Here is a 64,503-nt window from a genome sequence, read left to right on the forward strand (position 1 = left end):
GTCAGCTGCCAAACAAAAAACCTTTAATCCACCGTATGAACGTAACTCAGTAACACACCGCATGCAAATTCTTATTTAAGCACCTGCACATCCATCCAAAGATCAGTCCATTCAGTGGGCGTTTTGTGGTTGCAAACACAAAACCTTCCACCTGCTGTGTGAATGAACAATAAATCTGAATACCTCTGTAATACATAAATCAAAGTGTTGTGTAACAGTGACACAGTAAACACACTCTGAGGCAAAGAGGAAGCTCAGATGACGTGAGTGATTCACGGATAAAACTCATTAATGGGGAATTAAAAACTAAACAAAGAAAAAAACTGTTGATGAAAATAAAAAAAACAATGTGGTGAAGTTTACTGAACAATAAACATAAAATTGGTGCATGTTTGAGGCTTTATTTTCGTTTCTACGAATGCAGGATGGGGGGGTTCCAAACTGTAGGCTGAACTTTGGTCCCCAGGGGCAAAGAGATGGCAGGAAGGAAGATGTTGTGTGGTGCAGAATGAAGCTTAAAATACACTCGTCTTCCCAACATTAAAGTGGATGAGTGGGCGTGGGGGGGGGGGATGTGCGTCAAAACAGGCAGTATGCAGGAGCAGGTGGTTCACATTGTCGTGGGCCTCCTCGCTCTTCGTCCAGCCATCTCTCAGCACTCTGTTTAGCTTCTTTGTTTTCCTTTCATAGCCCCTCACGCGCTCATCCAGCTCCATGTTTTTCAGGGTATTCAGGAGATTCTGTGTTTTTATTTTTTATTATTATTGTTTTTGTTGCACAGCATATCCTCACACTGTACACGCGGGGAAGTTCAACAGGTCCAGTTCCCAGCCCGGACTGAAGCGCAGCGCTTTGGAGCTGCTGCACTACGTGACTTTTTACTATACAAACACATCGGTCGCATGCCAGGAGCCCAATCAAAGGAAAGAAAGATAAGAAAGCAAGTCTGCTGTGATGTTTAGTCTTTTAAAAATAGATTTGAGAAGTAATACGAATGACCAATTACTTCTTCATTTATACCTTAGAAAATATGTTTTGTTTTTTACTTTTTTTTTACTGTTTATCACATTTACAGACAAACATGATCTTTGATGGAAGCTGGAAAGCCCACTCAAAATCCCCATTTTATTAATGTTAAGTAGTTCAGCTGCACAGTGATGAAAGTTTAACAATTTAGACAGTATGTTGTAATTTTTCTACATGTATGTAATGCAGAAAGCAATCTGTCAGTTTGAGTCTTGGGCTTAAATTGTCAGAAATAAATGTAAAAATAGCAGAAATAATTTGCTGTAGTATGAGTGGCTGTATCAGTGTGAAAAAGTTGTCCAGGGGCTGGATTAGAGTTTGCGTCAGGCCCATTCTGGCCTTATGTTTGACAAAATGATTGAAACTTAAATTGTAACATCTCATTTTTTGAGCTTTTGGCTAACAAATCTGAACACACCCCTAACCCAACATGTTTTATGGTAGATGTTCAGTTCTGTGTAAACCTCTCTAATCAAGACTGAAAAAAGGAATTAAAATTTGAAACTGTTTAACAGCAACAACTCTGTGCTTTTCATTTCACCTCCGAGTCCGCTTCTCACTTGTGTTTCTAGTACTTTAGAAGATTTCTGGTGAGCTATTAAATCAATAAACAAAGGACGGTCTCCTGTGGATGGATCGTCTCTCGAACATCTTGTTTCTTACACTCAACAAAAATATAAATGCAACACCTTTGTTACTGCTCCCATTCCCCATGGGATGGACGTAGAGACCTAAAATTCATTCCAGATACACAATATAACCATCCCTCCCAAACAGTGGTCACAAATCAGTCCAAATGTGTGGTAGTGGGCACATCTGCTATATTGAGATAATCCATCCCACCTCACAGGTGTGCCACATCAGGATGCTGATCTGACATCATGAGTAGTGCACAGGTGTACCTCAGACTGCCCACAACAAAAGGCCACCCTGGAATGTGCAGTTTTTTGCGCTATTGGGGGTCTGGGGACCCAGAACCGGTCAGTATCTGGTGTGACCACCATTTGCCTCATGCAGTGCAACACATCGTCGCATGGAGTTTATCAGATTGTCAATTGTGGCCTGTGGAATGTTGGTCCACTCCACTTCAATGGCTGTGCGAGGTTGTTGGATATTCGTGGGAACTGGTACACGCTGTCGTATACGCCGGTCAAGCACATCCCGAACATGCTCAATGGGTGACATGTCCGGTGAGTATGCTGGCCATGCAAGAACTGGGACATTCTCAGCTGCCATCTGCCCTGAACAATGTGAACCATGATTCATCCGTGAAGCGCACACCTCTCCAACGTGCCAGACGCCATCGAATGTGAGCATTTGCCCACACAAGTCTGTTACGGCGACGAGCTGGAGTCAGGTCAAGACCCCGATGAGGACGACGGGCATGCAGTTGAGCGTCCCTGAGACGGTTTCTGACAGTTTGTGCAGAAATTGTTTGGTTGTGCAAACCAATTGTTCCAGCAGCTGTCTGGGTGGCTGGTCTCAGACGATCTTGGAGGTGAACCTGCTGGATGCGGAGGTCCTGGGCTGGTGTGGTTACACGAGGTCTGCGGTTGTGAGGCCGGTTGGATGTGCTGCCATATTCTCTGAAACGCCTGTGGAGACGGCTTATGGTTGAGAAATGAACATTCAATGCACGGGCGACAGATCTGGTTGACATTCCTGCTGTCAGCATGCCAATTGCACGCTCCCTCATTGCTTGTGGCATCTGTGGCATTTTGCTGTGAGACAAAACTGCACATTCCAGGGTGGCCTTTTGTTGTGGGCAGTCTGAGGTACACCTGTGCACTACTCATGATGTCAGATCAGCATCCTGATGTGGCACACCTGTGAGGTGGGATGGATTATCTCAATATAGCAGATGTGCCCACTACCACACATTTGGACTGATTTGTGACCACTGTTTGGGAGGGATGGTTATATTGTGTATCTGGAATGAATTTTAGGTCTCTACGTCCATCCCATGGGGAATGGGAGCAGTAACAAAGGTGTTGCATTTATATTTTTGTTGAGTGTAAATTGTGCCTATTCAACATGTGGCTAAAGCAAAACATTAACCCTACACAGATTGCTGGTTATGCGGTGTTACCCAGTGCTACGGATCTGAATGTTCCTCCAACAAAACTGCTTCCGTTCATCAACATTTCTCGGATGATTGAACAGCTCACTTCAGGTTCCACAACAGCACCTGGATTAAGGGCTTTTCAAGTACTGAATTGTTCTTCACACACTTTTACTTCCAAATCTGTTGGTTGCAAAAACTGGGACGTGCTCCACGGATCGAGGCAGTGCCAGATCCCACTGTTTGCAATTATTAAAAGTGTGACCATAAACTGCTTGTTTAACATCAGGTCCTTGACGACTTTTATCACCTTTTTTAATATATTAGTTCCCAATAGTTCCCAAGTAAACATATTGCTTTTAGGTGCTGATGTGGGCCTAAACCTTGATGTTCACTCCACCGTGCTTCACAGGAATGGAAGGTTTGTGTGAGGTTAATGAATGAGGTTTCCATGTTGGTGTGCTAAACAGCTGGTTTCCTTTGTGGTGTCCTTCCATTAACATCAGTCCTATTCACTGTTTAAGAGTGTACACATGAAAGCTATGGTAAGACTTCTAGAGGTGTTTTTTTATTTATTTATTTATTTTTATCTTTTTCTAGATTACATGTTTTGATCTCAGTGTGATCTTTATGACAAAACGACATTATTTGTAGAGAGTTTGTCTTATTTTGAAAAAAATGCCTCTTAGAGATTTTGATGCATCTCTAACGAATCTTCTAAAGATCTTTTGAAAGCTGTTGAGATCAAGTTTTTCATCCAGTTCTGGAAATAAGCAGTTTGTTAGTAACTTTGTACGACTTTAGTTATGGGAGGGACACTTCAGTAGCTCACACATCTCATCCATCACCTCATAGTGCCGTATCACCCCATTAGAGCACCTTGCTCTCAGACTGCAGGCTTACTTGTAGAGTATTTAAAAGTAGAATGGGAGGCAGAGCCTTCAGTTGTTTAAAAGCATGTAGTTAGGGCTGGATCAGGTTTCTTCCTGTGAAAAGAGTTTTTCCTTCCTGCTGTCACCAAGTGTTTGCTCATAGGCCGTTATCTGATATTGGGATTTTCTCTCCCTTATTGTAGGGTCTTTACTTTACAAAAGTATACTAGAGGTGACTGTTGTTTTGAACCGGTGAATTAATTTGAGTTTCATTTTGTAACATCTGACTCTAAGACGCTTTTGAAGAATTTGTAGCTCAGGCTGGACAGCGAATCATTTCTCACTGTGTTCAGTAAAGATACGCAAAGTATAACTGTTTGTATGTAATTTATTGAGAGAGTGTCTGTCTGTAATTCAGGGTTAGACAAAGATCAGATCACATTTATGAGGAATCGTAAAAAGGAAATGTCCGTAATTCCAGTCCAGATATCCAAATCGAGATAGAAGATACCACCGTGTTTCAATGTGGGCTTGTTCCACTGTTGCATCTCCATTTTTATTGTGGTCACTAAACTCAAACTAGAATTTATGAGTAAATAGGACATTTTTTCCATTATGAACTGGTATGTCGGTGGTCTCTGAGAACCTCGAGCTTTTGTCCTTGATTCCTGCCTTCTTTTGGCAGAACTTTTCGTCCGTAATCCCCAATGAAGTTCTTTTTTCTATTTCTCAGTGAATAAAGCTCGACGTACTGACACTCTGGTCATGCATTTGATTTAGCTGATCCGATAAAGCCTTTAGCAGTCTTTCCTCCCCACTGCTGTCAGACTCCATAATAAAGACTTTAACTGATCAAGCACACACATCCATACATATGCAATAATACTAAGTGCAATAATCCTTTCTGTCATCGTTGTATTTTTACTCAGTTGTATATAGTATTTGTATTTGTATTCTATTTTTATCTTATTGTATATTTATTTTATTTTATTCTACTGTATATAGTATTTTATTTTATTCTATTCTGTACAGTTGTGTACTGTATTTATTCTTATTGTATTCTAATTTTTGCCTCATAACTTTTGCACTGTCCACTTCCTGCTGTGACAAAACAAATTTCCCACGTGTGGGACTAATAAAGGTTATCTTATCTTATCTTATCTTATCTTATCTTATCTTAGTCCAAGCATTGTCCCTATAGAAACCTTCAGCTTAGCAATGATCAGATGCTCATAAACCCCATTTGCTCCAAATAACAAACTAACACTTAAACTTAGTTGCCATGTTTTCAACTATATCTCAATGCGATACTAATACACCGCTGATGAGTAGATCAGATCCGCCTGAGCATCATCTGAATGCTGCATCAATAGAAGGATACAACTCAAGCGAATATGACCTCTTGTCCAGTGGAGTTAACGTGGTCAGTGCCACTAATGCGCTTCAATTTAATTTGTGATCTAGAAATAGAGCAGCATAGGAAATTTTTCTTGATTTTACATGTCAGAGCATCTTGTGGTTTTAAATATCTCTCATCAGCCACGCTACTCAGCAGATTTGGCTCAATACGACTTTGTCGTCTTCTTCAAAATTCAATTCCCGTCGAAGGGTCATTGCTTTTATATATATTAGAGGAGCTCCATGTGTAACTGAAAGTGTTGTAAAGCTGAACAAGAAGACCATCCTGAAGACGTCCGCAGACAAATTTAAATCAGTTTACAGACCTATAGTAGATTAGAAAATCAAAGTACACATTTATTGTGGAAGCCCCCTTAAAATCAGATACTTCACTATTCGCAGAATTCCTGCCATCGCTGACGAGCTTCAAACTGTCTTCAAACAAAAAACAACTTTTCTTTCACCCTTTTCAAAAGTGTGTAACAAATGGGTTCAAAAAATGAGTCTAACGACAACTCTCCAACTTCACAATTTGGTTCAATCTAAGAGGAATGATCACTTGATCCCTAAACTAATCAAACTAAATACTAAACTCCATTTAGCAGAAGCGTGGCCAGAGGCAGGACAAAAAACATTCTCTGGCTGTCTCTCTCCACCCTGCTCCTGTTCGGTTTACGCCAGGGGTCTCAAACTCGCGGCCCACGTCGGCCCTACTTGCAGACTACATATCGAAGTGAAGCAGTATAACGCAATTTTGCCCTTGAAGTTCCTTTTTTGTTCGTTGTTGAGTTAAAATAAGTTCTTTAAAAAGCAAAAAGTGATTTAACATGAAGAACTCATCATGAGCAGAGAGCACAAAAATGCTGAGGGACTGGCTGAGTTAGCTCAGTGAGAGGGTCAAAACTAATGTGTACACTCATGTCTCCATGGTGCTGGTCAGGAGCACAGAGCCCTGAGGATGAGTACTAGTGGATGATCGGACCTGAGGCCACCCTCATGAAGTCTGTTTCTGATCGTCAAAGGAGCTTGCAAAGAAAAGCGTCTGGACTTCTTTAAGTTGCTTGAAGATGTTTCACCTCTCATCCGAGAAGCTTCTTCAGTTCTAAGGTCAAATGGTGGAGAGTCCCAGATATAAACCTAGTGGGAGTGACCCCCCACAGAGGGACTTAGCAACTTAAAGAAGTCCAGACGCTTTTCTTTGCAAGCTCCTTTGACTACGATGACCTGGATGACTGAGAACCTTCACAGACATCTGTTTCTGATCATTTGGTCAGACACGTTCATACCGGTGTCCTGCTGGAGGTCATTTTGTAGCTCTGGCACTGCTCACCTTGTTCATCCTTGAGACTGTGCTAAAAGACACAGCAAACCTTCTGGCAATGGCAAGTATTGATGTGCCATCCTGGATGAGTTGGAGAGATCTGTGCAACCTCTGTAAGGTCTAGGTATCACCTCATGCTACCAGTAGTAACACCGATACTAACCAAACGCAAAACTAGTTTAAAAAACAAACAAAACAAAAAAAAAAAAACAGTCAGAAAAGACAGGGCAGGAATCATTCCTATTTTGGTGGTTGTCTCATCGTTGCCCCTCTAGTGCACATGTTAATTTCATTGACACCAAAGCATCCGAAACTGGTAAACAATCCCCTCTGCTACTTAACTGACCAGCTCAATATCCAGCTTGATGCTATCGGGGCGATCGTGGCTCAAGAGTTGGGAGTTCGTCTTGTAATCGGAAGGTTGCCGGTTTGAGCCCTGGCTTGGACAGTCTCGGTCATTGCCACCTACTGGTGGTGGTCAGAGGGCCCGGTGGCGCCAGTGTCCGGCAGCCTCGCCTCTGTCAGTGCACCCCAGGGTGGCTGTGGCAACAATGTAGCTGCCATCACCATTGTGTGAATGGGTGGATGACTGGTTGTGTAAAGCGCTTTGGGGTCCTTAGGGACTAGAAAAGCGCTATACAAATACAGGCCATTTACTCTGATCAAAGTCTTCCTTTCATTTTTTTTGAGCATAGGTGCTTCACCTGAACCTGAGAGAACTTAATCAGGGGGGTCTGGGCTCAGATCCATTTCTTTATAAGATGTCAGACTTTTGTCCTGCTTCTTTCCATGTTGCATGTTTGTAACAGAAAATGTTCTATGGTTACAATCATGCTAGATTCTTTATAAAGTAGCAAGAAGTACTTCTTGGAAGCAGAGTTATTACTAAGCGGCTTTCCGTCGCAATCTATCCATTGCCTTCCATTTATCTGAAGTTGAGTCGTGGTGACAGCGGACATCCTTTGCCTCAGTGGTTTTCCTCCAGACAAGATGTAAAACCTTTCCAGTAACTTTTGCGGCTGCTTTGAGGAGTTTCCTCTTTCTTGGGCATTCTTGGAAGGGCTAAAGTTAGCAGCTAATATTAGCAAGCTTGGTTATCAAGCTGCATGCATTAATCATACTGGTGCAATCACTGCACACAGCGTTATAGAGAAACAGGTCACTGAGCACGTGGCGGGCAGTTACCTGCGAGAAGTGTGTATCCACGTCTGGTTGGTGAGTGGTTGCTGGCAGCTGCTGTAGGTGAAACTGGTTGCAAAGAGGTGCAGCTCCGAAAACCTCTTCCTTGCAGTTTCCTTACCTGCTAGCAGGTTGCTCCGGTCAACTGTAATTTAAATGAAAGATGCCCTGTTGTCTGCAAAGCCATGCAAAATGAATACGAGCATTTTAGTGTTTTAGCCTAATTTTAAAGTTAACCAAGTGTTCTGTATAATAAATGCAGTTGTAGCATTTGTGTTAAACCAAACGGTCCCATTGAAAACTGTCTGCCATCTCTGCCTCCATGACCTTTCACCTTCTAGAACTAATTGTAACAACAGAGCAAACGGAGCTTATTGTGTAAAAATACCTTTTTATTGAATTTCCATCATTACAATTGCACACAATCAGTTTGAGCAATTTAAAATATTTATAGAAATTCATTGAGCTCTAAATGAACAGTCATCAGTCTTTAGCAGAGGCTTAAAAGACGTGTAAATATACTGAGAACTTCACTTCCCATGGGGCACAGCGTCCCGACCCCCCGAACCCACCCGACAGCAACAAAAAAGGCTCTCTTCCACATACAGTAGCATCTCTGGATTATTTTGCAACCTCCCACCCCCCCTCCCCGAATAAAGGAAAACAACACCGCAAACATCACATACAGCTGTGTGTACCAGCAGTTTACCACCTGCGACTGAGAAACAGAAAGCGCCACGGTTCACAAGTCTCGTTGTAGTTTTCGACAGACGGCTCAGCACGGTTCACAGACGACAGATTTACACTCGATATAATCCGGCCAAACGCACGTCCAAAGGCCCGGAGGAGCCTCCCACACAAAGCAGGCTTTTTTGATGCATTTCATTCATCTGCTGACGCATTTGGAGGACGAGGAAGAAGGTGAGCAAAATTTCCTGATTCTCTGTCTGACATTCAAAATCAAAAAAAGACGAAATAAATAAGTGTGTGGCGTTCCAGTAAAGAACAATCGTCTACTGGATTTAACGGATGCCTGCTGTTGGACGCTGCACGGATGAACTTGGAGGTTAAGAGGGTGAATTGTGGAGGGATGTGAAAACAGATTGCTCACTAAGGACAGTTTCCACTCGGACATCCTACCCTTGCTGATGCACAGCGACAAAGCTTTACTCAGCAGGTGAGAGCGGGCCACAATTAGACTCATGGATGGGAATTCCCACGTGTGGGCAGGCATGTATAAAGGAGCACTTAAACAAAAAGGAAAACCGTTCTCTGGGTGCAGCTCTGACGAAGGAGGAGAAGCATGATGACTGTTTTATCTGGCAGCATCTTCCCAAAGAGGAAGAGCAGAGTAAAGATAGCAGAGCTCTCTGGCCAGCACAACGATGGGACAGACAAATGTGCACGCACACACACACACACACACACACACACAGAGGAAAATCCCATGTGACGTGTGATTAAACTCGACTCTTTTCTCATTACAGCCTATTGAAAAGTGAACATGAATCAACTGTGGACCAGAAATGTCAGCGCTGAGCAGAGGAAACAAAGAGTTGTGTGGAGTTAGAAGGGTCTCAGACAAAACTGCTGCGTTTCTCATTAGTGTGTGTGTGTGTGTGTGTGTGTGTGTGTGCTGTCTATACAACTGTCCTTTGTGGAAACCCAAATATATAATTTAATAAAATGTTTATTTTCAGTGTAAGAGAAACTAAAGTAGCTTTAAGTTATGAAGAACTTGATGCAACCACATAAAGTGACTCTCCCGCTTCTTTCTGTATGTCAGTAGCACGTGTCCCATTACTTAGCTGCATACATTATATATTCTTGTGTTTTGGCAGAACAAGCAAAACTACAAAATTAAAATTCTTTCTTCAACACAAATCTAAAGAATTTTTTTCAATTATTTTGTGGAAAAAATTTGTGAAACTACTAAAAAAAAATGCAATTTACCATGTGCACATTGTGTGGACATGTTTGGAAAGCGGCATGCAATCCAGAATGTCAGAATTCTGTCTTTTATGAGTTCATATTGTACAGTGGCAGCTATAAAATATTTAATTTAATCTCCTCTGAATTGCAACCATGAACTTAAATTTTTCCCACTGATTTTAACACTAAACCCACTTAAAGTTGTACAAGCTCTCGGCAGACGTTCAGTCACGCCGAGTGAAGCCATTTTCACACGTGAACTCAGGTCAGGGCGCTGGCCGAGGCTGCCCTCGCACCGAGCAGACAACAGGAAGCCGCCTGTCTCCTGACAGCCAATCACCAGTTAGTCAGCTCTACACTCACAGTAAACTGTGTTTAACCTTCAGGTGACTGAGTGGCCTCATTTATAACCCCGGCCGTACAGTTCTGTGGGTAAAAATGCTGCCACATCTTTTTAAACCGCTTCTCCTACAGAGTGTCGTTTAGAGGAATTGGCCTCGTGGTGGAGCAAAGAGTTTAACAACTACATTGTGATGTTTGTGGTGAATCAGCGCTAACAGAACGAGCGCTGTGATTTACTGCTGCGTAAGGCTTGAAGCAAATACTGGACGCCAAAAGTTAGGCCACACAGCTATTTTCACTCTTTGTCTGCATCAAAGACAAAAAGACATTAGAATCATTTAAAAATCTTTCATAGATAAATGAAACAGGTCAGGTATGATAAACAGTCCTGTGTAAAAACATAACAGGGTCATAAATAAACCGAGGCTTCAGCTTTACGTTTGCATCCTTGCAGTCTGAGAGCTTGTGTGAAAATGGCTCATTTTTATTTAGACTAAAGGGTTTTGGTGTCGTTTATATGGTGGCACTAAATGTTTCCATCTATATTTGTGGGCAAGAATCACTACAAGGCCGCTAACCTGTAACATGATAACCAAACGCGATCCGCGGGCTTTTGCAAAAAGGTTTTTCACAATAAAAGCCTTTGCTCTGTAACAGGTTTCCGTCGGGTCAGTGTCACCCTTCATCTTTGATGTTGACAGCTGTACAGACTAAGCATGGCCGACGAGTGCAAACAGCAGCAAAAACAAAGTGAGCAGTTGAAGAAAAGCTTGGTATTATTTCAGAATTTTTACAGTATCACAATTTCAGTTAAATAAAAGTCAGAACCTCTAACTCCAAACTCTCCCTCTCACAAAAAAAAAAAAAAAAAAGATGGAAAATGACCACACACAGGGCAACCCTTCATCGACTGAATGACTGCTTCCTTACAGTAACACACTCGTAAATGTGACAATGTGATATGACTCCTCGGTACAGTGCAAAACATCACAGCAAATTGCAGTGTCAGTGGGTCCAGGACAGGAACTGAAGGACCAAAACAGTGTTTAAGCATCAATCACGAAGACAGACAAGTGTTTCAATGTAAATGTACACCACAGATATGTACTGTTAGGCACTTAAAACACCTACGAACGCCACACAAACCTAAATCCACTGCTCCGAGTCTACGCGTGCCATGACGAGTTCGACTACCTTTCCCGGCCTCCTAAGCCTGGCTCCAGCTCTTTGGTCACATTTGCTAAGTTAGGTTAATAACCATTTTTCACTAATGGAAAAAAAAGAATCTCGAGGTTCGACCTGTGATGGATAATTTTGCTCTGCTTCCAGAAAGTGTGACTTGAATTTTGTTAATTTCATCATGGCCTAAAAACACTAGGGGCAATTAAAAGTCTCTCCAGTATATTTCCATCTTCGCTACAGAGATGCACTAATGAGGAAGCCCTTAAATGTCCTCGCCGCGATGACTTCTGTCTGCTGCCAGTCCTCACATTCAGCTTCACCACAGAGAAACAGTTGGTGAAGTCAGAAAATGAGAACTATAGATGAAAAATAGAGAACGGTGAGAGCTTCATAAAGAAAAATAAGACAGCTTTGTGAGGCGGGCATGGGCGTGTTCGCAGTACTTCAAGGAATTATCTAAGCCAAAGGTTGTGGGACTGGAGCCCAACGGGGAGCAGGTTATAGGGTGAAAGGAAGGTTTTTACTCTGCATCAAAACAGGAAACTTCCCTGATAACATGACAGAGCGAACTGTACTCGACTGAGGGCAGGAGACTTTGTTTTGGAGTCTGGCAAAACAGCAGAGAGAACATTATTTCTTTAAAATAGAGCCCCAGAGGTCCACAGATGATGTTTTTGGGTAAATGTGGTTGCTCAGTCGTAAAATTGTCCTGGTTGACAAAAAATAAAAGCTAAAAACCATTTTTCCCAACCATGAATCTAGGAGTTTACAGCCCTCAGCACTCACTGAGCTGTCTAAGCTCTGCATCGACTTCAGTTTGGTTGAATAGCGAAAGGTTGATAGGCGCCAACCTTTCTGCTGTTCACTTGGTTACCAGACAGCTTGATCAGACACCCACATGGGTCTCACTGCGTCCCGGATCGCTGTGTTGGAGTTGGTGGTGACTTATTTCCGGACAATCAAAGGTGTTGTACCCGCACGCTCAGGCAGCAAGTCGGACCAGCGCTGCCTCCCAGGAAGATCTGCCGAGTTAGTATTGAGGAAACGTGTCCTCTGACTTTTCAGTCGAAGCTCATCATTATTCAGACGTCTTCTATGAGTTTAACATGTTTTTGAACTTCAGGGAGGACAGCTAGTCGGGTAAAGGCCAAGTGCCACACAGGTTTGTTTATTCCGACTACATTTCCTGTGTGTTTGAAGCCTCTACACAATGATAAATCAAGTCCAACTGGGTCCTAAGTCAGCTTCAATCGGGTTCAGGGAGGGGTGTGTGTCTGTTTTGCTGCTGCACGTCTCACGACTGTGTTTCAATATCTGAGACCTGGACGGATGCGTGCACAGTATGATCCTAGAGACAGGAATGCTGGAATGGAAAACTGAAGTCTTCTTAATGGACGTGGTAAGGAGGAATTAGGAGCATTATCATCTCCTTCCACTTTGTTAGCTGGAGTTTGTTTTCTCTCAGTTAGCTCTGATTACAGCTGAGATTGTTTGAGTTGTTTGCAGGTGTGTATACCGGATCTGTTCTGATATTAGCAGCAAACCACGTCTGAGGGAGTGTTGGCAGACAGGAGTGTCCGGGGAAGAAGCCTTTTGTTGTGATGACCTTAAGCATGAATAGATAGAAGCAAATATGATGCGTGTATAGGACTATAAATATCAATGATATGTTTACAGGGTGCTGTACCCCCGGATGGCCCAAAAGTTCTTTCAAATTCGTATAAACTAATAATTTAATACAGCTTTAAATGATGTTGATGTCCAGTTTGACTGCAACTCTAACAGCTAAATCGACTGAAGGTGGACCCCCGAGTTTTAGGGTTTGTGGTTGTATAGTGACGATTTATCGATGCTGTAATGTCGAGCAGATTCGGGGGTAAAAGTCTTGTCAGAACAGATTAGAAGTGTTTTTGGTTCAGTTTTTGACACAGTTTAAGGCCCCAGAAGTCAAAATTAGAAGAAATCACGTGATAATTCAGCTCTGCCACTTAAAACACTTCAAGTTTCCCGTTTTGACATCAGAGTAATTCTTACATGACATCTAGAAGGCGTCAGCTCGGCCTCCACAGAAATCACTGCGAGAAAGAGGCCAAGAACAAAGGCAACGAGAGAGATGAACACAAGCATAAAAACATAAAAAAACGAGCATGAGCTACGGTACAACAAGGAACACAAAGTGGGATTATGATGCCATGCAGCGTGTGAGGAGGGAGGGAGCGGATCCCTGCATCATTCTTAACATCTCATTTTCCTTAGACGGTTTCTATATAGAGGCACACAGAAGGCTTGCAAGTTACAGATTAAAAGCATTTCACGTGTTTGAGCCAAGAAGAACACGACAAAAAAAACACAAAGAAAAACAAAAACCATACACAGCTCACACAAACACGTGAGGAGAGTCTCAAATGGTTCGGTCAAGTATCCAAAGGGAAAACAGCAGTTATAATAAATAAGAGAAACTGCAGTAAGTATGTCGAAGGGGGGAGAAAAAACCTGGATCTAAATAATAACAATAATTAATATTAATAATAATAATAATAGCAATAGTATCCAGTTCTTTTCATTGTGAGTGGAGAGGGTTGTGATTGGCTCAGTACAGACAACAAGGAGAAAATCTTCCCCCACACAGCCCACACGCACACGCAAACACACACCCCGACATTTAAAGTGTGTGTGAGCGACACGAAGCTGCACGGCTGCGACTCGGCTCCGCCTTTGTCTCAAAGATCTGCGATTCAGCTTCACGCAGGAAGGATCAGGGACGGAGCAGTCAGTGGCTTCAAACCAGCCAAAGCTGCTGGACCTCAGAATCTCATATCTATTGGACTTTGGTGCTTTTGGCTACATTACTTTACAATATCACGGTAAAGTGTAAAAGTTTGAGATCTATTCGCAACTTTCATTGTTCTCACATCTTTTGTTTGGGGTCTTTTGAGGGGTCAAATTAGAAATACATTAAAAATAAATGGACGTGTTTGAACCAGCAGTCATCGCTGAGTTTGCTGATGGGGCACCCCGACCACATGGGTACAGTCACATCAAAAAGCACAACTTCACAATTTATTTAGATGCCTTTCAAATTACAGAACCTTGCTGACACGGTGGCGTCATGGTGGCCATTTCCATCTTTAATATACAGTCTATGCTTGTACTAGACTACCATACTAACTAGTTTTAAAATAAAGCTCTTTATTACATGCGTCACATTTGAACATGATGTGCAGATGCACAGTCGCCTGTACTTTTAAAGCAACGTAAGAGTGTTGCCCTGCCTGTTGAGCTCTTACAGGGGCAGCGAGGCTGCAGAAAATCCATAAAAAAAATGTTGCGGAGCACGAAAACTGCGTTTCTACTTGGATTTGGAGCCGTGCAGCTCTGTGAACATGCCCCACACACACATGTCATGCACCAGCTCGCACACATTCACGCTCACAGGCAGCCAAGAGCCCAAAATGTGTAGTTGACCTCCACTGTAATCAGGGGGGAAAGCAGTGTAAGTGCAGTACCTCTTTGTAACCACTGGGGGGAGCCCCTGAAGTCAACAATCGGACTCTCCAACTGTTCCTCACTGGCCACATGAGCCCGTCTTTACCCAGAGAGAAATTCTGTACATGCAGTCAATTAATAATCTGATGCAACACTTGCTTCGAGTATGCAAACATTTAGATTATACACAGATAGATTATATCATTCTTCTTTTTTTTTATATAATCTGCACATCTTCTCGCTTCTGCTTTTCAGCAAAAAAGAAACTATGACTCGACCCTTGTGGAGGCCACAGAGTCAGCGCGCTAACAACAGCGCTCGAGGAGGAGCGCAGCGGTGGGGCAAATCGAATCAAACGGGGAGGCTTTGCATACACACATCATAAATTACTCCAGATTCTGTGTGAGGCTCCCGTCTCCCAAACTCCTCCCACCGTGCCAGGTGATGCACAGAGGGGGGGGCTGAGGCCAGGTGGGGGGCGGGGACAGACTCCTCGTTCTGCTTCGTCAGCGGCTCCTCTGGGCTCCGTTTGTCTGCCACTGGAGGGAGGGGTGAGAGGGAATCCTGCGGGTAAATGGGATGGTGGGGGGGGCTGCGATTGGTGTTTTTTTCTTGGATTTTTTTTTTTGTTTCCTCTTTTTTAACAGATTCCTCCCCCTCCCTCCAGTGCACTCAGTCTCCCAAGATGACTTTCACAAAGCTAGCCACGTCGGTTTCTTTGGCCTCGTGGGAAGTGAAGAAGAGATGTTGCTGAGGAGGAAACGGACACCGAGTTAGTCGGGAGCCAAATCAGAAAAAAGCAATTAAAGCATCAATTCCTTGAACTTTGAGGCTGTCGTGTTGTTGTGTTGCAGTTTGCATTGTAATTATGGTCATTAGAGCATTTCTTTGCAGCTGTGTTCAATCTGATTTTAGTTTTTGACACTTGGTTTACACTCATTTGTTGTCATCTCTTGTAGTGACACCTTTGTTGCCTTTTCTGGTCAAATTGTATCTGGTTGCCATACTTTGGCGCAATATAAATTATATTGAATTGAATTTTTTTCAACTTTTCAACGGCACGATTTGCATCTTTATGTGGACATTTTGTATTTGTTTATAGTCGGTTCATGAATCTTAGTTGTAAACAATCCGATTGTTGTCCTTATGCGCCGATTTCACATGTATGTGCATCATTTTGCTTCTATTCATTTTGTTGGTGACTTTGCAGCTCTTAATTCTGTGTCTTCTGTTGATTTCCAGTCATTTGAGTTTTATTTTGCATCACTTGGTCATTTTAGAGCTTGTAGGAAGTCTTGGTTCATGGTCATTTTGCACATTTAAAAAAAAAAAAATCATTTTTGTGTCTTTTGTTGTTCGTTTGCATCCATTTCGGGTCTCTTTGTGCTTAATTGATTAAGCTGCAGCCATTCAAACACCTGCACCCCCTGATACTCTGAGCTTTTACTGGACCTTTAGTAAACCTTCCATGGATGAGACCAGTGAAGCATCTTGGCTTCAAGCGTCAAATACAGGGTTTGTAAATAACAATCTAAGTGCACCCCCCAGTGTTTGATTAGCAGCATTACAAGGTGCTTGCAGGGAAGTCATGCTTATAATCTGTTAACACAGAAACACTCACCATGAGTTCTGTGTAAGTCGGCCGCTCTTTGGAAACTTTCTTTAAGCTGCAGAAGAAGAAAAAAAAGCAAAGATGAAGATTAAATGGTGGACTTCCCCACTCTTGCCACAGATCTGTTCCAGCGTCTGATTCAGTGTTATTCTATGAAAGCGTCTGAGAAGTCGCAGACTGCCAGCCTCCGAGGGTTTCAAGGTAACAGAAAAAATACAACCAAGCACGATGAGTCACCCAAGCACCAAAGAACATAGTCACATCAGTGTCTTTCTGCATTCTGAGTACTGCTCAAAGTGCGGCATCATTTTCTGATATCACCAGGAAACAATGATCGAAACTGGAGGACGACTCGTTTCTCAGTGTGATCGAGTGTTATTTCAGGTCAGCAGCCATACATCATGTAAGCATTTCAGATTCACCCAGATTCACAGAACACCATCAGGCAGGCGTCTGACCATCACGTTCATTCAGCAGCTGCACATTAAGCCTGAATCTCCCATAGGAAACCAGATGAACATGCACTACTCCAGCAAATAGCCGGCCCCCAAAAAGTTCAAAACAAGCCAAAAAAAAAAAACATTACAAAGAAAAGAAAAACAATTCAATAATTTGGCTTTGCTTAAAGGCAGCATCACTTTACATTAGTGACAGGAAGAAGAAGTCTGCTGGTGTTGGCAGTGCTGGGCGAAAAGAGTTCAGTATTCACATCACTGCCACAATTATGCAGTTTCCACATTACTAAGGTTCTTCAGTTATTTGCATGTTAAGCATGTTGTGGGTGGGGTGGGGGGTATTTCAGTTCTATGTGGAACAACCGGTAACAGGAGATATTCTTGTCAATGTTCCAGCTGTTGTTGCATGCCACTGTAAGCTCTCAGTCTTCCAAAGGCTGCCAGACTTCTTTAAGCTTCCTGAAGACATTTCATTTGTCTTCCCAAACACTTCTTCACATCATCTAAAAGTTGATCACTGAAAACTGAACAATACACGAGTCAGATCTTCAGGACAAAGCTCAGCGATATATTTGGACTGACAAGCAGAAGAGACTCTCCTGAGCATCCAAACATTTGCATTCTGGACAGAGAAGACAGACGATTTAAGATGGCCCTACATCCACCTGGACCACCTCCAAGGTGACAACCCAACAGCTTTCAAGAAACCTCTCTGGTGTGAAACATCTTCAAGTACCTAAAAAAACAGACCAGTTGCTTTTAACTCAAGTTTAAATAAATGTTATTGCATTTTCAGCTTGGTCGTTGCTGCAGTGCAGGTGGAGTGAAACAGTATTTAAAATATTGGCAACCACCAGTCTACCGATAAGCCTTTCTTCCTGTTGAAAGGGAGTTTTTCCTTCGTAGTATTTATTTATTTATTGTCATTGTCAAGAACAATGAAATTGTGTTTGGGGCTTCCATACAACCCAAAAAAAAGAAGAAAATAATAAATACCCCTTAAAACCCAAGTGTACATATTTAACCCAGTGTGACTCCAATGCAATAAGACAATCCTTAGCAATAATGTTCGTAGAAATTCAGACAAAGACCTGAGAAACATGACAAAATACAACAATGCAACCCATTCAATATTATTGTACTGTGAGATATGATATCAGATATGATAGTTATCTATTTAAGAAAGAGGGGGGGGGGGGCAGGAGGGGGAAGAGAATAAAGATATGATGCACCAATGCAGACCAGTTCATTGCTATTAAGAAGTTGGATATGGTTATTGTCCGTGAGAGGGGGGCAGAGAGTTCAGGAGCCTCACAGCCTGTGGATACAGGCTGTTGGCCAGTCTGGATGTTCTGGCCTGTATAGACCTGTACCTTCTCCCTGAGGGCAGCAGATGGAAAAGGTGGCGCGCAGGGTGATGTTGGTCCCGCAGGATACTGTGCACCCTCCTCAGACTCCCACTGTCACCAAAGTGCTTGCTCACAGGAGGTCATCTGATTGTTGGGTTTTTCTCTGTATGTATTATTGTAGGGTCTACCTTACAACATAAAGCGCCTTGAGGAGTCTGTTGCAGTGACTTGGCGCTGTATAAATAAAACCTCATTCTCAGGTCAGTGCATTCACAAAGCTTTCAGAAAACTTGGACAAAGATTGAGATCACTGAGATTCAAACTTCGGGATTTTTAGTATCTACACCTGTGGTATAATTTTGAAAATCCTCGGTGACTTCCTGCTTAAGTTACTGCATTCACAAACCTAGGTGTCCATGTCGCCGGCCCACCAGTGAAACAATACCCCATCAACCTTTTACAGCTGAAGGGTAAAAATCACCAAATCTGTCCACCATATCTGCTTTTCATCTGTGATTTTTAATCTCTGAAGGTTTTTTGCACTTCTTCCTCATTCCTTCTTCAACTGTGGTGGCTGTAGCTCAGGAGGAAGAGCAGATCTGCTGATCGGAACGTTGCTGGTTTGATCCCTGGCTGCTGCAGCTTGCACGCCAAACATCCTTGGGCAAGATACTAACCCCAAGTTGCTCCCCAATGCATCCATCAGATTATGAGTGTAGAAAAGCTCTGTATAAGAATCAGTCCATTTGCCATTTAACCAGCTGACATTATTACTTCATGAACCCTCATCACTGTGCATCACAGCAGCCTCTGCAATTCCTGAACTTCCAGAGCTATGCATGAATACAACTTCTGACTGACTGGACATCATTTGCACTGGAGTAAGGTGAGGTTTACACCTGCATCATCACGGCCTCCCTTTTCTTAAAGGCAAGGTTGTGATGCCCGTCTTAAATTAAGAAAATCCTTTCAGCTCACTCGCCGTACGTCTTCTCGCTGCACAAATACCTGCATGTGTCACTAAGCAACAAAGAAAGAACAGAACCAAAGATTTTTTGGCATGTAGAAGATCTGATCTTGGAGGCACAAACACAATAATCTCGTTCTCAATGGTGCGGTTACAGTTTGGAGGAGTAACGTTACAGAAGAGGATGCACGAAACAGCCGCTCGGCTTTTGACAAACATCCAAAAACGATACGCAAACGCAAAGACATCCCGCTTTTCTCTCTTTACTTTTGTTTATACTCCATCTCTCTGTGCTCTTACTCACAACAGGAACTTGATGAATATCTCAAACATAATTATTTTCGTTTCCAACAATTACGAAAACAATATAATCAAAAACTATACTCAGTGTTTAGAGACTATTACAACTATTAAACATGGAAACCCCTGAGCAGTTCATTCTCAAAGACCCGTGTTTTTCTCTTTAGAATATTTATTATTGCTCGTTACCAACTAACCACCGCCTCATTTTTACCGCCATCATGTCTCACATTCATGCAGTCATCTCCTGCCATCCTGCCCGTATGACCCCCAAACCTGCCAGCCTCCCGCCTCACCTCTGTGCACCCTCACTGGTTCACACAGTATTTATGCTCAAAACAATATTTGCAGCTCAGTTCTTGTAAATTACAGTGACACAAAATTACATAATTAGAGTAATTAAACTAATACGTAGGGATCCGTAAAAAGTGCACAGTTGCATGTTTACAGCATATTCAGATAGTCCCATCCTGTAAAAACAAGAATAACAAAAACAGCAACAATGAAGCCAATCGAATAAAGGGGAAATCATCTGAAGCCCACTCAGCTGGGATCAGTACACATCTCTCTGTGATCTGTAGCAGCTTCGCGACTCTGCAGGCTTCTCCTGTGTAAAGATCTGGGTGTAAATCTGAGACGTGGATCAGGCTGGAAGAAAGTTGGACAAAGCAAGAAAATAAACCAGAAAAACACGAACCACTGAGAGGTGAAGTCCACAAACTCAGGGGAGAACTGGTCGGCGGGAAGCTGGGGCGAAGGCTCTTCCACCACCTGCTTCAGCTGCTGAAAAGGTGTCCCCCACGAGTCGTACGGGAAGCGCAGGATGGCGAGCTCGATCTGAGCCAAACAAGACAAAAAAACAAAGAGGTCAAGGAGCGTTTTTAGTGCTTTAGTGAGCACAAACACATAACCTGACACAAACATATCTGCACAGCTGCATTCATGTGATTTTTCACCCAAATCCATCCCACGTCGCAGCGTCATTTAATGACTGACCCCAAAACAAGCACACTCTAAAGATCCCACTCATCTCCAGCAGAGCGGCACACACGTGGCTTCCCAAACATCCGTTACAGTTTTTAACATTACTGTAGTTTTTCCTCTCACTGCTACTGCAGCATTAATGAGTTTCACACTAAAACCTCCTCAGCTGCTTCACCTCCTTCAGTTCAGCTTTCGAGGAACAACAGGTGCTCCAACAATCAGCGCCCGGCAGGTTTTATCCCACACGCTGATCGCTCAGTCTGGACCACTCATTCTTCATTTTACAATTATTACAAAAACCTTCCACTACTCTGAAATCACAATTTTCCTCTTTTATTTAAAACCCATTTAGTGCCCTTTTAAAATTCAGACTGTGCTGGAACATTCGCTGCTCGAACAGCCGATCGAACAGGCAGAGACGAGCGCGAGTCAACTGCTGAATCCTTGATGCCAACATCCTCCTCGGTCCGGCCTGAGCTGCAAAGCTATGAATATTTCACGACTTTTTCATTTTTAACTGATAATCGTGTTTTTTTGCAGAGATGCAGAAAAGGTGAACAAACGTATGCAGGAGCGCGAGGCGGCTTTACCATCGTGATTCCTAAACTCCAGATGTCCGACTTGACGTTGTAGCCTTTCTGGTTGGTCTCAGGATTGATCCTCTCCGGCTGTGGACAGACAGAAGGTCACATGATGATGTCAATAACTGCAGCCGTTGTCAAGGATAACCAGCCCCGCTGCCCCGTAATCCCAAAGCTCTTGTGCACACACAGACCGAGCAACGTACCTGGCTCTAAATACCCTCAGCCAACCAGTGGCCTGCCGAGTGGTTAAAGAGTAACTGGCTCATTAAGCGTGTGGATGATAATGAGGGACTCGGGGTCGCAGATCTAAAGACACTTTTAATGCACAAAATCTACGTTTGCAGCCAAAACCGACAGGAAGTATGTTCTGGTCTACGTTCCCCCCCCCCCAGGTAAAAACACTTCCCTTTGTTGTCCGTCCAAAGCGGGATACCTGCTCACGTATCCACGTGTCGTAACATTCGTCAACATTCAGGCTGACGTGGGTGCTGCTGCATTTTTATGAGCGCAAATCCTCAAAATTCAAAGAAACCTCTGAAGACACCAAGACTGCAGCAATAACAGTGTCATTAACAACCATCCAGGCAGTCAGACTTACTTGTAATTTTTTTTAAAGCGGCCTTGAACAATAGTTCTCCGGCTCTCTGGAGATATTTTAGCGTTTCCTTTGGACACTGGCCGTTTTTCAGCCCAGTCCTTGTATCTGACCATTTTCAGAGGAATGCTTTTGGTACGCAGCTGAACACTGACCTATGAATCACTGAAGCACTTTGTTGTGAACTGGTGCTATATAAATAAAAGTGAAATGAAGCATGAAAAAGAGCACCTAATTCAAAGGCTGAACCAGTGTGGTGTCTACATGTTACTGACAACTTAGCAAAGAACCAATTTTAAGTGGTGTATGTAGACACTTAGTTGCTAGCAGACAGAAAAACATTTGTTCACATTTCTTTATAATAATCTTTGAAAGTTTGACAGACATAAAGCACAACAGGAGTGTCTGTGAAGCACAGTGGAGGCTCCGTCATGGTTCAGGGGCTGCATGTACCCAGTGACTGAATTTTTACTTTTACGAGCACCAACAGATTTTTATCTGGAAAACAGCTGATTGGCAGCAGCTTAAAGTTGGCGATGTATATAACGTTTTTTTTTATTATTAACAATCTTTGTCTAGTTTCTCTGACCTGCATGGACTAAATCCAGGTGCTGCTGCTCTTCAGCCTGACCTTTAATTCTTTGTGATTCCAAGTATTGGCCAAAATGTATTTTAGAAGCATAACCTTAAATCTTTGAAGTGTACCAAATGATGTTTGAATGAGGTGCGTGAGACGAATGTTTCCTCCGGTGGTCATGAACACTGGTTAAACTGAACAGGCTGGGAATTATGTGCTTCCATGAGACTGGATCCTTGCGTAAACTAGGAGGCTTTCTTGGAATTTTAAGTTATCCAGATCGTTCCGAAAGACGCAGCATTATTTCATTTTTATAAGAAAGTTTTCCTGGAAATCCAAAGAGTCGCTTCTTCAATCCAGGAAAACAGAGCCACGTTTCTCTCAATTACACTGTAGTTTTCTCTTGTCTACGAGGACACACACACTCCTGTAACAATCAAACGCTTCCAAGCTTTCAGTTTTAGTAAAGTGTAGAATTACTGCCTCGTAGTTAGATGCATCAGCCAACCTGCTGCGGTTTATATTTATTGCCTTTCCAGATGATAAAACGCATGTAGCGAGCGAGGCCCTTGAAGGCATTTAACAGGTGGCCACCAAATCAGTATTCAAACAATTGTGAAATAAGGTCAAAGTCTCGCCTGCTGTTCCCGAGTTGTGTGCTTTTGCAGAACGCCGTCGCAGTAAAATGACCTGTGAACTTTTTGTAAATGTTAAAACTCTGAGACGTTTGGCTAAAGCGTATGAATTCCTGAGTTGTGTTTTGTAAGGTCAAAGTGACCGTTGACTGTCAAAGTCCATTTTAGAATCCAGACGAACGGACGATCACATCACCGGCATGCATAACAGGGAGCAGGAGGAGGGAGGGGGGTGTTTGGGACGTAACAACAGGTACACAAACAAAATGACGCTAAAAGCCTAAAAAAATGTCTATAATACCTATAAATTTAAAGTTTTTCATATAGTTTCCATTTGTAAACTACTTCTGATTCATTAACAGGTGTAAAAGTTTCAGTACTTGTCCTACAAGAATCCAAAGCCTTTGTGTTTTAAACTTGAAGAACCTCCTGCTCATGGTCATCTTCTCCTGCATCTCTGGACACAGCTGCTGTCTTTAGATCGCGTCATTGAAGCCCTCATATGTCTCCTCGTGTTTGTGCCCCTGCAGTGAGTGCATCGGGCTCTCCTCCTGATTCAAAGTCATGATTCGTCTGGACAACAACTGGACACTGTGCATCCTCCTGGTCTTGCTCCTCACCTGCTGAGTTACCTTCCGGTTTGGAAAGTTTGGACTGATAAATACTGCGTGGTCGTATTAGGAGGCCCAGCGTTCATAACTAGTAAAGATAAATTAAACAGAGTTGATGTTTGCACTGTCCGATCTCGCCACAGAACATCGTGAAAGTTTCCAGAAATGGCGTTCGGATGACGACAAGCAGACGTCGTATCGTTGCATGGAGCTGTCAGCTCACACACTCAACTTCACGTTGGACGTTATAACAAAATAATATCAATCAAACAATCAACAAAGTGAGAAGATTTTGAGCTGTGTTTGGTGGCTCTTTAGGAAGCTCACACTGGACTTTTTAAACTTTTAATTACAGAAAGAATTTTATTTTACACTTCATTTATTTTCACTTCATTCCTTAAAGCATCGCGCTGCTTACCGCCATGTAGGGTTTGCAGCCAGCGTCCATGGTTTTAGCCACAGAGTCCACCAGGTAGCCGCTGATGCCAAAGTCGCACATCTTCACTTGGCCCTGAGTGTTGATCAGGACGTTGGAGGGTTTCACATCTGGAAAGACGGCCAAACAAACAGGACTTTTAGCGAACAGTCGCTCTGTTAGTTCTGTTTCCCTCTGAGAGAGCAGCTGGCTGACCTAGCAGCTGGCTGACCTAGCTGCAGACTGCGGTCGCTGTTACAGACCGACGGGTGTCTTCATTTCTGTGACGTATAGCTGCTTTAACGGTGACTTTGACAACTTTGACCCAACAACAGTAACACGGTGGTAACAGAGGTTTGACACAGGAAGAATCAACTCTTAAAATACCAGCATGAGGTTTGTAAGATTTAGTTCTGTGGCTACAACATATTAGTTCAGCAAAGCTTCTGCTGCTCATCCTCAAATGTGTGTTTTAACTAAATCTATTATATACATTTAACAAAATGTTAAATTAATGGCAAGTCTGAAGTGAAAAACTACCAGGCTTAAAGTCAGATGCTTGCAAAACGTAGCAAAATATGTATTTTGTTTACCTGAACATACTGGAAAAAAAGAAAAAATTATCACAAAAAACTTTGATAAAAATACAAAAATAATTAGAGAAAAATAATTAAAAAAAACTGAAAACAAAAGCAAAATTTAAAAAATAAAAAACTTTGTTTGTTATCCACTGCAGCGAACACCAACATCATGTATCAATGTATTTTACAGATAGCCATTGTACAAACCACACTTCATTTATCACATATTTGTGAAGCTATTTAAGAATTTCATAATTTATTTTGACAAAAACGTACTAACATTTAATGATAAGTGGTGCAACGATTCTCCTAACACGTGAAAACATCATTATTACATTACGTGACATAAACTGTGTTTTTATTCTTAACAACTAAAGACTGTTTTGGTCACTAATATCTAGGAAGCTAACTTTGTACTCTATGAACTGCAAAGCAGAGTAAGAATTAGTAGCACAAAGTAAATAAAAACTCTGCTTATTTACGAAAAATCTGAGCATTTTTATTTTAAAGATTTGTTCAAATTATTGACAAACCTCAACTAATTTAGGCCTTCTTTTACATTTCAACACAACATCATATCAGCATCGTCTCTGTAATGATAGTGATTTGAACATAATAATAATTTGTGCGTATTTTGAGATGCGTTTGTGTTCCAGTGCAGATCAGGCAGCGATGATGCTTTAACCCAGAGTTCCCCAACCTTTTATGCACCATGGACCGGTTTATGTCCGACAATATTTTCACAGACTGGCCTTTAACCTCCTGAGACCCGAACTCTTCCACAGCATGCATTTTTAATTTCTCTTTGCTATTTGGGCATATTGGGGCCCAATAAATGTAAAAACAAAGAATTACCAGATTTTTTTTTTTTACCTTATTTTTGTCTTTATGAAAAATAAGAGCCACATATGAAGATATTCGTTTAAAATTTTGATAGAACAGTAGCAGTATAATGTCCTCGTCAGTGGATATCAGGCCCATGTAGAGCAAAATTGAGTATTTCAGTCTAAATAACCCAAAATGGGATGTACTCACTCCAAAGACAAAAAGAACATTTTCATAAATTTAGCAGAATCGTGTTATTGTCTTAAATAATCCGACAGCTAACGTTCAATCTAACTGCGCTCGATACATGTGCTGTCATATGCAGCCCCGCCAGCTGAGTGGTCTGAAGCACTCGGTCCAGTTCAGCGCCCCATCGCTGCTGAGGCTGCACCAGCCGGCCTGACGACCGCACACGTGAGGCTGCAATCCACCGTTTTCTGACCCAGAACCAGAGACGGATGCTCGTTTAACTGCTTTAACACAGACGCACTGCTGTGGCTCTCCAATAAGATCTGGCAAGAGTCTGAAGGGATAATGGAAGCGGAAAACAGAAGCAGCCGCGTGCAGCTGAGAGGAAATTGGCAGTGAGAGTTTAATGGGTCTCCAATCTAAGGCTCTTACCTCTGTGTATGACTTGCAGATTGCTGTGGAGATGCTCCAGAGCTTTTACTATCTGTAATGAGAAAGGCCATCAATAAGCAAATGAGCGTTACATAACCCGTATGTGTCATTAAGCTAAGTTGAGTGTTCGCATTAAATTTTAATCATTCACATTATGCCGCTTTAAGTGAACCTACTGAGACAGCGATCTTTCCCAGGATGTCCTCGGGGATGGTGAGGCCCTTCTCAATCACCTGCTTGTAGAACTTGTCGAGGGAGGTGTCCATCAGCTCCATGCAGATCCACACGTCGCCCTGGCAACAGACAGGCAGATTTGGAAACAGATCAGGACAAAAAAAAAAAGGAAAAAAGCGGCAGAACAAAAAGGCGCCGGCCGGATTCCAAACAGACAGGAAGTGACAGATTTTCCAGTGATTCAGACCCAGTGAGGAAATCCTGAACATCCACTCACTGCTGCAGGAAGTTTCTGCATCAGACGGTCTGCAGAGGTGCCCCCCGACCCCACTCTTAAACTGTTTTAGTCTTTATATCCATTACTTCTTCAAGACCGCTCTGTGAGAGATTTGAATGACTCTGTCCTGACTGGTTGAACAACGGAGAGTTCACTGTTTTTGCACTATGGAATATATTAAGATACTTTCCTTCACTCCTCTCTCCAAAAAGACACACTGCCACGAACGCACAAAGAAAATGAATAACGAGCAGCAGCCTTTCTGTGACTCTACCTCTCTGAATAGTGCTCCGTAGAAGGTGACGGTGTAAAAGCAGTCCACTGTCCTCATGGAGATGTCCAGATCCATGAGCAGCCTCTTCTGCTCCTGAGTGTTCACCGTGGCCCGAATGCGCTGAGGAAGGATGACAAGAAACAAACCGTCAGAGCGAAAACAGTCGCACTTTGTGATGTCAGCAGGGAGACAGGCAAGAAATGTGCAGCCTCTTCACGGGTAGCATTATCCTACTGCTGGTCGTGAGGTGAAGAGCAGACATGACGTTTTTTAATCTGGGTTAGAGATTAGAGAAAGGCCAAAAACTGCAGATGAGGGGAAAGAGCAGAGCAGCTCAAGTCAAAGTTTAAAATCAAGTAAAACTAAACGGAGTCTGAATGTGATTACATCCCCACCTCAGCTTTTCACTTTGACTTTTCAGTTCCCCATACCACATAATGAGGAGCAGAGAAATACAATATTTACACCATCCAATCACTATCATTATAAACTTAAATTAAATAATAAATAAACTCATGTGTTTTAGCTTTGCAATAAAAACTAATGCAAGAGAAATATGCAACAGAATGAATGAAGCAATAAATGCCCAGGAAGGATATTTGCAAAGTGTTTCCTCTGGAGTAACAATGGTCGGTAAATAAATAAAAGCAAAGCTCCAGCTGTAATACCCAAGGTGGTGACGAAAAAAGAGAAAAAAGGTTTGACACCAACACAAAATCAGAGTCAGAGTAACCTGGCAGCTGGACGGCCAAGAACACCTGATCTGTCAGCCCAGCAGGAGAAACCCAACAAATGTCCACAAGATCCTTAGGTTTGCTTTACAAACCACTCCACCCACATACGTTACTGTTCACTGCCATACGTAGAGTGATGTGTGCGGTCAACACACACAAAACTGCACTTTTATGTTCATTTCAAAGAACAGCAATCAGGATCACTAATCAAGCAGGAATCAAAAATCCTTCATAAACTCTAAAACTGCTGAACGCACAGATTCAGATTTTTGACACAGATTGGGGGAACCACAGATTAAACCTTTTGTATTTCTATTTGTGGAACAAAAACTATGGAACAGTTTTGTAATTTTCAAGTCTACATATTTATACTGACCTTTATATTTATATTTACACACAGACTTTGCCGTTGTCTCTGTTTTTGTGGGCCAAGTGTGACGCACATGGTAACTCAACAGTGGATTAATGAGTGCATACATCTTCCTACTCCAGGACTGAGTTGTTATTTTATGTCATGTAGATTGTGTCGACTGTGTTTGCGCATGTATGTGTGTATATATATCAGTATGTTTGTATTTTGGTTTGATGTACAGGTGTTTTGCAGGCCTACGGATCGATCATCATCATTAACATCATGATGAGATGATGATGAGAGTCCCATCCTGACCTCCTTCCCTGTGCGCTCTGCAGTTTTTGCATGGAATAACTGGATCTCCATTTATAAAACGAGCAGTTTCCATTTCCATTTCCAAAAGCAGAGCATCAGGTGAGGAGCGAGTGTGTTTTGTGTGTTTGTCACTTTGCTTTAATGGGCTCGTGGCTAAATAAACATTCCTGAAGTCTGGAAATCGTCTTTCCTTTTACCTTAACAGCCATGATCAGGCCACTCGGCACGTGTCTCATCTTGTCCACCACGCCGTACGCTCCTCTGCCGAGCTCGGAGATCTGCTCCAGGTCATCTGCCTTCACCTCGAAATTCTGCACAAATGGAGGACAAGTTCCAGTGGACACCAAACCCACAGGGCGAGGAATCTCTCATGTCTCTTTAAAGCCATGCAAAAGTCTCCTCCACGATGCAGCAGGATACTTCCTAATTTTTTTTTGTTTCCAATTGTTCAAACACGAGAAAAAAAGAAATCTCTTTGACTTGTGGCCAACTCGAACAGAGAACGAGCAGCCAGCCCTGCCAATGGAAAATTCCACTTATTTGAGGAGTTTAAAATAAATATTTTTACTGCCTGATGGGCAATAAAAAGCATTCCAGTCTAACCACAATCAGAAGTGTTCAATTCGGCTGTAATGTTCATCAGGACATTCTTTACAGCCAACAGAGCCGCGATTAAGCCAACCTATGTGGATCAACCAAAATTACACTGGGAGGAGGAAAAAAGTAAGAAGTTATGTAAGAGACCGCGACGAGAGGAGGAAAAACAAGCATCAAACCCTGAATGGGATTAGGAAAGGGGGAAAAGAAGACAGTAAATGAGCCAAAGGAATAAAATTACCTTCTCTCCGATTGTTACACAAGCTTTCGAATCCAAATCTCTGGGGGGTCTGAAACACAAAAACATTTGGTTACATATGAGCAGGTTAAAGTGTTCTTTAGAGGACACACGTCGCACATTTCAGGCACAAAACAGCAGAATTTATTCTTCTGCAAAAACCACCAACTATGAAAAGATGCTTCTGGCTTTCAATTCACTTCAATTTTATGTTATTTACTTCCAACAGCAGTCGCCTCAGAGTGCTTCGTATTGTAAGGTAAATGTCCTTTGCTTTGGGAGCAGCGATTAAAATTAGAAAAAGTCAGAATCTTGAAATAAATAACTGAGCTTTTTCCCCATCAGAGCCAGTGGAGAGAACACAGACTGTATATGAGAGACGGAAGCAGCAACATCTGTTTGGTATTAAACCTAAAACTGAGTATTTTTACGATCTTGGTTTTGAGACAGGATGTAACAAGACCTGGCTTCAATTCAGTTTTATTTACACAGCACCAAATCACAACAACAGCCGCCTAAAGGTGCTTTATATTATAAGATAGAACCTACAATAATACATACAGGGAAAAACCCAACAATCATATGACCCCTTATGAGCAAGCACTTTGGTGACAGTGGGAAGGAGAAACTCCCTTTTAACAGGAAGAAACCTCCAGCAGAACCAGGCTCAGGGAGGGGCGGGGCCATCTGCTGCGATTGGTTAGGGTGAGAGAAGGAAGACAGGATAAAGACATGCTGTGGAAGAGAGCTCCACTTTTCAGGACTGGAAACTGCGTCCATCCTTTATACCACAGGTGTCGAAGTCCAGGCCTCGAGGGCCGGCGTCCTGCAGGGTTTAGATGTGTCCTTGATCCAACACAGCTGATTTAAATTGCTAAATCTCCTCAACATATCTTGAAGTTCTCCAGAGGCCTGGTAATGAACTAATCTTTGATCCAGGGTGTTTTCTAAAACCTGCAGGAGTTCGACATCCCTGCTTTATACTATTCGCTTAACCTGTTTATACTACAGTGAAAAAAACATAGTAAACAACTAATAACAAAACTATATAAAAATATTAGATTAATTAGATATATTAAATAAGATGCAATACACAAAATAAGAAATTAAAATAAGCAGAAAAATACTACACTATTAAACAGATACTTTTGTAATTTAAAAACAATGAGAAGCACAGTTAAACACAATAATGCAGCCACAGTGTTTCTGACATTTCATCTACAAGTTGGCTCTGAACCAGAAACGCCTCTGCAGCTGCAGGTTTCTTAATGAAGAGGACACACTTTAAAAATACACTGAACACTAACTCTTTTTGTTGGTTGCAGAAAACCTGTTCTTATCAAAAGTCAGCTGCAGACTGAGCTTCATGTTATCAAAAATGTGGAGAAAGAGCTCCAAACAGAGGCTTTTATTGTGGCGAGAACGTGCAGTTATCAGGGTAATTAAGACCAAAGAAATTTACTCTTTCATGTTCACACACTGCTTGAGGGTGTGGCTGACTGTAAAAGCGTGCTTACAGAGAAAGATGGTATTAGTGGGAGCGTAACTTCCTCCTCCTATTTCCTGCTGCTGCACAGATTTTCATTTCACATATTCAGCTTTCTGACTTGATTTAAGAAAGGGTCAGACGTGCAAACCGGGATAAATAATCACACAGATAGAAGCATGCGTGCATGTTTCAGTAACATTCTGCAGAAATGACACTTACACTGAGCTGGTACTGGTAGCCTGCTCAAACGCCTCCTTGGGGAGCTTGAGCACCCGCTTCCTCTTACCTGAAAACAAACACAAAACAACACGAGAGAGAAGCTGTGAGAGTTACAGCCGCATGAACAGTTTGAAATAAAATACACCAGGAGACGTCGTCAGAACCACTGACTACAACTGGGGAGTATTTGATACAGCTTGATGATTCAAGCCACACTGACCACCAGCATTAATGGTACATAGAGCTGGGCGATATGAGATTTTTTCATATCACGATATGTTTTTTTCATTTCAGGCGATAACGATATCTATCACGATATAAGCCAAATAACTATATTTGTAAGATTTAAATGTGCCGTTGCTCACAAGTAAAATGTGAAATAATCAGCAGCTTGTTTTGATTTAAATATTTATTTCCCATAATAAGTTCAACAGGGTAGATGTACTTAAGGAACATGAGACTTTTTCAGATAAATAAAGGCAAATATTGCAAACTACACAAAAGGCAGCCGCTAAAGTGTTTAAGTTTCAAAATAGAACAAACGAAACAGACTAAACTGTCAATTCCACTTAGAAACAAAATATTAATTCTAAAACTAAATCTTAGTTTGTTTTACAGAAGAACAGACAAAACTGACTAACTTTTGTCAGTATCAAATAAACTGAGAACTAAAAGGAAATTCTCAATCTCTCCTTGTTGTATAGCTGAGCTTTTCAAACAGTTTTAACAGTTACTTTAGTCTGACAAAAGCCGAATGACGAATTAGCGCTTCCAGTCAGAGACTGAGGCTACGTCCACACGTACACGGGTATTTTTGAAAACGGAGATTTTCCGTTTTCGTTTTAAAAATAATCCCGTCCACACATAAAGGCAGAAATGAAGGAAAACGCTGCTATGAACATGCCAAAGCAGCAGGTGGCGCTAGATTCCTAACCGTGCAGAAATGTTGGCCAATCAGAAGTCTAGAAGCCTCGGTGGGAAAAAGTAAACAAAGCTGGGGCATAGAAGCAGAACAGAGTCGTGTGTGTGGACGGACAGTAACTGTGTGTATATGTAAGCATTTAAACACTGCAGAGAGTAGAATTAACAGTAACAGTATTGTAGAAATTCATTTCACCGAAACAATAACGTGGCGCACAGTGTGACGCATGCACCAGTTTATTGTATTTCCAGACTTGCTTTCGGCACATTTACAGTGCACGCTACTCTGTTTTTTGTCAGACTTGAAATAGCCGAAATACCTTCACACTACGGAACTTCTATGGCTCTTCCGTTCGACAATCTCTCCGGCATTGGAACCATCATCTGTTTTCTCTTCGGTCACGCTCGGTTGATTTTTCTAGTCGGCACACTCATTTCCTCCATTACCCACTGGCTGCTTCCCAAACAAACACACGTGCGGCTTGGCACTTGTGCTGTACGTAACAAGTCACGCGACGTGACGCTGCGGCTGTGATTGGTTCGGCTCTGCGCTACTTAATTTGGATTGGCTGACCTTTTAAAAAAAAAAAAAAGAGGACAAGAGCGGCGAGGTCTATCGCGATAGCTTAATTTCTCTATCGAGTAAAAGTTATATCGCGATACATATCGTTATCGTTCTATCGCCCAGCTCTAATGGTACAAGTTAATTGTGGAGCTGCGAGCTGCTCAGATACAACAGGGCAGCTGTGCATGTGCAGCTCTGCACGAACGAGGAGAAAGGAGGCAGAGGGAGACAGACACCGGGGAGTCTATTTCTGTCTCCCAGTGAAAGAACAGCAAAAGCTTTTTTTCCCCCCAAACTAATTGTTGACAAGCAAAACCTATCCATTATCTTCCAATTATCCAAAGTTAGGCTGCTGTGGCAGCAGGCTCAGCAGGGCATTCTAGACGTCCTTGTCCCCAGCAGCACTTTGCAGTTCCTGCTGGCGTCTCGTCCCAGCTGGGCGTGCCCCAAACCACCTCAATTGGCTCTTTTAGACATGAAGGAGCAACGGCTCTACTCCGAGCTCCCTCAGCATGTCTGAGTGCCCTTACTCCGTCACCCCGGAGCTCGTCCTGCTCGTGCCTGCAACCCTATTCTTTTGGTGACTACCCGGAGCTCACAGGTTACAGGCTCTCATCACCACAGCAGTCCAGTACAAGCTCATTACTGCTGGCTCAGCAACAATCCACCAGCCTGCCACCTCTCAGCCTTCTCAGCATTCCTGAAGATTCTGAGATGAAGTGATTTCAATGAATTTATCCTTAGTGGTCCCACCTGGAGGATGACCAACTTCATGAGAAATTTGGTTTTAATTCACTTAATGGACTGTTTGTTTGTATCACGTTTCACTTAGGGATTTGTGATTAATGAAACTCAAAGTGGTGAAAATCTTTCCAACTTTGTTGCACATGTGACACAGAGCTGAAGTGTGGAAGCAACGATTTCTTCATCGTCTACCTGATCTGTCTGCCGAGGTTAGCTCCTTGAACTGGTTTGTGGGTTGCCAAGATGTGGGTTGAAACTACACAATCTGGCAACATTGTATATGTATTTTAGTTGTTCATAATAGAGTCTGAGAGTCATACAAATGACTACATTTTACCTGCAATGACTGCAAAACTGTGAGATTGTCTTAAAACTTCCATACAAACAAATATCAAAGATCTGTGACATCAAACCAAGAGAAGAATTCTTTCGACACTTCTAGAAGCAAAAACCTCAAGATGACAGTTTTGGTTGAATTACAGTAAATCACATATCTGCTGCAACTCCCTGTATTTGTGCAAACTTGTGTAACAGTGGAGTCTGAGTGAAGCTCAGAGCAGCACAGAGCAGACTCATGAGGCTCCGGAGGATGGGTTCACTGGCAGTGGAGCGTACCCCAAAATGAAAGCATACTTAACTTCTTAACATAGCTCAGGATGAGAGATCAGTTCATCATCCTCCTCGGCCTTTGTTTTCTCCCCTTCGGCAACACCAGAGCGCTCGCTCTGTAAACCTGATTATGTGCATTTTTCTGTCCATTCAGCCAACGTGCAGCTGTCAACAACATTAAAAGCGGGAAATTCATAAGAAATACCTGCATATATCTGCACTCCAGGATGATCAACTGTTCAAACACAGATGACCTCATACTTCAACAGCAACCGGCCACTGAAAAGCCAAAAACGCCCACTGCTGCAAAAGGGACCGAAAGATCCCGCAGTTAGCACTCCCTGACCTGGGCTGGATCAATCTACAATGCGGTGCTTTACGTCTGCATTTTTCCATTTTCTGCTGATACAGCATCTTATCCGTACTCACGCTTGGATGCAGTGGGTGAATCCAGATCCTAACTGACACTGAGACACAAGAAGCCGAAGGAGAAAAGGAGATCTGGGAGCCCAGGTGTGCTTGCTCCATGTGGAGATGCTACACTGACAGTTTAACGGCCAGACGCCTCGTTAATGCGCGCACTCGAGTGTGTCGATGCTCTCCTCGTCTGCAGGTAGCAACTGACTCCAACCTCCTCAGACTGGCTCTTAGCAGCTTAGCCCAGACAGAGTTTGCTCATCGTCAGATTCATTTCCAGATGGGTCTTAGGGGGAAGAAATGGATAGATATTGTGCCTCTGCTCACCCCCATCAGCCTGCTCTACAAAAAGCAAAACCATGCAGTTTACACCCACATGCAGGTCTGACCTTTGGTATGAGACACCTGCTTTCAGTTTAGCAGCTCAAAACAAATGAGAGGAAACCCTGGTGTCTATGCATGTTCAACGGGCCAGGAAGTGACCCACTAATATCCAAATATGCATGTCTGAAAAATAACAGAAATGTCTGGAGTCAGAAACTTTGCTCTACAATTTCACATCAATTACAGAGTAAATTGTCAGTTAAATTTGACCACAATAAAGACCAAATATGGGTCAGATTACTGTCGATTCCCAGTAATGAAAATAACATTAACGGGAGCTGAAGTTTAGCTCGTTGTTTCCAGCTGTTGTGTGGATCCTGCTACAAACACACATTTATGTGCATTCACTAAACACCACTCACACCGCTGGTAAGCTAATGAACTATGACAAATTCCTGATACGTGAACGCTGGACTGATCCGACAGGCGAGCAGTCGCGCGCAGAAAAGTCTCAAATCTGCCGTTAAATCATTTGTTAACAGTTATTAAAGAGTTTCACTTATTTTTGCTCAGTTTGGTTTTTTTATTTCATTATAATTTATAACTGGTAACAGAGTGAGTGCCTGAAATGAATGAATGCACTGTATGAACGTGTGAAAGAAGCACTAAGAAGCACTTAAAGTAGAAAAGCACTAAATAAGTAAACTACAGCTCCATAATAGATGGCTGTAGTTACTGAGAGATCATCGTCTCATTTTAGAGCCTTGAGATGAGCCTCTTCATCACCTTCACCTTAAAAAGAATAACAAGACTTGTAATTGACCACTCGTTAGCCAATGAATGTGTGGTTTCACAACACAAACCCTCCATTTTGAAATATTTTCAGAATGGACTTCTTTTTTTTTTTAATGAACCAAAATGAGTAACTGGAACCGGAAACTGGGCAGGAAACGGCTCACAGACTTCTGTAGAACCAGAAGCCTTTTTGCAACCACAGCAATCAGATAGAACGCAGCTTTGATGCACTTCCACGCAGGCTTCCTTTTTCTGACCCCGAAGCTACGCCCAGGTTTTATTCTGTCCTTGCAATAAACACGTGTGTCTGTACTGTTGTTCTTCATCTGGGTTGTGAGTTTCATCAAACTGACAAAACAACAGCTGTTTGAGCTCAATGTGTCATTTCAGTTTGTTTTTTATTAATCTAAAGACACTTTTGCTCATTTCAGTGTGTATGGACACATTTCTATGTGGCCTTAGTGATAATAACTACTTCAATGTGGCAACAGGTAGTCTATAATGCACATTACACACATGCACACACAAAAAGTGCACTCAATAATTACACAGCCATATATCCAACAGGCTATATCATGTGCAGACAGCATCCTGGAGGATGAAATAAGGAATTGTCCTTGTCCTGTTTCTTTATGATGAACATGTGGAGAGCACAGACATGTCTGTAGATCTTGCGTAATTCCTTCCTTCCTGTACTCATAATGATTTTTGGGTTTTTTTTTTTACTCATAGAGGTTTACACCCACATGTGTATCCGAAATGCTGAAGAAAGCCACGTGCTATACGCATAACAGCGAGTGCTGAAATTCTTATTAATAGTCTAATGACAAAGTTAGCACATTTTATTGTAAGTGGCTGCGGTCAGAAAGCAACACTGTGCAGCTCCCAAAGACACAGTCGCCATTCACACTTCTGGCATGTTGAAAGTCATGTGTGAATGAGACGTGCACGGACTGGTTAAGGTTTCTTAAACAGTCAAACTATCACAGAAAAATGGCCACAAGATGACCCGCTCTCATTCCCGCAGAGTCAAACACAGCTGCCGATCTGCAGGCCCCGCTGCAGCACGATTAGATGCATAGGAAAATCTGCTCAGCGTGATATTCTGACACATGGGTTAACCGTTCTTCATGTTGTGAATGGACACATTTAACTCAAACCACAACCTCTTCTCAAAGTTGACCCGTGAGTTTTGACCAAACTCAGCTGTTAGTGAAAGCAAAAGTAGATAAGCAAGTGAAAATGAAAGTAAACAGTGGCTGAAACAGGAAAAGAAGAGCGGTCTGAGTTCACCGTCTTGTGATTTATCACTGCCATATCACATGGCCCATAATATGCCCTTTTAAACAAGTTTCAGACATGACAATGATGTTTACAGATAAACCTAAAAAAAAAAAAACACCTTTTATTGATGATTCTTATCATAAGGTGCTGCCAAATTTTACATATGGTGACTGATATTGTGGGACCTTATGTAATGTATGTGCTTAATTTAACCATTGCTCAAAATACACTGCTGCTGCTTATCGCCCACATTTGGGGGCAAAATTCAACCCCAATGTTAAAATACAAACTTCAGATCCTAAATTTGAACATGTTCCTTTAGACCCTCAGAGACAACAACAGACAGAACAATTAAGAAAGTGGGTGAAGCTGTAGTTTTTCTATGTGTATAACTCGGCAGAGTTATGCAAAAACTGTCATTAATAAATTTATGAGGACACAAAAGCATGAAGGCTGCTTGTCAAAGGGTAATCAAACCACAGCGTTTGCTGCCAGGCAGTCATGTTGGATCTGCTTGCGTACTTCCCGGTGAATGGATGGAAAAGCATGCGATGCTTGGAGCAGCTGATGCACGCTCAAAGGTAACATTTAAGGAAACCACAGAGTCTGCTGCCCTTTGATGTCGTGACATGTTATTTAAAGGAAAACTCAAGGTGTGGCTCTTCAAAAAGCTGACGAGCACTGCCAGAGCAATTACTCGGATTTCTCACATTGCTATCCTGAGATAAAACATACACACAAGTGACTGTGAGCGGATCTGTAATTTAAAAAAATAATAAATAAAAAAGCTTAAGTCAGATCAAACACACTCCTGTGTGCCCACATTTTTTCCTAACAGGGTGTGATGCCGCTGTGCTATGCGGCCCTCCACCGGTGGCCTCTTGCTGCCGGCCTCCTGGTCTCCACTTTCCAAAGATGCTTTGTTATACCAAAATGTCACTTTGAGCCCCTCCTACGTGCATTTACACAGACAACAATAGCAACTGGAAACCAGCACTGTGCTAACAACTCACACTGAAGACCAGAAAACACTCATAGAGATGACACCTGCACGGAGTCTGCACAACACACTTAAGCAACAGCCTTGTAGAGACATACTTAAGTATGTTTTCAATGTGCCTTAACAAGTCTGGTGGGTCTCTGGCAGCCAAGGCAGCTTCAGGAAATACTTCATTCCTGGCAGGAATTTTAGGTATTAGTCAAAGAATTCTTGGTTAAAAGCTTCAAATGAGTTCCACTCCTGAAAAAAAAACACAGCCAGTGTGTTTCAGTAGGAGACCAGGAGACAATTATGTTTTATTAAAGTGGTTTATCACATTAGCAACTAAACAAATCCCCCTTTCCCCCCAAATACTTGCATAGATAATTACAGGAATGTTGCACAATCCCCATAAACAATTCTTATCAATGGTGCTGTGAAGTGAACTGCAGTGTAGTATAAAGCTAGTATCCTCTGCTATTATATTCCTCTGTATCTAATGTATATCTCCAACAGCAGACAGACCAGTGTAGATACTGTACACCTGAGTATCAGCAAAATAACAACAACTGTACCTGTATATTAATTGTATAGCCAAAACTACAGCTAGCTGGCTAACCGTTCCCTTAGCAGCCACTCCAAATGTTAGCTTCAAATCTCTGCTTTGTTACAGTCTATGAACTGTTTGATATTACACTGAGATAAGTATCAGAGTTTTGGGAAGCTAGTCAGCTACCATTCCCCCATATATGATTTTGTTTGTGATATGTTAGCAAGTAAGATATAAATAGTGAGCTAACGGCAACTTAGCTAAGCTGCAGAAACAGCTAATGGGTAGTTCATAACGATTAAGCAAGTGGACAGATAAGCCCTGGAATAAATTAGGGGATTTCTTCCCTTCACAAAAGTATTTTACTTAATGGGATAGCGTGCACATTACCTTAAGATCAGATAGAAGAAAGACAGCTTAGGAGAGTATTTGATCCAAAAACCAAACAATCCTTTTAGGAATCAAATAGTAGCCTAAATCATCATTCAGTCAAACAGGCTTCATTAGATAAAACACTTTTATTCTGGTTTATGTTAGCTAAACTTGTCTGCAACATCCATTGATGCTTATCACAGCAGCTACCTGGCTAATCTTAGCCTTCCTCCTTGGCAGCAAAACACTGCCTGAAATAGTGAGGACTGCATTTACTGGATATATTGTAAAACATGCCTTAGTTTATTCACCTGATAAGAAACATAGCACAGGCAAGATACCAAGAGCACCAAAGATGCTCCCACTGGGGGGGAGGGACTGTAGTTATAGTATTTCTAACAGAGACCACATGGTTATTATGGATATGGTTATACAACACAAGCTATTGTAGAGTAAGTTCAATATCAAGTGTCAACCACATGCCTAGAGACCTGGTGCCAACAATCTGCAAACAACCAGTCTACCAGTCAATTGCTAGTGTGCAAGGTTGCAAGGAGACATACAGTGTCACAACTTTTAACAACTTTGGTTGTTAACAAATGGACAGCGACTTGTCTGCAAATGCTCAAACACCTGTACTGCACTTGAAAAGTTTGATGCAAACTGAAAAAGAAGAATGTTTGCCTTAAAAGTAAAAGTTCCACCTTTGTAAATATGTTACAATATTAGCACAGCCTTTCCTTTGAAAGGGAACATTCTACCCTTCCAACTTAAAAGTTTCACTACATCTCAGAGAGTAAATGGCGAGTGTTTCCAGACACATTGCCATCTTCTACACAAATGGTAGGCAACCAAACGAATCACACTGAGATTTGTGGTGATTTCACCTGGCAACAGCCAGAAGCCTCCAGGAACCAATCACCAGCCGGTCAGGAAATACACTTTTTTTCCTAAAACACTACCGATTTCCGGGAGGTCACCAACCAGTCTCGAGGCCTGTATGATGGAGATCTTAATAAACTGTGCTCAGAAAGGAGGAACAGATAAAAATACAGCAGAGGAAAATCCTAAATTTATTCCTGTTATAATGTAACAAATACATCAATTAATGAAGCATATTCACAAATTTAGTCCTTTTATAGAAGCTCAGATTTACCAGCTTTTGCTCTGCGCTCACAGCACCATAAAAATAAACATGTAATTTCTCTTTGACTTGCTTTAACACATCAGTCCGTTGATGAAGATCCAAAGATCCCTCCATGTCTACATTTTACCGGAATATACAATGTCTACAGCAGTATATTATAAAGAAACTACAAAAAAATAAAAATACAGCATTAAAGCATGAATGAATCAAACCATCCACTTGACAACTGCCACTGTTTTTTCTCCATTTTAACATCAGCTGGCATACTAAAACAGCATTCAAAGTGAGTGCTGCCTGGACAAGGCCAAAAGATATTTAAGGAGATAAAGTGATATTTATATGATGGAGAGATTTGAGACGCCAAAGCATGACTGCTAATTTGCCACAAATGCTTCTCGCTAGCTGACTGGAATGACTACAAAAACTCCACTTCCTGCTGTTACAGTAACTTCACACTAAGTGCAACACAAACAATGAAAGCTGACAGGACACGGACCATTTCATTTCAATAGTTTAACGCTGTTTTTAATTATTATTACTTGCAAAAGATTTGTGAATGCAAATTTAAAACTGACAGGAAGAAAAGATACGAACAACACTAGTGTTTCCCTTTAGGAGACATGGGTGGATTCTATCACTATTCAAAAAAGATGCAACATGATAAACAATCAGTTTAAGCACTAAACACAGTCAAAGAAACCACAGCAGAACAGAAGTAATGAGTTCATATTTAACTTTTGCATAAAAGGCCAATAGCACTTTTTAACATAATATTCTCTATAGGTGAGAACAAGAACCGGCAATAACAACAACTCATCCGTGCTTCTCAGCCTGATGGAACTTGAATTGGATTTAAAAGGTAACCTGGTAACAAACAAATAAAAACACAACCTCTGTAGCGGAAGTAACGACAAGTTCCACATTAAGAGAAAGGAAAGATTAGCACTGTTGTATGCATTAAGCAGACCTGGAAGTTTGTCAGATGATTGACCTCAGTGTCAGGACAAAAGCCTCACTGTGTGATCACACTGAAGCGACAGCATCCTTTTTCCTCCACAAGTGAAAAATGCTTCTGCCTTACAGCAGCAAGGAGATCATGAGACAAGAGACAACATGTTCCTCAAAGCCAGGAGACAGCGTTATTCTCCACACTATTGCGGGAATATTAACATGCATGGCATATTCCAGCAAAATCAGTGGCAACATGCAGCAGGGCCAACATGAACAATAAGGGCAGTAGGTGCAAAATGCATCTAAAGCGCTGCTTTAGATGCATTTTGAGGGCTGCACATCTCAAAATCTGCTGCAACTCTGATGAGAAATGACAAGAAGAGAGGAGCAAACAGAGGTGTAGGAAAGAAGCCGAGAGAAGGTGGTGGAGGGTTGGAGGGGCAGAGCATTATGTAATCTCTGTGGCTGGAAGGAAAATGCACAAGCTCAGCTTTGTAACAAAATACAAGACCACATCCTTAAATTATGCTTCAAGTAAGGATGTTATAGTGCCAAAAATTGACAATCAGCAATTTCACAATTTTTGCTACACTCTTCAAGTAAAAGGACAAATGAGGGAAATGAATTTAAATGAGGGACCTGCTCATTGGCAGGTCTCTCGTTTAAATTTACATCTACCAGAAGAGATTCAGACGCTTTTCCTCACACTGCAACTTTTTATACCCCATCATTTAAGGGCCACGCCTTGATATCTTGGTTATGTAACGTAACCGCAGATTCTATGAGTCCAGGCTACCTAACAGTTTACAAATGCTAACACAAAAAAGAAATGCTAACACAAAGAAAACGCTACATTACATGGTACACAATATTTTCATGCAGCGTTGTTAGCATTTCCCAAATTACCTGCATCATGACAGCTAAAGTCTCTGCTAGCCAATGCTAGCTAAGTTTAGGTTGCACTACAAAGTAGCCCTCAACAGGTCAGTGTTCACTGGCTTCAGATCAGATTTTAAAGTTTACACATACTCCACACAGCTTTGGCATTCATGCAGACAGTTAACGATAATGCTAACATTACACACATTAACTGTGCTACCTCCTAAAACATTGGATATTGCAATAAAAAATAAAGAGCTTATTTGGTTCACATCCGAAGGCGAGCCAAACAAACAGCATTTCCTATAAAACAGCTCACTTTGCAGTGGACTTTGGGTTTTCTAACCATGCAGACCTTTTACACACACTAGAAAACTTTAGCACTCAAGCAAAAACTTTATACATACAGTCCATTTTATTCCAGGTTAAAGAACAAATTGCTGCAAAGCGAGAGCTACCACTTAGGTTGTAGCCAGACAGACAATGTAAAGCTAAACCAAAAATCCATGTTAAGGGAAAGTTAAAGGCTTAAAAGCCAGCATGGAAACTGTAATACAGAATTTGGATTGAAAGGAGGAAACAACTCAAACTTATCAGATCTGAATGCCTCAAAGAGAAAGAGTGTGAACACAGTCTTTCCATTTAGCTACTTTCTTCCTGCTTTGATGCAGAGTCCTGGTAATTCATTGACTTTGGTGCCGACTTGTGCAAACTACTATATTTCAGTTTGATAGGTAGTGGAGTGGAATTATAACATAGCATGATAAACTAAAGTGCTTATTACTCAAGACTGCCCGTCAGTAAAGTACTTGCATAAAAAGGCATTTCAAAGCATACAAGGAAGTGTAGTGAGCAAGCTAAAACTATTCTTTCTTCAGATTATGTTACATAACTGACATGCACAACTCCTTTTATTCTTGCTGAGCTCAATATCAAACTTGAACACTGTGGTAGTGGCAGTGTGGGTTAATTAAAAACAGCAGTACATATCATTCCCGGTGATTTGCAGCACATGAGCTCAAGTATGCAGTGAAATGCCAGAGGGAGGCCACGGGAGATGAGCGCCTGCACGGAGACACTCCTTGTTCCCACTGAAACCGGCGAGAACAAGGAAGGTGAGTAATTAGATATAACACGCGCAATTATTTCTGTCTCAAGAAGTGACGGTGACAAGAGAAGAGCCGAGGGAGACAATGCTTCCAGTTTCTGCCCCACCCAGCATGAGCATGCAACCAGCCTTGCATGTCATGCATGACAGTTTGAGAGCAAGAAAAAAGGAAATAATGCAGAGAAGAATGTTTGCAGGAAAGACAGTGCTGCAGAAACAGAGGCAGAGTGCATACAGAAAGCCTCAATGTGTGAGGGCCTGAGGGCTAATGAGCCCGGATGACGGGGGGAACGCATGGTGCCAGCTGCTAACCCACACATGCACTCCGGCTGGAATTCCAACAATCCCAAGAGTTCCTCAATGGAATTCCACAGAGCCAGAGGAAGAGAGATCAATCACAGAGGGAGGGAGGAAGCAAACAACAAATACTGACACAAGGACAGTAAAAGACAGCAGCACAGAGGGGAGGGCGGCTGGTGGCTGGTTTGAAAATAACTCCAGCCAGAGCCCCTCGGCTGTTTGTCCCCCCTCCGACCGCTCTGGCAGTTTGTGAGATACTCTACACTTCCAAAGATTGCAGCTCCTTTAGGTTACAGCTGTTGGAACCTCCTTTGGGAATCATGTCGTCACTGGCTCCTGCTACACTTCCTTTGCACTCAGTTCAACCTGAATGATTCGCAGAAAGCGGGGTGTCGACTTCAGGTCACTTCAGAGCACAAATGCTGTTTCAACAGGCTGAAACCAGGTCAAATACCTGAGAACAAGACTGCAAGGCCTCCCAAGGCTTAAATATGTGGGGACATCAAAGATCTTGCTGGCTTAAACACTTCGCTTTGTGTCTACTTGGCTGGCTAACTGACTGGTTTGCCAATAGAGTTGTCCCATGGGGTCAAACTAGCGTCACAAGTTTAGATAAAAAACATTTAAAGCTTCTCTTAGACGACTGGAAAGAAAAGCGAGTGGACTTCAAGTCTGTTGAGGACTTTTCACCTCTCATCCGGAAGCTTCTTTGTCCCTTTAATGGGCCGTTGACCCACTATCGATCATGTGCCCCATCACACAAGTCAAGGTGTGAAAAACTGTGTGAGTCATTATCAGCCAAGATTTCAGGTGAAACCATTGTGAGACCTTGCCTCACCCCATCATGTGACCTATTGAGATCAACTGAGGCAAGATGTGAGCGGGCGTTAAGGCGCCTGGGAAGGATCTCAAAACTGGATCGTAGGTGGATTGTATGAGGGGTGAAGCATACATAAATTAGTTCAGTCGCTTTTCTTTCCAAGCGCATTAGATTACCATGACCTGGATGACTGGCATCTTCCTAGTGCTATTTTTTAATTTGTTGCTCAACAAGTTGGAGAATATTTTCATGTGAACAACTACAGACGACATGAATTCAACGTATATCAAAAAATAGATAAATTACTGACGTAGTTGGGAACCAACATCCTGGACAATCCAGGGGCAAAACCAACCAATGTGCATGTGGGCTACATGACAAATACGGCTATTTTAATAATGTACCCACCAGCGGGGAAGAGTGTTGACTGCCTCTTGTACTCATGACGGTCAACAAATAGGTCTTCACCTCCAGAACACTTAAAAAAGACTGAGTCACCGATGCGGCATGAACTATAATTTCTGCATCCATACAGTTAATATGGGAGACCGTGTCCTTGCATTAAGCGTCCTTGTAAGATAAACCGAAATTAACATCTTTGACCTGTTTTAGATTACATATGGCTGTTTGTGTTGCTCCTGCAACTGACCAATCACAATGTTTTGATGTTAAAGCTTTGCAAATTGAGGGAAAATACTAAAATAGGACATGTAATGTGTTGAGATAAAGAGAAGCCACATAAAGAGAAGACCATGGGGGGTCAAATAAATGACAAACTCGGGGAGTAAATCTGAAGATATTCATTGCTGTCAGTTTTTGGTTAGGTTTTGCCACATTAACTATGGATTAAAATACTTTTCAGGTTGGCCTTTCTTTGTAGCCGACACACCGGTAGACACATTTCTGCCACGTGCATCTTTATCACTCCCAAGGTGCCAAGCTGTGACAGAATGAAAACCTGATTAGACAGTTACATTGATGGCCCTGGAGCCATCAATAACAATATGAAAATATCACACTTTGCCCTGTGATGCCAAGGAAATGTATTCGTCCATCCCAAGTCAAAATTCGATCCACGGCCGGAGCCAGAACATGTGGAATGAACAGGCAAACAACTCTGATGGAATTGGTTACTCATCAATTCAAAAAAAGAAAAGAAAAACAAGGATCAAAGGCAGAGGACATGAGAGTCCGTTCATTGTCTTTACATCCAATCACACACACACGTGCACAAATTAGAGAAAAAGAAAAGTTAAATGTACATTTAAAACAGTACTGTAAAGGGCAGTCCATTACAATTATAAACACACCGAGCCACAACAAAATCAAGGCTAAACAACCCATTTTAAACCGCGTCATTAAAATTGCAGCCATCTGCACGAAGTACTCTCATTGAGAAATCTAGCTGTTACAGTGCACGGTGGACAAAACATAAGAGACATTAATGAACTGACACTGGGACAGTTCAGGGTCAGTAGCTGAAGGTTCAGACTGTCCTCAGTAAAATATGATGATTTGATGATTAAACATGCAAAAAGAACCAAACGAGCAAAGGAGAAACATGTTATAACTGTGATTACCTAAATGTTCTGTTAAATCCAGCCATCAAAAAAAATGTATTTTCTTTCGGTATGTGCACAAACATGTAACCAAACATAACCCGGCTGAAATTGTCCTTTTTGTCCGTCCACTGCCGAGGTGCTAACTGCAACCGGTGATGGGTTGTTTTATTCAACACAAGTGCTTAAAAAAATAAATGGATAAAAGCTGTTGACTGCTGGGTAATGTCAGCATGAAGAGTACCTTCAGACTGAACTCGTACAATTTATACAGGTTTTAAATTCTAGCTAGAGAAAATAGCTGCCAGTAAAACCACTTTTCTACATTGTCGTCTAAATGAGGAGTGAAATGCTGGAGAATAATTAAATTGTCTTCAGGCAGACGTTCAGCATTCAAATCCAGACAGTCAGACATCGGCCCACTGAAGGGGCGAAAGGATGATTTCAAATGCATGGTGCTCAGTGTTTTATGGAGCTGGCATGTAAGCAGGAGGACTGATCATCAATCTTCATATATTTTTCAGGCAATTCTAAATTTAGCAGCACAGACAGAAGAGCTGCAGGTTGGAGTCAAAAAGCCCACGGGTAAACATGCAGCAATTACAAGGAGTACATTAACATCTGCATCCATCTGCACTCAGTTTATTTGCCTTCACTATCTTACAGTGCAGAGCTGTGTAATGAGATCCTCGCCCTCATTCTCATCTCGCCTCAGCAAGAAAATCTCAAATCCTGCTTCCATTGAGACATTTTCTGCACAGCACACACACTCTGGAATATCTCATTATTCTCTACACAACAGGGCTGGAATAAAAAGGAATGATTTGTTGTCTGGATCCAGTGGATCATCTGAACAATGCTCTGAACAACTCTACTGTAACTGCAAGAGGGGGGAAAAAGCCACTACAGAACTGGAAGCAGACCAACAATCAGTCCGTCGAAACAGCAAATTTAGTATCCGCGCAGCTGAAAACGCAGCCTCCATTTGCATGACAAACGGGACATTTGTGCAAGGGGTGCGAGGGCCGGCCGGGGCTGCAGGCGGGACACGAGCTGGGAGGGCCGTCACTGTGCACAGTGCACAGCAGTCAGGGTAAAAACCTTGTTGGGCAACATTCAAGTAGAAGCAGCAGCAAGACTTTTAGCCGTGTCAGAACAGAAGGAGAGGCAGCTCAAACCTCATCACATTCTCTTCTTCAGTCACACTTCTGTCAACGTTAGTTTTTCTTAAAACATTTGACTGACCAACATTTAAGAACACGAGTCGTTTCTCTTGGGGAGATGAAACATTTGAATATTTACCTCCCCTAATCATTTGAATCCAGTCTAGAATGCATATGTGAGCAATTTCTGAGCCCCTCCCAGGCAATAATTACAGCTGAAATTACCTCCTGTTTTCCTGTGAAGCTGCCGCTCTCGCTGTAATTTAAATCCCATCCGGAGCCACGTCCTTACATTTCACAGTAAATCTTTCAGTGTTTAGAGAGAGGGGAGACATTTGCTGTGGTAATGTGGGCTCCAGGTAGGCCTTAATGTTCTCTTCAAGTCTCATTTTAGGCCTGTATTTGTTATTCATTAAAAGCATAGAGGAACATACATTGCATATGAGTGTAGTTCACATATTACTAATGGAAACTAAAGAGAAATGGTTACATAGTTACCTTGATGATACACATCAGTATGTACAAATGAATAACACTGACTCTGGTTCACTTCTGGGGTTCCACAAGGTTCAGCACTGGGCCCTTTTAACTCTTCATATTGTACACAGATGGTATGTGTTAAAATTCACTTTATTTTCTGCTGACACTAACTTATGTTGCTCTGGTAAAAGGTCTGGAACAGCTGCGGAATAAAGTGGAAAGGGAACTGAAAGTTTTAAAGAAACAGTGTGGCATTACTAAAATGTATCAACCCAACACATGGAATAGGGCTGTGCCATATCAAACCATGCACAATAATACTGGTATAATATTTAGCTTGAGTTGAACTCGTATGACAGGAAGAACAAGCTGCGGATGGAAACTACTGAACACCTGAAGTTATATGGGAGGTCAAAAAGCAACTGGTTAAAAAACTCGGCCCAAGATACAACATCTCAGGTGGAAAGTAAATTAAAGTAAAAAATTTCAATTTTATTATCTGGCAATACTGTGCAGCTCCAGAGTTACTTTAGTAAGCAGTTGCTTTCTACTTTTACTTAAAATGTCCAGAGAAAACACTACCCAGGGTAGGGCTGTGCGATATGACCAAAATCTCATATCCTGATATAAAACATCCCGATAACAATATAAATCACAAAGATTTAACATTTTCTGTAAATTCTGTGAATCTCGGGCAGCTCGACTTGCATGAAGTGTTTCCAGCTGTGCGTCGTGTACCTGGAGTCGAGTGTTTTAACCGATGCATTAAATGATGCATTTTTAGATATAAGTTGTAACGGCCGCCGTTTTCTTTGTGAGTATTTATTACACGGCGTGCTGCGGGGAAAAGGTTTACTTTTTAGCACCTGACGGCTCTTTTTTGCTTCTTATCCGTAAATACTCTGCATCTTTCACGTGATTCAGGTTTTTTTTTTAAAAGTCTCAACAGGATCTTGAGCTTTATTGTGAAAGGTTTATGTGGAAAATAAACAAGCGGACACACGATGGTTTTACTGTCGTTGTTGCTAACGACAACGCATAAAAACAGGTGCTTGTCCGTCTGTAGTGTGGTTATATTAAATATAAGAGAAAGAGAGAACTTTAAGAAATTAATATAGCCACTACAGTGACCATCAAAACGATGAAAAAATATTGCCGTAAACAGTTTATTTTGCGACACCATGAAACAAACGATGGCGTAAAATGAAACGATAGACGTTTTTATATCGTCATCCGATATATATCGTTATATCGAACAGCCCTAACCCAGGGTACTTTGCTCTACTTTTTCTGCTGCTGGCACATTGGGTAGTTTATCATACTGATGTGTCTGCTGTGACGACCCCTTAAAAAAAAAATAAGGGAGCAGCTGAAAGTTGCTTTATCATCAATGACAGTCGCTGGTTGAAACTTCCCTTTAACCTAGTTTGCACTAATAACTGTTGGTTCCTGTGCGCTTCAGTTACCTCTATATCGTCATAAATGGCATTACTACAAATTTTCTTGAAATATCACAACATAAATTATGAGGCTATTGATAGCAAGTAATATGTAATGTAATGTAACCAATAAACGCAACATTGTGATGAATAATGATGAAATATAGTTCATGAAAATAGACTTTTTGGGTGTGATAACCAACCATAAATTATGTTGCAAAGCGTACACATAGATACATACACTTCATAGATATTTTTCAATGATTTCTTGCATGCGTGCATATGCACTCCTGCAACAAACAGAATATAAACCCACGAGAAAACGCTGGATTCTCCTGTTTACATAGCAGGTCAGAAAATTCAATAAGCACCTCTGAACTCTATTCAGTTCTGTATTTGAGCAGTATTTTGTCTGTTCGAGTCAAAATATTTGTTGGCTCCAACATCTCTGGTATGAGAATTTCACTAGAAATCAGAGCCGTAACAATTATGAAAACCCAAAGATAACCAGCGTACTATGATGTGCGACAAAGTAAATTATAAAATTTTTTTTTATATTTTATAGTTGACTTATTACTGCTCTATATTACCCTAGTGTACAAAGCTGGAATAAACAAAATGTGTTCTAGGTAAAAGGCCTTTAGGAGTCCTTTTATTTCATATTAAAATGTATTTTTTCCTCATCCTGATGTATTCATGTCTGAACAGATTTTTACCATAGTAGTAGCGTCCTGACGTCAAACATCTGCACCTGGTTTGGGAACAGCACCAAGCAGGACAGACGAGATCTGCAAAGGGTGGTGCGCTCGGCAGAACGCATCATTCAATCAGAGCTCCCTGACCTGCTGTCCATCTACACCAAGCGGTGCAAGTCCAAAGCTAGGAAGATTATGATGGACCTCTCCCATCCCAACAATGGACTCTTCTCACTGTTGAGGTCTGGGAAGCGCTTCCGCTCCCTTAAGGCCAAAACAGAGAGAATGAAGAGGAGCTTCTTCCCCCAGGCTATTCGGGGCCTGAACCAGGTGTAGGACTGGACTCTCCCAACACGTCACTATAAGACTGGACTCTCACACACGTCACCACACGCACCACCACACATTTCCTATAATCCTATAATTCCTATAATTTATAATCCTTATCTTTATAATCTCTTCTGCTATTTGCACATTCTTTACTGTAAATTCCTAAGTTAATTTGTAAATTTTTGTAGTAAATTGTAAATATTGTAAAACTTTTCTTCTGTCATTTAATGGTCGGGCATTGTACAGCTACAAGCATTTCACCCCCATGTCATACTGTGTATGGTTGTGTGTGTGTGACAAATAAAATTTGAATTTGAATTTGAATAGTTGGTGGAGCTATTTTTAACTCTTTTATACACAGCTCTGTAATTTCATCGGTCTATAAAAGATCACATTTTGTAATCTGTTTTAATCTAATCACATATGTGACACAGCATGTAAAAAGCCAAGAAGAAAATGAAGAAGAAAGAGCCGCACTTTCCAACATTTCCAAAATCTGTTTTCTTAACTTCACTTTCTGCAAATATCTCTCAGAATTTTGTCTGAAAATGTAGCTTAAGGAACAGCTTTTGATGCATAAAATGCAAATACACAGCGCACCTCTGCAGCATGAGGTGAAAATACTCGCTCAGCGCAACCATAGACACACACACACACACACACCTGGGGGCGCGACCAGGCCAGCCAGCCAGCAAAATGTGCCCCCGTTAACAATGCTGCCAACTTTTCCGTCTTTAGCCTGTGGCGATAACGCTGTGTGCTCTGTGATCAGCCAAAGGGTTCTTGCAAACCTCAGTGGAGTTTTTAATCAGAAATTTAATCATTTACAAATGTACTACAAGAGCGTATTTATCTATTAGTATTGATACTAATCCACAGAAAGTCAGAGAAACAACACATCTTTTTAATTTGTTTTGTTTTTTTGTTTGCATTTCATTTAAATGATCGGTCTGAGGCTAGTTTTTACTGTTGTGATGTTTACTGTTTCACACTAAAGGAGAAATATTTGTCAGGTCCAAGATGTCAGAAGCTTTGAGCAGATGTTATAATGACTTGTCATCGTGCAGACATCAGTAAATATATTCACCTACTGAGAAAAGCTGCAGAGCGATCACCAAATCATCTCTCAGCTGAAAGGTGACCAAGTGGATGTCATTTTAAATCAAAGACGAGATCTTAACTGGGCCTACATCCACTTTTCGTGCGACTGCACATGTGCAGTTTTCTGCTTCTACCGACGTCAATGGATGACAACAGAAACCGACTTCTGCTCTCAGGAAAGTCCCAAACAAACTCATTCATCTACAAAACATAAATAAAACGTGTTGCATTATTCACCACGTGATAAGCTGGCTGCAACAAGACAATTCCTCCGTGTGGGTGGACACTCAACTGGAGCAGATAAACAGGATCTGACCATTAGGGGGGCTCTTGCTCTCTCCTACCTGTTCACCTCCTGTGCAGCCTCTCAGTGCGTGCATGTGTGCGTGTGTTAGAGAGAGAGAGAATGCTGCATGTTGTGCAACAAACCAGCCTCACTTTGCACTTCTTGGAAATCACGGTGAGGGGAGAGAAAAAAGGCCCGAGCTGCTCTCACTGCAGCTGTTTGGCTCTTCCACTGCAAGCTCCATTCACTGATGATCTTAAAGAGGCTGCAGGGGGGAAGCTGAGCACAGCTCCTCCTCCACCTCTTGCTGCTGCAGGGTGGTAAAGTTGGGTCAAAAGTGTGACAGGCATGCAAAAGGGGGAAAGCTGCACATCGGTGGACACCCAGGGGTTTGACACATATCCAGTTGCTGGACAGAAGCAGCAGCTGACACACTTTGCAAAGCGCAGAGAGTGCGCCCTGTTCCTGAACCCTCCACCTTAAAGCTCGCGGGTCGCTTTGCCATCAGTTTGTTGCATTTTCTCTCCTCACGACCTGAAATAAATTTGCAGCCTACAAACACACAAACTTGTCCACTGACAGCTGCAGGTTGTCACGTCATGCCACCCCCCACCACCCCCTCCCCTATGCACCAAACCACATATTTAGAGCCCTGCACGCGACAAGGCTTTCATGATTTACCCCGAAAAGCGTGCACGCGCCACGCGTCAACTCGTGCAGAGTTCCTAATAAAGACCGTCTATCTCGTGACTATTAAGGCGCCCCGTGCTCTACATCCCTGCCTGTGCGCTGCTAATAGCGCCAGTACTAGTGAGTCCACACAGCATCGTCTTACCAGGAACTGTGCAAAGGGGAAGATCTCAAACAGGAAATGCAACTGACCCTTCTTAGCCGTCTAACTTTAAAATGCACCGGCCGTTCTCGACCTGCAGCGGTGCACGTTGCAGCTCGTGCAGCCGTGATTGCATATCGCTAGTTTTGCACACATCGGTTTCATATTCTTACCTCCCTTCGACTGAGACATTTCCCCTTTGCTTTGATGAGGGGGAGGGGAAGCACAAAAGACTTTGCCTTCTTTCTCACTCCCTCCCTCCATCGCCCTCGCACTGGAGCTTCAGCGGCTCGCTTTCTGCAACAAAGATGCAAAAACACAAGCCTCGATCTTCATGCACTTGGAGCCTTTTCGCGTCCGAAGCGTGCGCGTCCGTGCGCAGGGCGCCGGGACGGATGCACGGCCGTCGGGAAATCAGGTAATTCTGCAAATGCACTGCAAAGAATTCTCCGCAGCACTTACATGATGGGCCAAGGCTGGCAGCGGAAAGCTCCTAACTTGGATCAGTGTGAGCCCCTGCGAGAGAACGTTCTTCCTGCTTGGGCCGCGGAGGCTTGTGGGAAATGTAGTGAGCGCTGCGGCGTTTTATTTTCGAAACTGCAAAGACGCTGAAGTTTGTAACGTATCCTAAAAAAGAGTGGGTGTGGGTTTCGTCTGTGCACACAGGATGCAATGGAAACACTGACTGTTATATTCATTTCTGGTGGGTTTTGTACATTTTCAGCATCGATTTCATGATGCAATAGTTTGTAAAACACATAAAAAAATCTTGCACCAGCTAAGAAATCTGCACATTCTGTAATAAATTCAATCTGTATTCGTTAAAAAGTCACTCTCAGCTTCTTTTCTTATTATTCTATATTATTCTTAGAGATATTAGAGAGTGAACTCCTAAGGGAGCTCTTGGTAACAGCAAGGAGGAAGAACTCCCTTTTAACAGGAAGAGAGTTCCATGAGATTCAGACTCATGCAGGGGCCATACGCTGTGACCTTTGTGGGGTTTTTGCTTTCCAATATAAAGCCCCTTCAGGTAACTGTTGTTTTGATTTGCCACTTAATAAATAAAACTGAATTGACTGGAGACAAATTAGAAAAGCGAGGCTGAAAGAGTTTAGACGTGTGCTGAGGAGGGATCGTGGATACAATGGACAAGGGATTTTAAAGATGAAGCTGCCAGGAAAAGAATGAGGATCACGGATGTAGTGAAGGAGGACATTCTGAGGGTTGGGGACAGGGTGGGACGGAGGCAGCAGATCCACTGTGGCAACCCCAATAGGGAACATCCGAAGGAAGAATTATGATAGAAATTGGTTCAATGTTTTTTAAATTAGCTGATTAAATCATACCATGGATCAAAGTCAGCACAGAGAAAGCAAAAACAGTCAGTGGGAGAAAGGTGAGTGTGGCAGGTCAGTAAGGTTTAAACCCGTGGCGCTCAGGGATTACTCGAGCCTGCACTGATTTCTTTATTTGAGACTGAGCAAGTTTAATATGAGCAACGAGCAAAGTACAAAAGTTCAAGCACTGATTATGCAGCAGAATTATTGCTGCATTATTATTACTGTTCCTTTCATTTCTGTGCAGCTTTCTGCTGTTGAGCTCTGTGCATCACTTTATTATTTATAGAATTATCATCTGAAGAGTCAGCAGTGATGTCAGTGCAGTGAAAAGTAAAAAAAATATAAATTTGCATAAAAGGAAACTTGATCAAATGAATCGCAGGTGTTTTAAACACTCTTTGTTCAGGTGTCTGCAAAGAATCCAGACAGAAAACGCTGTGAACCGTAGAGCAATAATATCACGTTAATAAGACGTTACAGGGGCTGCGAGGTACAAAACACAACAATATTTTAGAAATCACAACAACACTTGACTTTACAGAAAAGTTCATGATGTTTTTTCCGTTTCAGAAGATGAAACCAAGTCCTCGGTGACGAGCTCATGTCACTTCTTCTTTCTGTTGTCTCAGCATGTTTTTGTTAGTAAGTTTGAAAGAGGAGGATGGAATCGACGTGATCTGTTTTCTGAATTTTTGCCTTACACCTGAGAATCACAGTAGAAGTTAAACACAGAAATATATCAGGATTATCCTACAGTACATGTTAATGAAGCCATAATAGTACATCTATGTGATAAAAACAAAAAAACCTTTTATTTGCATGTAATAAAGCAGTTTTGTGGTTTTAATAAGAAAAAATATCATAATAATTTTTCATTTTTCTTATTTATTTTAAGTCTATTAGATTTGGAGGGGATGTTACGCGTTGTGTCCATCTAAGGCAAGCATTTTTTTTTGGTCTGCTTAAATGAAGCAGTTGCAATATCAAATCAAAATTTATTTCTATAGCACATAATAATACAACAAAGTTGACCAAAGTGCTTCACAGTCGGTCAGAGCAAAAGGATAAGACAGAATAAAAAGAAACAGTTAAAAGGAGGGCAGGAAACAATATGACAATATGACGATCGTGGCTCGAGAGTTGGGAGTTCGCCTTGTAATCGGAAGGTTGCCAGTTCGAGCCCCGGCTTGGACAGTCTCGGTCGTTGTGTTCTTGGGCAAGACACTTCACCCGTTGCCTACTGGTGGTGGTCAGAGGGCCCGGTGGCGCCAGTGTCCGGCAGCCTCGCCTCTGTCAGTGCGCCCCAGGGCAGCTGTAGACTGGATCAACTCAGAGGAATGAATATAAGGAGTCTGGGAGCTACGACAGCAAAGGCCCGATCACCTCTGGACTTCAAACGAGACCTCGGTTGCGTCAGGAGTTTGATTGGAAGATCTAAGTGACTTATTAGGGAGTTCGTTTATTAGGAAGGAGTTTGCATAGATAGCTGGGAGCCAAATGATTTAAAATTTTAAATGTAAGCTTGGTTCTGCTTACTTACATGTTTTGTTTTGTTTTTATATCTGACAAATAAATTTGATAAAGTAAAAAAAAAAAACAATTGATAAACTGACATTTGCCAGAAAATAATTTTTTGCATGTGGTGACAAAACATAAGCCGGAAGACAATCAGGACAATATTCAGTTTAGTTTTTAAAACTTATGAAACAATCTTTATTACCAGGCGACACTGATTAATGCAGCGGTGGATGTAAGTAACAGCATCGATCACATTAATGGATTCGCTAACGAGGTGCTGCGACATCGGTGAGAAGGAGTACAGGTTGGGTTTCTAAATAAGTTATAACATACAAGTAGAAGAAAAATGTTTAAAAAAATCAATTTACTTTCCAGTAAGCACTGAATTAACAATTTACTGATTTAAAAAATTGAGCCATCTACAATTTTTCAACCATATTTCACAACAACACAAAATATAATCAAAAAAACAAAAACAGCTAATACAAAATCCATCAGCAAACATTAACATCAGGGTATAATTTAATCAGCAAAGCTTTAGATCAGTGCACACCGGGCAGTGAATATCAGCTGTGACCCCTTTATGTGTAAATGGGGTATAATAGCACCAATAACAAATCAGTGTATGACAAAGGAACAACCTCAAGAATAAAGGACGAAGCTGGTGATGTTCTGCATTTTCCTGAGTGCCAATAAATCCCATAAAAAGACCAAAATTATTAGCGTGTTAGCCCATACATCACTTTAAACTTTAATACCCAAGGTTTTTATGGTGCAGTAATTTTCTCAGATAGTTGGATGCTGTGTCACCATCTTTCCATTATGATTTTACCCTCACAAAATGCTCTCAGGCAGTCCTGAATCAGGATCTTTGTTTTTTATTTGCTCAGTGATTCCAATGACTCAGGTCCACGTCTCCATGATGGGATATGAGTGAGGGTTGGAGTGAGGTTAATTCTTGGTGCTTATGAGGGTTTGGTACAGTGGCTTCACAACAATATGGAGGAACAGGGAGCTGTCCATGAGATATTCAGATGTCCGGCGGTACAGGTCAGCTTCGGCCAAGAAATCGCCGTTTTCCTCTGTGCTCTGGTGGAAGTTGTAGACGTGCTTCACCACCACCTTCCCCTGCTGCTGAGCCATCACCAGCACCGTCTTCTGGAAGCTCACTCCAGCAAAGTCGGTGCTGGACGTGGCAGGCGTGATGATGATGCGAGGACGCCCGCCTTCTACGCGAGTCGGCTGCATGGCGCCCGTCTCGGTGTACATGGGCCTCATGCTCAGGGGCAACCAGCGCGGGGAGAACAGGACGTTCCAAGTCACGCGTTTGTTGGCGTCATGGTTGCTGGGCCCCAGCTGGGTCTGGAAACTCATGCTGCGGTCGTCCCGTGTCGGGTTGTTGACGATCCAGGGGGACCCCCACACTGGGGACAGGTAGTTCCTGGGCACAAAGAGGCTACAGTTCACGTCAAAGTATTTGGCCATCTGTAGTGGCGAGGCCGAGTGAAACTGGTAGGACATGTAGAGCAGGTCACGCACCGACTCCTGATAGCGAGCCAGGATTGTGGACTGGGTTTGTAGGAGGAAAAGCTCCCGTGGGGGGATCATGGCGTAGCGCACAGCTCTCAAAGCGTTCTCAGCCGTCAAACCGTCCGGATCGTTCTGGATAATCCACGCCTCCAGGGCTGAGAAGAGCTCCATCTCACTCTGCAGGATGAGGTCTGAACGCTGCAGCAGGGACATAAGCAGCTGGCTGCTGATGGTCACCCACTCGCCGCTCTGCAGAAGAGACGACAGGTTCCAGGCCATGTACTGAAGACAACTGTCCCTCAGAGTCACATCCCCGGCCTGCAGGGCATACTCGTACCAGCCTGCCACGTGGCCTGACGGGGTGTCCCTGGCCAGATTTTGGGTCATGTACTGGGTGATGCCCTGCTGGAGACTCAGCACCTGATACTTAGTGGCCAGCTTGTGTAGAGGAGTGGCCTGGTCCAGACGCAGAGAAAGCTCCCCACAGTACAGATACCTGCACAGAGAAGAAAAGCTGACTCTATGACCACTGCTGGGTGTATTTTAGACATTCTTAGACTCATGCTAAAGCTGGAAAAGCTGCATTTTCATAGCAGACATCTTAAGTCTTAGCATCCACTGCCATTAAGTCTAGAGTTAGGTTTAGGGTTTTGACTATGATACCTTTCAAATTAGGTATCATAGAAAAATTAAGTTAATACAATAATTATAACATTGCACTTTTTCTGTTAATGCGGTTGCAGGTAACTGGGACCATTATTTACTAAATTACCAACTGTACACATCAAAGGGGCTGAGGGTAACTTTCCCAAAGATTAGTATGTCAAAACCTAGGCCGCATCCTTCGGAGGACCCGGCCTTCGCGGTCTACGTGGGCCGGGTCCTTCAAAGACCGATAACGCCGGAAGTGCGAGGCTGTGAAATGGGAGGGTCTAGCCTTCAGATTTGCGTCACCGCTGTCTCAGTGGTGTTTAATAAACTCAGCTGTCTGCTCCTTGCCATCTAAATTATAGCAGGACACTGGCGTAAATTCTCAACCATCTCACACTTCTGTTTAATCAGTTTTCTGTTTGGTGTTTATTCAGCTGTGTGAAACCCACGGAAGATTAATAAAGTTTATTTAATCTAATCTAATCTGATCATTTTAATCTCAGCCAAACCGATTTACTCAGGAACAAATGAAACACTGAAAAAAGCCAAACAATAACATTTTGAAGTTATCTAAATGACTTATATATCATGTTCAACATGAGTAGCGACAGACCCGTGGGGGGGGGGTTGAAAACAATGTGCTGGGAGTTCACTGTTCCCCCGGCTTTAGTGACCCTTGAATCTCCGGATAGCTATCGATCTGATGGGTAACAGACGTCTCCGAAAACATCAGAGCACTTGTGCAAATATGTGATGTCTTGATAAACGGCAGATGTTTCAAGTTTACACAGCTGCATTTTCGTCTGAACATATTTTAAAAGTTTATTTGTGACCCAGAAAGTGTAATTAGAGTAATATTAAAACTAAGTAGCTGCCGTCATTGTTGGAAACTGGAATTGGCTGGGCCGCGCTATCAATTCTGGGATAGGTTGGGCCACGAAGGATAAGCCCGACCCATCGTTCAAATTCGGGGGAATGAAGGACGCATTTTTCGGCCGCGTTTGGAGCAGCCTTCGAATTGGGACAGCCTTCATCGCCTGGCAGTGAGGTAATCGGTCTACAAATGCAGCCTCCAAAGGATGCGGCCTATGTTTTGGGACACAGCTTGAATCTTTTATATACAGTCTCTGCTTTAAAGTATGACAGAACAGGGGTATTAGCAAACTAACTTAATGATAGCAAAAAATAATAATAAATCCCAATTTAGGTTAACACAGAGAAATGTTAGCCTTCGTTTGTCCCCTTCAATCCATAATTTACTTAAAAATCCTTTTTCCTCACATACAAAATCTTGAATCATCAGGATTCGTAACATTTTAAAGACCTCATAGTGACCTCAGGTGACTCTAAACCTCTCTTGTTGCTCCAGCAGCTGGAAAGCATTCTTTGTTGATAATGACTGAGAATGAGAAAAAGTCAGAACAGTGGCCTCCTTTCATGATGATTTCCCCCTCACAGAGTGCTCTCACGTAGTCACCAATCCAGTTATTTTTGTTATTTATTAAATTTTCCTTAAAGAAAAAGCACTTGGATGAGCAGATTAATGATCCAAACATCAAACCAGAGGCAGTTAACAGAAAATACACCTTAAGTTAACATCAAAACGAAGTGGTTCTCTTTAGAACAAGAAGGTTTAATCGAAGCAGAATAAGAAAAATAAGCGTAATGTGTGATTTGATTAATCTCATTAGCAGCTGAGATAAAAATAGATTTGCTTATTGATTGCTGTTGCAGGCTTCTCGGTGCTGCTACACTACAGCAGATGCTACTGAACAGCACAGCAGTTTCCTCATTAGTCAATTTGCTTTACATTGTAATCATTGATGGGCTCATATTTAGAGCTGCAGTTTCACACTTCCTCCCTCTAGAGGGTGTGCTAACTCAATCAAACTTAGTTGAAGTGACCCTGAAGGACAAAGGTGTATGTTCCCCTGATGCTGGGGGGGAGGGGCATCCTCTGTTCCCGCCTCACCTGATAAACTTGTCAAACACAGAGGCACAGTCGGAGCTCTCTCTCAGGACCAGCATGCTGCTGTTGCGGCTCAGCAGGATCTCCTCAAATACAGGACTCTGCAGGGAGAGCACCAGGGCGTGGGCCTGGATCACCTTCACCTCGTCCGCATTGGGTGTCTCCACCCGCAGCGACACGTCGCTTCCATTGCCCTGAATCAGGAGGGCCTCCAGACGCTGCACCAGGACCAAGGAATGGCTGATGGTGTCCCCGTTGCTGCCACCATCCTGGGCTCCTTCAGCTTTCGCCATGCCTGGGTTTTTTTTGAGAAAGCAGAAGGAGCTGGTGAATTTAAAGGATTGGATGCATTTCATAAATAAAACAAAGCTGCGTGTGAGTTATTTATTAGGGCAGATAGTGGGGTAGTATCATCCAAATCCATGCCATTGATCAGCCCAGCTGCGCTCGCTGTCTGGATAATGAAGGATTGTGGGTCATGTTTAATTAAAGCTTTGTCTCAGCTGAGGCGGTTGCATCGCAGCGCACCCCCGCCACCCCTCCTTCCTCTGCTAGACCACAGAGTTACTGTAACTGCAGGGATGTGAGCCTCGATTCATATTCTCAAAGTATAGTTGCTCTTTCTGATTCATTATAAATATTTGACACTTTCTTCCCCACGCTGACACAAACAGAGCACGCTGTCAACTTCTGTCTGTCGGCTGTGATGTTCAAAGGAGTCTGAAGGAGAGGAGACCATCCTCAAAAGAGTCCAGATGATGAGAGAACCACAGCAAACAGAATTTTAAATAGTGTGTTTGGCTACATATTTGAAGATTCACTCAGTGAATACAGTCTCTCTGATTTTTGCACTTTCTTAGGGAGCTTACACAAAATATTTGGTCTGAATCATGTGTTTATCTTAAAAAAATGTCCCCCACATATATTTTGTTTTGTTCTCTGGACTTAGAAGCTTTGAAGAAAACTGCTTTTATTTACCTCTTCCGCCACCAGTTGTGTTTGGTTAACATCTGCTTCTTTTTTATAATTGTTTTAGCAGTTTTAAACACCCAAAGTTGTTTATTTCTTTACCTTTTAGCTTCATATTTAACATCAAATAAAACCCAAACCTAACCCCTGATGGATTCCCAGCGAAAAGGTGGATGTCAAGAGTTTTAAAAAAAACTCAGTAACAGTAGAGCCACTGTTACTGTACAGCACTTATTATTAGAAATAAATCTACTACTCATGCACACGAGAGACCAGTTTCAAATGCATGTGGGAAAGTGCACCAATATGAACTATTTGATTGTAAACTGCTAAAAATAAATACCAGTAAGCCTGAGTTTGAAAAATAAAAAACCTGCTATCACTGTGTCCCAGAAAAAAAAGAAGAAGGTCAAGTCACTTTTTCTTTCATACAGCCGCCAAAATGTAAAAAGTGATCTCAGTGAAAACTATTTCCTGCTCCTTTCACAGTTTGGCTCTTTAAATGTACTTCTAGAAAACACATCCTTAGTACTCGTTTGCTCTCACTCAAAATCAAAATCTGTTTCCATGAGAATGAATTCAGTTCAATTTATAGAGACATTTACAGATAAATAAGGCAATATTACAGAAAGACAACCCAACGATCTTCTAAGAGCAAGAATTGACTTTTAACACAAAGAAACTGCCGCATGTCTCAAATGTTCTGTATTTGTGCTCAACGTACCTGCAGCAGAAGCGGCAGCCTCCATCTGAAGGCAGACAGCCAGAAACAGCATCCCAGCGTGGACGCGAGCAGCCTGTTTCACCATCTTTTCTCCTGACTGTCCTTCCCCGTCTATCCTGGAATTCTGCTTCCTGTTGTTCGGAGGATGATGGGGTCTGCGCCCGAATGACGGATAAGACTGGGGGTTCTCCTCACCACGTCCAGCCCACCACCACTACCAACACCATCGATTTGTGGGTGGAAGCAGGCCGGGGTTGTTTCCATGACTACCGCTTTGATCCTGACTTTCCTATCCTTGGGTATCAACGCTGGCTGGACATCATTGATCCAGCAGTGATGCTGTGGGGAACTAACAAAGCTGAGGCTGGGGGGGTAGAGCTGGGATGTTCAAAAAGAAGAAAAAACACAGTCATCTGATAATTTGTTAATGCCTGCAATCATCCTAGTTGTCAAGCTGACATCAGTCTCTCTCCAGGCCACAGACAAAAACACAAAAACACCTCATATAATCTTAATTATTTATATTTACTTATATATAACAAAACAGTCCTGACCCTGAAGGTGTGCTGCAGTATCTGGCAACAAGATGTTAACAAGATGGGCCGTGGTGATCAGACGGCCATATTCCGTTGCCCACGTGCCCATCTTTGGTGCCTTCAGCAGTGAACGGGGAGTCCGCGTGGGAACGCTGGCTGGTCTGCGGCTGTGCAGTCCCATACATAACAAACTGCAATGCTCTGTGTTGTCTGAGACCTTTCTATCAGAACCAGCATGAATGTTCTGCAGTTTGAGCTGCAGCAGCTCCCCACGTGCATCTGTGAGTCTTGGCTGCTCATGACCCTGTTGCTGCATCACCACTGTTTTTTCCTTGGACCCTTTTTATAGATCCTGATGGGGGGGGGGCGCGAGGAGAAGGACAGAAACACAATACATAGACTTTAGAGCAGTGAAGTTCTGGTATTTTTGTATTTTTGTGTGTTTTTGGGGTGATTCAGAGAACATGATTGGATGGTATCTGCATGTGGAGGAAGAGCAGTGAGGGTGTTTGCAGCCCCCTGCAGACACACACAGTCTCATTTGGTGGAGATTAGCAGGGCAACAATGGGCCAAAAAACATCTGGAGGCTCTATAACAGCTGTATCCCATAACCTGACCTCCAGAGTCAATCTAACCCCCCGGAGATGGTTTAAGATGGTGAGTCCTATTATTAATATTTTACACAGGATAGCAGTAGGAGTGCCCCGAAGGTGTTCTGGTTTGGTGGTGAGGATGTCTGACATTATGATGTTGAGCTTTTCAGTCTTTTTCATTATCAGTTTAGTTTTTTTTTTCCCAAAAATGACCCCAAAATAAATTGCACAACACATTTTCAAGCAATACATTAAAAAAAAAAAGGCAGAAGTAGCGAATATGATGTAAATTAAAAGACATATTTACAGGTTAATATTACATTTTTTTATTTTTTAGAATAAATCCTCCACTTTCAAAAACTTTACATTTTTTTGTAATTATTTCATGGTTCAGGCTTTAAATGAAAAATTGAACTTGACAGTGTGTAGTTATTTATCAAGTCAAATAAAGACCGGTGAACTGACATATTTAAAGCGTAGCAGTTTTATCAGGGATATCCTCCCGCCTGCATTTACAAACTCCACATCCTGATAAGTGTGTCAGTCTGTTCACCCCGTTCACCACATGTGCGTGACACAGAGACACAAGCAATTTATTCACAGCTCCAGGCTACGGCACGCTTCATCAGGACCGTGAGTAAGTTAAACCATCGATAACCGTCTCTAATTAATCTCATAATCTCCTTTTAAATATGTATAAAAGCAAACTAAAACTCAGAGTCCACAGCCGATGTCTTGGCTGTTTATGTTTATCGTGTTTAGTGCAGTCGATTCTAAATGATGTGATCATGTGACTGTTCTTATCACGGTCTGACTCTGGATAGAAACGAGGTCTCTGTGTCTGGATGTTTGGTCAGTCAGTGATAGTAGCCTTTTAGTGGCCTCGCCTTCCTGTAACATTATTTACTTAAATTATATCCAGTCACATTCATGGGAGCAAACATTTCCATCCTTTAGAAGATTTACAACCAGTCGGCCTGGTCGTCTGCCTCCAGGCTTCCAGGTATCTCTGATTTATGTCATAACATAATAAAGTGATAAAGATAAAATTTCCTCCTGTGATGCTCACAGCTTTCTTTTAATTCAGCAACATTTCTTTCCATAAGTAATGCTTTCGTAAACAAGTACAACACCTTTTCATAAAGAGAGAATCAGACTAAACAGATACAAAGAGGGAAGCGAAAAACAATGTTAGAGGACCGTTCAACCTCATCAGCCAAAGCAACAGCAATATTAATGCAGAAAAAGGCTTTGACAAACTCTGGTGGTCCTTCCTACTTGGATATTTAACTGCAAACCTACAGTCACCACATAGAACTGCTTGCCATTTTAGTACGTCAAAATTTCAGCATCAAAAGCTATTTAGTTTAGAACACAAAATTAATTTCTACACTGATCGTCATGTGGGCCAAACAGACTCAAGTGCAGATTCAAAGAACGTGGAATAAAAGTCAAAGGGTTTATTTAGAGAACACCAGGCGTTAGATACAGTGTGCAGGGTAGAGGGCACCAAGGGTCCACCGGAAGGAGGGAAGGGTAATGCACGCTCGATTGCGATCACACACGCCATGCTCCTTCTCGCTCCACGCCACTCTGCCAAAACACTCACGCTCAGGAATCCAGGAAGGGAAACAAGGACAGGTCCAGGGTAATCTATATACAAGAAACAGACGATTAGATCAGCGCTAGAAAAGCACAAGAGATCAGAGAGTTGAATTAAGCCAGAGCTACACTAACGCAGGTTGCACAATGATCCAGCGATGAGAAGCAGTGAGCCACTGCCTTAAGTAGTGGCCATGAGAGTCAGGTTAGTGAGCGGCAGGTGAGTAAACGATCACAGGTGTGTGGGTGGAGCCAGAGGAGAGAGAGAGAAACATATGCCAACAGAGTGAGACACAGGGACCATGACACTGATAATATATTACTGTATCTAAAAGAACCCACAAACTACATAACAACAAAAATATCAGACTTTCTATAAACTGGTTTAAATCAATAATTCTTCCAATAACAGAGAAATCCTGGAATCCTGCACAGCAACAGCCACACTTCTCATTCCCAGCAGGCAACATCAGGTACCGAGCTATAAATGTCTCGTCCAGACTGTCAGATTTAGTTCACCTAAACGTCACTCCAGGTATTTATACAGGTAGTCCCATTGCAACCCAATGTCTCATGTACAAGAGAGACTTATAAGAGAGAAAATGGGTCTGAAGGCACTTCATTTTTAATAATACTAGCTAACCAGATCATCAGATGGACTCATCTCAGTAAAGCCCCCAACTCTTGGATAGATTGTAACAGCGTCAGACTTCCAGACCTATCCTTTATCCTTCTTCTATTAAACTCCATTAAAGTGTTTCAAGAACCCGATGATCTCCACCTTGACAGCTTGGTGGAAAACCCTTGAGATTGGAAACCTGTAGTCTTGCTTCAATTTCCAGATGATAAGCTCATGACAGCCTGTAATCTCATTCAAAGATTTGGATTGGGCAACAATCAAAGGTTTCCTACACTTCACAACCCTTCACCCTCTACAAACATCTACATTTGTAAAAGAGATCTCAAATCTTTAACAAGCAAACAAAACTCTCTCAAAACTGTACAGAGTAATTTCAGTCACAGAATCATTATCCATCTCCCAAAGGACCTTTCAACTGTCTTTGGAGCCTGATTTTTGGACATGGAAATTCACTCATTCAATGCAAAATCTTAATCACATAACACGGGTTGAATAATATGGGTTTCTCTGATTCTGACATTTGCACTCAATGTACTCAAAACACCACAGATGCATATTTCCATGCATTGTGGCTCTGCTCACCTTTGCAGCATTTTTGAGTTGAAATCCCTGAAAAGATTTCCTCCTCATTTGTGCTTACTTGGTAGCATAACCTCGATTTATCTTTCAACAAAGCTGTTTAAATTCACACTCACTGCTCTAACCATCTACAAGAAAAAAAAACTTGTTAACTAGAAAAATTAGCAAATGCTCAGTATTGATACCCTAATAATCTCCTAATTATTATATATAATTAATTATAATTATAATTATTAAAGAATCACAGCAAGTTAATTGGGTGAAATGAGATCTCTGTTTAACACACAACGTACAAACTACAAATATTATTAATTGTCAATCATAGTAAAGACGTATAAGTGTTACTGTATAAGACGGTAACACTTACTGTAGTTACATGCTGCGTCCACTAGAGAGCAGACTGACTGCAGCCAACATTCAGGACTGCTGTGCGGGATCACTCCATGGAAACACCAGGGATGGAAAGGAGTGCAGCACTTTATCACTGTAGCAGATCATGTAGCTGCAGATCAGCTGGAGACTTTGAGTCTGAATAGAATAGAATAGAATAGAATAGGCCGTAATTGTCGTTGTACATGACATCATGGGTGCTCCACAACAACTGTGCAGGAATAAATAACA

General features: G+C 42.2%; 2 protein-coding genes and 1 long non-coding RNA gene across 5 annotated transcripts; 1 reads left to right on the plus strand and 2 right to left on the minus strand.

Annotated features, from left to right (window-relative positions):
• Nucleotides 1–10,890: 10,890 nt before the first annotated feature.
• Nucleotides 10,891–51,767, minus strand: map2k6 (mitogen-activated protein kinase kinase 6). Of its 2 annotated transcripts, XM_085467004.1 has the most exons (13): nucleotides 51,693–51,766; nucleotides 51,404–51,527; nucleotides 30,581–30,647; nucleotides 28,876–28,924; nucleotides 28,235–28,348; nucleotides 26,637–26,756; nucleotides 26,088–26,204; nucleotides 25,912–25,963; nucleotides 23,888–24,015; nucleotides 21,058–21,135; nucleotides 20,181–20,320; nucleotides 16,422–16,467; nucleotides 10,891–15,550 (listed from the first exon to the last, which is right to left on the minus strand). In XM_085467004.1, exons 2-13 carry the CDS (start codon nucleotides 51,492–51,494, stop codon nucleotides 15,473–15,475), a joined length of 1,080 nt encoding a protein of 359 aa, XP_085323130.1. In that variant the 5' UTR covers nucleotides 51,495–51,527; nucleotides 51,693–51,766; the 3' UTR covers nucleotides 10,891–15,472. The 2 variants fall into 2 exon arrangements, with proteins under 2 accessions (XP_085323130.1, XP_085323129.1); XM_085467003.1 differs by having other exon boundaries at nucleotides 51,404–51,767.
• LOC146703674 (uncharacterized) lies at nucleotides 22,886–28,628 on the plus strand. 2 transcript variants are annotated; one of them, XR_014922042.1, is made up of 4 exons: nucleotides 22,886–23,111; nucleotides 23,221–24,280; nucleotides 27,964–28,136; nucleotides 28,243–28,628. It is a non-coding gene; the product is annotated as an uncharacterized LOC146703674 (long non-coding RNA). The 2 variants fall into 2 exon arrangements; XR_014922043.1 differs by having other exon boundaries at nucleotides 27,975–28,136.
• Nucleotides 51,768–54,295: 2,528 nt separating the features above from the next.
• btbd17a (BTB (POZ) domain containing 17a) lies at nucleotides 54,296–60,146 on the minus strand. Its single transcript, XM_085467276.1, has 3 exons — nucleotides 59,932–60,146; nucleotides 58,242–58,533; nucleotides 54,296–56,114 (listed from the first exon to the last, which is right to left on the minus strand). The coding sequence occupies exons 1-3, from the start codon at nucleotides 60,014–60,016 to the stop codon at nucleotides 55,040–55,042; spliced, it is 1,452 nt and encodes a 483-aa protein (XP_085323402.1). The 5' UTR covers nucleotides 60,017–60,146; the 3' UTR covers nucleotides 54,296–55,039.
• Between the last annotated feature and the right edge of the window lie 4,357 nt (nucleotides 60,147–64,503).

This window comes from Copadichromis virginalis, linkage group LG8, assembly GCF_057382275.1.
Source record: "Copadichromis virginalis isolate Kocher_CV1m ecotype Utaka linkage group LG8, C_Virginalis_male_GT1.1, whole genome shotgun sequence".
NCBI classification, from domain to species: domain Eukaryota; kingdom Metazoa; phylum Chordata; class Actinopteri; order Cichliformes; family Cichlidae; genus Copadichromis; species Copadichromis virginalis.

Bases quoted from the DNA above. Each gene is read 5' to 3' on its own strand.
- map2k6 (XM_085467003.1), bottom strand. From the start codon at position 51,494: ATGGAGGGAGGGAGTGAGAAAGAAGGCAAAGTCTTTTGTGCTTCCCCT. The intron at 30,648-51,403 runs GTAAGAATATGA...GTTTGTTTTCAG, and splicing joins AATGTCTCAGTCGAAGGGAG to GTAAGAGGAAGCGGGTGCTC. The intron at 15,551-16,421 runs GTGAGTGTTTCT...TTTCCTCCTCAG, and splicing joins CGACTTACACAGAACTCATG to CAACATCTCTTCTTCACTTC.
- btbd17a (XM_085467276.1), bottom strand. From the start codon at position 60,016: ATGGTGAAACAGGCTGCTCGCGTCCACGCTGGGATGCTGTTTCTGGCT. The intron at 58,534-59,931 runs GTACGTTGAGCA...AAAAAAACCCAG, and splicing joins GGCTGCCGCTTCTGCTGCAG to GCATGGCGAAAGCTGAAGGA. The intron at 56,115-58,241 runs GTGAGGCGGGAA...TTCTCTGTGCAG, and splicing joins GTGTTTGACAAGTTTATCAG to GTATCTGTACTGTGGGGAGC.